This window comes from Chiloscyllium punctatum, chromosome 38 (assembly GCF_047496795.1).
Source record: "Chiloscyllium punctatum isolate Juve2018m chromosome 38, sChiPun1.3, whole genome shotgun sequence".
Lineage (NCBI taxonomy): Eukaryota > Metazoa > Chordata > Chondrichthyes > Orectolobiformes > Hemiscylliidae > Chiloscyllium > Chiloscyllium punctatum.
The window spans coordinates 24,302,509-24,364,186 of NC_092776.1; the positions used below are offsets into that span (position 1 = coordinate 24,302,509).

Consider the following 61,678-nt stretch of genomic DNA (forward strand, 5'->3'; position numbering starts at 1 on the left):
TCTGGGTCATTTAGGTTCATTTGGAATTGTAAAGGAATATCTTTTGAACCTAATTTTCCAGAAAGGCAATGAGAAGCAATTTTTAATTGCTGCTAAAGGCACTCATAAGCAAGTTTTGTTTTTTTTGTAAAAAGAATATACTTTACATTTAAGAGAAATATATTTTGCAGTATGTAATAACTGCAGCATCTGCTGGTGATAGGGAGAACTGCATAAATGTATTGCCACACAGACATTTCTCCTTAATAGGTTGCTAACACAACAGAGAACATTTATCATCACCTCTGGGTTTTATTTTGGTAGCTTTGTTTTACCCTGTTTTGAATGTCACCATACATTAATGTCTGTCAGCATGCATACAAACAACTACCACAAATCGATTGACGCATTTATAAATAACAGCTGCAAAGGAGTGAACTACAGATTTTTACCAGGAGCATAGGCAAAGAATTGCTTTAGACCTTGGCTGGAAGACCTGGTTCATTAATGTGCAGATGAATGGGTGTCCCATTGCCTTTTGATGGCTTTGGGTTGTCTGAATATCTAAGGCTTGGGCATTGACTCATCCAGAAGAAAGATGGAATCAGGAAAAAGTGGAGTTTGTAGCGGTGGAAAGGAATGGTGTAGGCTGGGATGTGGCTTTGTCGTGGGGAGTAGAGATTAAAGTCCAAAAGTTCCAACAGCCCAAAAGATTGATGTGTTGGGGAAACCTCATTCTTAAAGACTAATGTGGCGGTTCTAATCTGATCTAGCAAGTATTAGACCATTAAAGGAAAGCTGTAGGGAAAATGATTATGGAGCAGAAGTCAGGTGATAGGTCAACTAGCTCATTTTTAATTTGGATACCACCAAATTTTTCTGCTAGATAGTTAAACCTTGTAATTGCATTTGTAACAGGCAGAGAAGAAAATATTATAGTCTTATATTTAATCATAGACGTACAGCACAGAAACAGTCCCTTCAGTCCAACTTATCCATGCCGTCCAGATATCCCAACCCAATCTAGTCCCACTTGCCAGTACCCGGCCCATATCCCCCCAAACCCTTCCTATTCATATTCCCATCCAAATGCCTCATAAATGTTGCAATTGTACCAGCCTCCACCACTTCCTCTGTCAGCTCATTCCATACACGTACCACCCACTGTGTGAAAACATTGCCTCTTAGGTCTCTTTTAAATCTTTCCCCCTCACCCTAAACCTATGCCCTCTAGTTCTGGACTCTCCAACCCCAGAGAAATTTACCCTATCCATGTCCCTCATGATTTCATAAACCTCTGCTTCCACCCGTCAGGGAAAACAGCCCCAGCCTGTTCAACCTCTCCCTGTAGCTCAAATCCTCCAACCCTGGCAACATCCTTGTAAATCTTTTCTGCACTGTTTCAAGTTTCACAACATCTTTCCGATAGGAAGGAGACCAGAATTGCATGCAATACCCAACAGTGGCCTAACCAATGTCCTGTACAGCCACAACATGACCTCCCAACTCCTGTACTCAATACTCTGACCAGTAAAGGAAAGCATACCAAACACCTTCTTCACTATCCTATCTACCTGCGACTCCACTTTCAAGGAGCTATGAACCTGCACTCCAAGGTCTCTTTGTTCAGCAACACTCCCTAGGACCTTACCATTAAGTGTATAAGTCCTGCTAAGATTTGCTTTCCCAATACTTGTCTTGTATATACATTGTTTCTTATATATTATTTACTTAAATCACATTCTATGTCATGATTTAACCCATATCACTTCAATAATCTCCCACTAGTCTATTCATTATTTTCAATAATCTGGGGTTTTCAGGTACCTCAAATAAACTTAGAAATCATGTTTTAGTGATCAGCATTATGTTAAACAGCGTATAGTGCTTTCAAATGTTAATTCTTATTGGATGTTGCATGTGCAATGCTTGAGATACAATGGAGTTTAATGACCACACTATTCTCAGGTTTTAGAATTATTTAAATAACACTAGTTTTCTGACATTTGTCAAACTCTTTATTTTCAAAGAAAAATCCTTCATAAAAAACATTTTTTATATTTTCTCAATATAACTGATACTTAATATAATATACAGTAGTAGCATTTCCTCAATGCTCACTCTGAACCCACACCTGATATCCATGATATCATGGATTCATGAATACAATTTACAATACTTGTTCACAAGTTACAGTAGGTTACATCTCAGTCTAACTGAGCCACTGGAATGTCACTTACAAAAAACATAGCTGTAATTTGATCATTAATGCAATAGCCTTGATATTTCATATTTTCAAATAACATTTCTTGCACAAAGTTCTGAAGTGTAGCTAACATTATGCTCTTTTAAATTAGTTCTTTGAGATGTAGTTTTTGAAGTACAATGGCAACAAACAATGTTATAGGAATAATAGAAAGTAAAGAATTTCAATTTATATACCTCCTTTCATTGTTTCAGAACATTACAAAGTGGATCACTATCAACAATTGCCTTCTGAAATGGAATCAATTTTCTAGGGAAGCACTCTGCTCAATTTGTGCACATCAAAGTCTCATAAACATTATAAAGTGACCAATTTGCCCATTTAAGTAATTTTGCTTTAAGAAGAAATATTGGTCAGGATATAGAAAACTACTTTGATTGGATTTAAATATTGTCAGTCATCGGACTTTTCAATGTGCACCCAAGATTATAGATGTGTTAACATCTCACTTCAACAATACTACCTTGAACAATGCCACTCTTCCTCAATACTTCAAAGAGTCAGGATGGATTATGTGTACCAGATTTAAAACAAAGAAGAAAAATGTAAAGTTTTAAAAACTGATGATTTACTGGTTAACTAAAAAAAAAGGCTTTATGACTTATTATATTTCTAAACTTCAAGAAAGAACACATGGAGTGTTGATGCTGATCAAAATGTGGATATCAGTTCTGGAGTTCTGACTGGTTTGGTTTCAGTGTCAGTGCCAAAAAATCCCTTCTAGTTGTTGAGCAGCCATAGAGTCAATAGTGTATGTATTAGCCTGTGTGCCTTGTAACTATTTTAAGTTACAGCAATCTAAATGTGGCATGAAAGTTATAGCATTAAGCCAACTTAAAGAAGCAAAAACAATATTCAAGTACTAAATCTATTCTTCACTAAATTTGAATAAAAATCAAAGAAGCTACACTTATCAACTAATATTTATGTAATTAGCAGAGTGGTGACTATTTATTGCATCTAAACCAGCCTGAATGAATATTATTATTTTGCAACAATAATAACTGTAAAATATGTAAAAAGTACATGCCAGTAGTAATAATAATTGCCTTTCAAATGAAGGACAAAATATTGTAGCAGCAACGATATTAATACATCTTCTATTTTGTCCTTTAAAAATAAATAGCAATACAAAAAAAAACATACATACAAATCCATTGTAGAGTGCTAGGCATGTTTTTAAATGCTCACCAAAAGCATCACAATTTGTCTTTCAATTATTAAATTGCCTTTTCATTAATCAAATAATGCACTGGGATTTCTTCTTGAAATCCCAGCTGGCTAAATAGAACACTTTACAGTAGCTAGCTAGAAATCACCGAGGGTTGATAAATGTTAATGAAGACTGTATTATATTTGATCTTAGCAGTTGTTTGGAGACCAAAAGGGAAATGCCAGCACGCTTGAGATGGCTCAGATGATAAACCTTTGTTGTATCTCTATGTCCTTTGACCACACAGCTTGAAGAACCGTGAAGATTCCCAGATCTCTTCAACGCCACTCTTCACCACTTTCGTAATTTAAAATATTAAAGGTCATGAAGAATGAGTATAAGAACAAATGCAGATGAATTTCTGATGGATGATTTGACTTGATCAATATTGAACATTGACAGTTCCATGACCAATGGTACTTTGATTATACATCATCCAAATTACAACCCTGTGTAATAAACAAAGAAAATATAACTTGCCTTTAACATGTTTTGCATAGGTTCAAAGAATACAAATTTACTTTGCTGACTGATAAGGTAAATGGGACTTACATCTAATTAGTTTTCTTCATTTTTTCATTTCACGATAATGCTCCTCGAGTTGGTGCTTCAGATAGTCGCAATATGGTAACTATCATCTGGGGAAACAATTGTTTTTGTCAAGTTACAGTTCCAGAAATACACTTAACATAATTATTCCCATGTTACCAGAGAACAAGCAGATATTTGAAACATACAATTTTTGTAATTATCAATCTGAATTCATTCAAAAACATAACATTTGTCCTTATTATCACCCCTCACCCTATTATATATATTGGCATTTTCTTATTGCCCTTTTCAGACTAATTCCCATTCTACAGCTAAAACTTTCTGCATCTGTGTGTGACATTTTATTGATATATTTACCTGGACATTGAGCCCACTCATCCTTATTTCCCCCCACCACCAATTTCTTTGGACATTCACTGTTTCTAATATTTCACTCAAGTTGGTACAAAACTGGCCAGGTCTTAAAAGTATCCAATTGATTTGCTACTTCCTTAAAGCCGCCCCCATTTGGTTTCAGGGCCTTAGATTATTGACCAGCATTCTCCTTTAGATTGTGTGCCAAGACAGGAATGTACAGCTGAAAGATCCTCATTTAGATGGTTGGGGTGCCTAGTCAATGCTTATGTTTCACTGAAGCTGTAATTAGCTCTTGTCAAATAGTCTAAATGCAACATTTAAAACCCCAACTGTATAAAGTGACATGAATAAAAAACTCTCTCAAATCACTGACAAACTCAGTTACACCAATATTAATGAAATAAACCTCTTTGGAAATAACCTAGGGGTATTTCCAAATGAGATTTTCTTGGGAAATTAACTCACATAAAAACAAAATTCTGCTACTCAACAAGTAATATGTAATTAAAATGGGAAAAATTAGGCAATATGATGGAGGTAAAAAATCATTTACATAGCATGTTGCATGCTATGAAAAAGGAAAAGGAAACTGCAGATTATTCTTGCAAGATTGAACGAGCCAAAGATTTTTCTCATCTGTGCTTTTCTTCTTTAATGACCTACAGAGGCCCCTCAATCTATCCTAACTTAAATTAGTTATTGCTGTTGAATTTTAATTGATACATATGCTTTTGATTTATTCCCAACATACAATTTAAGAATTAAAATGGCGATTTTTTCTGCTCTTTCTGAAGTTCACCTCAATAGTTTCTTTGCTCCATGGAATAATCAATCAGTCATGAGCCCTTCAATGGGAAGGTTTTTCAATGGCCATCCTTTTCTGTGCAACACCACTTGGTTGCCTCTCAACAATAGTGTGATTGAGATTAGTAACTTTCCACACTGAAAAATCTCAGACGTATTGCTAATTTATACAACAATGCCAATACCTCGTAGAAACTATTTAAATGATGTAAGCAACTACCATGTTAATGGCAGCAGCACAACACAAAGATGTAAGGGGCAGAATCTTTTATTTTAATCCTGCAGTAGCTCCTGCATTGAAGATCTGGAAAACCACCTGCAATATTGATATATCAGGCTCCAGCTTCACTTTGAAGCTTCCACCGAGTTTTATGATGTGAAACCTATACTTGCCATTTCTTAGCTCAGCGACACAGAAGAAGAAGTGGGTGAGAGCAGGATTGGTACATAGAATCCCTTTAGTCACAAGGTATACTGACCACCTCCCTGCTGCACATGTGTACGTACCATCTTGGCAACATTGTCCAGGAAATAGCCTAAGCCCCTGAAAATTAAGGCATTTTAGAACATTTCCTTTTGTATATGGTTACCCCATACAAAATGGGCCAAGGGGCCCTCAATTACTTCTCTTTCGGACTGTGTGGTAGTGTACAATTGTCATGCCCCATATCTCAGACTGAAACTTTGTATTGCGAAATGCAGCACCCCAGAACCAATGCTGCAGTTGTGCTCTGAGTAGTATGAGTAATCACTACATATTTCAACAGGATCAGAGTGGGGGCCCCTGCTAGGAGTGATTCCAGCATTTGCTTCCATCACATTCATTTAGACAATTGAAATTTTCCTGAAGCATGATTTTACACAACTGGTGAAACAGCAGGTATCAGTCAGTACGCATTGAAGGTGTTGTACCTTGTCTTCTATCAATTTGTCGACAAACATGCGGACTTCCGCGACACCATTGATCTGAAGTTTGTTGATCGCCAAGATTTGATCTCCGAATTTCAGAGGACACCTCTTATCTGAAGACATGACACTGTTGCCAAGAAAAAGAATTTTGTTAATAAGCACTGCTCTCAATTCTGACAATTATCTTAATAGAAGAAAGTGTACCAGCAGAATTAAGGGGCTCTTGTATTGCAGTGGTAGTGTCCTTAACTGTGGGTTCAAGTCCCACCTGCTCCAAGGGGGCATGTCATAACACCTCTGAACAGGTTGGTTAAAAATATCTACTAGAAGAATTGAAAGATCAAATACAGACATGAGAATTCGTGACTGATGTAAGTTAAACCACAAGGTGGCATCAGCTTCATTACTCAAGGGTTTCCTCAGCTATCAGAGTCATGACAGAAACTGACCTTTTAATGGCATTAGGAATGAGGAATTAATAGAAAATTAAATTGCTGCTGTCTTGATTCAGAGATAGAGAGAGAGAGAGAGACTGGAATTTCATAACAGGTTTGCACAACCTTACATACAAATATTTGTTGACAGATACAAAGCAACATGTAAGAACGTGTGGGCTGAATCACACCACCGAAAGCATTTGCAGCCTGAATTTCTGTTTAGTAGATAGAAATTTGAAAGCTTTATTATAAAGCTATGATTCTCACTTCTTAAATGTTTCCTCAATCCAGTCCAATCAGGTAAATGTTTACAATCATGGGTGTAAGAGGAAAATCTGTTCCTTTTTGCATTGAAGATCTGGAAAACACAGTCTGCAATGTGGATGTACCAGACTCCAGCCTCATTGAGGTTGCCATTTAGCTTTATGATTAGATTAGATTACTTACAGTGTGGAAACAGGCCCTTCAGCCCAACAAGTCCACACCGCCCCACCGAAGCGCAACCCACCCATACCCCTACATTTACCCCTTACCTAACACTACGGGCAATTTAGCATGGCCAATTCACCTAACCTGCACATCTTTGGACTGTGGGAGGAGCACCCGGAGGAAACCCACACAGACACGGGGAGAACGTGCAAACTCCACACAGTCAATCGCCTGAGGCAGGAATTGAACCCGGGTCGCTGGCGCTGTGAGGCAGCATGCTAACCACTGTGCCACCACGCTGCCCTAATGATGTGAAATCTATACCTGCCATTTCTCAACTCAGAGGAAGGGTGAGAGCAGGATTGGTGCATGGAGTCTCTTTAGTCACAAGGTATACTGACCACCTCCCTGCCATGTGTATATGTACCATCTTGGCAACCTAGTCCAGGAAATAGCCTAAGCGCCTGAAGGATACATTAAAGGATTCAAACAACATTGTGCCCCTTGCAAGATTTGAATAAAAAGTATGAACAACCCACATGTGGTATGAATTGTTTTAAAGATAAATAATCAGAACAATTTTCTAACCGTTAATTCTGCATTTATATATGTAAAGTTGCAATTTGTAAAGTAAGCAATTCATGCATCACCTTTGAAAAATACACCAGACTCTACTCATAGCTCCCCTGTCACTAAGCACTGCTAGAGGTGATACACAGATTGCTATTTTATGCATACACATAAGAAGTCCAGTTACTACATTTTCCTTCACCATTCCAAACTCCAGGAAATATTTGATGCCTGGGCAACACTGCTGTTTTTATTTAAACTCTGAGCAAATGCGGTGCATATTTTTAATCTGAAAATTTTCACATTGATCAACATGGCATTCAATTAAGCAGAATCAATTTTTGAAAGTGTGAGAGTTAATTTGAATATTTACTTGAATGTTTGTTCAATAATAGAACATTGGAATGAAACAATGGGAGTTCCTTACCAGATTTTCTGACTTGCTTGTTGAATTGACAGATTGTTTTTCATATCATTCCGGTGGACTATAACATCCAGTTTCTCCAGCTTTGGTTCTTCTGTAACATTGCTAAATAAAATAAATGTTGATACCCACTAAGTGAAAATATTATCAGAGTTTTTTTGTTTAGAGATTCACACTGAATCCCAACACTCCACAGAAGGCTAAAAATTGTTAAAATGATTTTGAAAGATATTGTACTCTAGTACTTAGTGAAAGATACTGCTTTAGTTTTAACATACTGCTCGAGAATCATGGTTTCGGAAGCCAAATGTTAAACTACGGAAGGGCACAGAAATTAAAAATCTCATCCAGAGGTGTCCCATGTGTTAAGCATGGAGCAGAATTCGGAACCAATTTTTCATCAGTGCATTAAGATACTACTGCATTTAATACAGGGAACTTTTTCAAATTTTCATGTACAATGGGAAGGTGAGTCATGCATCTTTCTCAACATATTCAGTGACCACAGTCTTTGGTGGGTCAATGTGGACTTGATGGGTCAAATGGCCTGCCTTCGTACTGTAGGAATTCTAAGACTCTTGTACAACACCAGGAGGTTTTGAGCACCCCATTTCAATGCTTGTTAAATTTCACTTTCATCAGGCAGCAGAGAAATCCCTCAGAGTTTACAAATGATGTAAGCAGCCTATTGGTCCTCTGGGGAGAAGTTAAACTTTGTTTTGGAGCAACTGAAGTCAATACGAAATGTACACTTTAACTGAGCATTTGTGGACTTTGTTTAGTTAATGGAACAGCTCTGTTTGAACAAATTTTTGGACTGTCTATTTGCAAAGTGAGGAACGTTCTCCGCAGTGGACCTCTGTATTACTTAAAGGCGAGACAGCAACAACTTGCTTAAAAAGTACATAATATTGAAGGTGAATTCAATATTATGTGCACAGAAAATGGAAAGATACTCTTCAGGAATCTAAAACTAGTAGATTGACCTCTGTCAGAATATATTTGCCATATTCAGTAAATAGAGGGACAGATGACATTCATCAATGGAGAAGAGTCCAAAATGTTTGTTTATATAGTCTGCATGAAGTGCATACCATCTGAGTTCCTGGGCTACATACATACAGTTTAAATGCATGTTTCCCAAGTTGCCAATATCAACAATTTCTGACTCCAAACTTAAGACAACTGGTTGAAAATAAACTTTTCTAAAACTCGAGGTTCAGAAAGTTCAAAATGGTGAAATCCATGGACCAAAAAAGAAAAGCACAAATGGAAATGCATTGTTATGGTCTGACTGACCACCATCCCCACATCCAGGGTTCAGGCTGATTTATGGCCTACAACTCAGTGTGAATGGTGCAGATACAGAGAAAAGCACAGAGGCCAGTGATTTCAGCTAATCCTGCATACAGGCTTGAATATTAGGCAGAGCTAACATCCTCATCAACCTTTGTGTTTACTTCTTGGTACTTGCATTGAACGTCTATCGTGGGTTAGGACAAAATAAATTGTAGCTACCATATACTCCCAGTTAATGTATTCCATTTGAATCCTTTGATTGATCTCAGAAGTTTATGACCATTTAAACATATTCATATTAAGACAGAAGATATTCGTAGCTATCAGAATGTCAAAGCAAATAGACACGGACACTTTCAGACTTTGGCTAATATTGGGAGTCTGAGCATTTTGGTTAATGAAGCATAATATTCTGTACCTAATGCCAAGATAAATTGATCTTGAGAAAATAAATAAAAACCGGGTTTGTTCATGCTGTATCTCCATCCTCACAACCCTAAGGCAATATGTAGAGTCTGCCAAATGGGAGACTGCATGCTGCAGAAATATGTTAAATGTAGACTGACTGAGTCTTAAGCCACATACTTTATTCAATTCTAAAACTTGCATTTTTGCTTTGCATGGATCAATTTGAATCCCAGGCTTGATATTACACATTGCGGTCAGCAGAGTGTGTGTTAGGGGCAGGGGGAGTGTGTGTGGGCAGAAGCCCAGAATTAGAGGTTAGTATGCTCTTGAGGCTCAGAGAGGACAGTGAACTCAGGAAACTTCAGGATTGCCCATGTTTGTATATGCACACTCTTAGAGCTCTTAAAGAGCCCAGTCAGATTCACTACAAGGCCAGCGGAGGGGAATGGGAAAGTGATGACTGGAGGGAAGGAATGAGAAATGTTGGAGGCAGTCAGCAGTGGGAGTGGAAACTAGAGCTGTCATATCATGTTCCTCTGAAACATTGAGTCCAGGTAACATCATTATTTACTCTGTGCACATTTACTGCAGGAACTCTCATCCTTTCTCCTTTTTGTCTACTTAAAGAAAGCAAGTTCAGATTCGGACATGGTGGGAAACAGTCCAAATGTGCCTTATTCTCTCCACTCTCTTCTGTGAAAGGAGAGAGTTATAATCGAGGAACAAGTCTTAAGGAGAAAAGAATAGGCGCAGAAAATTTTCAATGATACATTGCATACATGAAACATTAGTTTAATGAAAATTCAGAATGTTTTCTCACACCTGTGCCATGTTTTCTGGTAGGTTAACTCCTTTCTCTTCTCGTTTAACAAATTGGAATCCTCACTGACAGCATGTTGAAGTGATGATCGCAGGGGACATTGCTGATGTGAATTCAGGTGGATATCATCTGGCACAAATACTCCACTCCTGCAGCAACATTAACAATTTGTTAGCCAGAATTCACCACATAGAAACATAACATACTTTATTGCAAACACTAAAATTGATAAGCCACACGCACACACTACAGACAAACAAAGAACCAATGTTTATATTAGAGTATTAATAATTTTGATCCCAGTTCTTGCAACTTTACTAGAAAATTTTGTCCTAGATGAATTGTTGATGAAAAACATTATTTTGTAATTGTCAGGAGTGAGACTGTAATACACTTTCAGAGTCCAGATTATATTACAAGTTTGGATTTGTCATGGGTCCGTGTGACTGGAAGGATGTGCAATAGGTGAAAAGCTAAGGTTTGTAGAAATTTATTGCTTATGTTGGTTTTTGGCTTCACTAACAACACTTAAATTCATTACTCACCTCAGCACTACACTTCAAAAACAAGAAACAGGGTTCAATTCATTTATTTATCTAGAAACAGTGTTCAACTGCGGTTGAAATCTGTAAATGTTTATTTAAGATCAACATTGCAGATCACTCAAGGTCAAAATTCCACTTTGCCGCACCCTGGCAATTTATCACAAAATTGTGCACTTCCAGTGTGTTGTTTCCCAGCATAGCAACACCCTTCCTTCAAAATGATGGTGTTATTCTTAAGTCAAGGCTTTATTAAGAGATATCACAGAGTGAACCCAATCAGTACAGAGAGTGGGCAGTGATGAGAGGGTGGAGTGCAGTTTCTACGAGGGAAGAAGAGGCTTCTGAAACTACAACCTTCACGTTTTTAAAACATTGTATTACTGAATCATAAAAAACAAATGTTGTAAAATGTTTTATTACTATCAAATGGAATTGCATTGCAGGATCAAATCCAAACTCAGGCCAGTCTGCGGAGTTATTCTGAACAATGATCAGACTCCAATCCACAGCATTGCAGAATGATAGACACTGAAAAGTCGCTGACATTGTCTATATTGCTTAAATATTAACCAGAGTCAGCTGTCAGCCAAAAAATATTATAAACAAAATAATTGAGAGAGGATCTTATTACACTTTTTGCAGAATTTATTTGGCAGGTGATATTGTCAACAAGAGTAAATCAAGGTTTATGAATTGAATCTTATTTATTTTGATGCTGTTATTGATATTTGCTCATCTTTACCATAGTAATTTAATCTTTATGGTATTTATTAAACCAACAATAAACTTTGTACTGGTAATAAAATTTCATCTATGTTTTATTACAGTGAGCCTAGGAAACATCTTATGTCAGGGTTAGACTCCTAGGAAACATCTTATACTTTATACATTAAAAATATAGAGTCCCATAGGCTGCTCTCTCATAAAAGAGAGATCATGAGTTTAACTTGAAGGTCACCAAACCTCAGGAAAGGTTGACAAGGCAGGCCCTTCATAGTGACTTTGTCCAATGCAGGAATTGAGCCCTTTTTGCGGAAAGCATGTGCCTGTCACATTGACCTCTTAAGAAGATGACCTCCCACAGATCATAAAACCTTATGACCCTGCTCCAACAGTTACCTGATGAAACAGCAGTGCTCCAAAAGCTAGTACATTCTTCCAAATAAACCTGTTGGACTACAATCTGGTGTTGTGTGATTTTTAACTTTGTCCACCCCAGTTCAACACCAGCACCTCCACATCATATTCTGACAGGGAGAGCATTAGAAGGTATCAGCAGCAATGAAACCAATACACCTTCCAATAGATAACTCCTAGCGTGTTTGGACACATGCTAAGACATAACATAAATACAAACCTCTTTGTAACTTATTCAGCATGTACTATTACACTGATAATAATTAGCATATAAATCTTTCAAACTTCCATTTGGTAGTTTTCACAGGACCAATCTCATCTTATTTTTGATTCCCCACAATATCGTTTGTATTTTACATTTCTAACCTGCACTGGAAAATTAACCCATGTCAATACTGATTTTACATTGTATTGTTCTTACAAATTTTAATGTCATTGTCAAATGTACCTACTTGGTTAAATTGGTAAAATTTTCTTCTTCTTCTTCGTCAATCTGTTCTGAACAGTCGAAAGAGGAGTTGGTGCTTGTGCTGCTGCGACTGTAAGGAAAATCAAACAATGAATTGCAACTGTTTTTGTTTTCTGATAGGCATCTGATGGCTGCACACAGTCACTTCATTTACCATTTCCAATAGATTTCAACAGATGATACTGTACATACTGGCGTCTATGACTGAAGAGGATGAAATATAAAAAACCCCTTCAATATACAGTTAGTTATTTTTTATTTGGTCTACTCCAATCTTAATGTCAACTGTCTTTACTGATGGGTATGAGTAATCCATTACATTGACTCAGTTGTTCATGAATGGTCTCAAAATATATGATGTGGATGTGCCTGTGTTGGACTGGGGTGGACAAAGTTAAAAATCACAAAACACCAGGTTATAGTTCAACTGGTTTATTTGGAAGCACTAACTTTCAGAGTGCTGTTCCTTCAACAGGTAGCTAGCTGATGATCAACTTTCATTTTAGAATCAAAATCGTGAATGAAAATGATTTGAAGAATAGAGATTATTTTATTCATTTTTCATAAAGACTTTATAGTGTTTTTTTGCTTTAAAATGTTAACTTGGTACTAACAGTTAGTACGTTGTAATATTTTCCTATGTTATGGCACTTTGTTTGGTTTTGATTGTTGTAGAGCAATTACAAATCATTTTCAGTGGATGTACGTTCACTTGATAGACACATGAATGGGAGGCAAAGAGAGGGATAGAGACCATCCATGGGCAATAAATAGCATGTCTTAATAAGGATTCGAGTCAGCACAAGGTTGGTGGGCTGAAGGGTCTGTTCTTGAGCTATATTGAATTGTATGCTATTCTATATAGCTGACAGTCCTTCATTTGAAAATGACCAATTTGTTGTGATCTTGGCATATGAGAGAAAGGGCAGACTTCTCCAAAATTAAACCACCTAGCAGTGAGATGTGGTTTCTACAGACACTGTAGAAAGACACTACTAAAGCATCAACTGCAGATTGGCACAGCTTAAATTACTTCAGTATTTAAATATGAATCATAATTTAATTTCAATCCTAATTAATCCCAACAGCCACATAGTCATCAAGATTTTTAATGGTATTTTGAATCAAGTAATTCAAATATCCATAACTAAATTTATGCCTAATAATGATCTTTGAAGTATAATAGTAACAGGAAAATTAATTCAGTTGAAAAGGCACTGATTACATGAATTAGAAAGACAAGTCTTAAATGGTACTAGTGTTGGTCATGTACAAGAAACAGTTGCCAGCTGGTCTTTACTAATATGCCAAGTGATGCACATTTAGCTCGTAATTAACTTGTGCCTCTTTGCCTGCCATATTGGAGGATTACAAGATTGTTCAGTTGTTTTGTGACCAAGGTTCTAGAGGTGGAGTCTTCCCATGACCTGACCAATGTTGGTGAGGACATTGAGAGAATTGAGTGAGATCAGCAGTGGGTTGTTTCTCACAATCAAAAGCAAAAAGTCCCATTTTCCAACTAAATATTAACAGCAAGGGCAGTGAGAATCCCAGTTACATACATCAGTACATATTAAAATCCTTATTATTACTCTGTCTCACTTTTTTGATGTACAGTTTCCTCTTCAGAGACAAGACAGAGTCAATGCCCGATGTAAAAGTCAGAGTGGTAACCTGGTGCTCTAGCTTACCACTTACTCCTCCAGCCCTCCAGTCACGAACATCATAGGTTACTCTCCAGGAATAGTGACCACATTCATCCCTCCCTGCCCCATTTCCAAACAAACCATTCAAGATAGCTGTGGCTAGCCAACGCTTGATAGGATACATAGCAGACCTTTAAGAATGACACTGACCCCAGGAATTCCAGGGTATCCTGCCAGTGGTTAGTACATACACCAGTGGCAAGTGGGAGTATATGATAGGGGTGTGGAGCATAGACACTTAGGAGAATTTAAGACAATTGCAAGGGTTTGCTGAGTGAAACTTGCCAAAAAGATGTCACTTGGCTGATCTCTGGTAAGATTCAGCCCTTGGTTTTGTTCAGGAATTATTAAACAAATACTGACATCAATTGTGTCTATCCTCTAGACTATTCCACTGCACTTAGAAGAAATTACACAGGGAGAGTTTTGCAATGTCTGAGGAAAGAAAAATGTAATTTAAAAGAAAATCAATAAAAATACAATGACATTTCATTTTCAGTTATTGAATTTATACTCAGATTCATCTGTATGATCTTTCTATTACTTACATTGAAGCCATGGGCATGTAGATTCCAGAGTCTTGAGATTCCGGCCTTTCATTTTTCCATTGATGTATCTGTTTAAAAGAAAATTACAACAATCTTTGAGTGTTGATATAAATTAAGCTTAATATTTAAAGGGGAAATTTACAAACCCTGCAGTTATTACAATAAAGGGCATTAAATTAGTATACAATAAATTTAAAACTCATTTTTACAGATATACAGAAATGTCTGTTCTGAACAAGAATCACTGGATTCAAAACCTTAACTCTGTTTCTTTCCACCAATACTGCCAGACCTGCTGAGTTTCTCCAGCACTTTCTATTTTTATTTCAGATTTCCAGTATCCACAGTTTTTGGCTTTCATTGAAACATGTCTCTTTTTCTTTTGTCATGGTTTTCTTTGTAAATAAACAATTATGATTCCGGTTGGAATATCCATTTTGATGACTTGCAAAGATTTACAACTAAGGTTTTCTGAATAAAATTTAACTTTCCTGCAAGTATTAACATCTGACTTAAATATCAAATTTCTAGACATTGGTTCAGCCACTGTTGGAATATTGTGTGCACCTTCCTATTGGAAAGATGTTGTGAAACTTGAAAGGGTTCAGAAAAGATTTACAAGGATGTTGCCAGTATTGGAGGAATTGAGCTATAGGGAGAGGCTGAACAGGCTGCAGCTGTTTTCCCTGGAGTGTCAAAGGCTGAGGGGTGACCTTTTAGAGGTTTAAAAAATTATGAGGGGCATGGATAGGGTAAATAGACAAAGACTTTTCCCTGGGGTTGGGGAGTCCAGAACTAGAGGGCATAGGTTTAAGGTGAGAGGGGAAAGAGACCTAAGGGGCAACTTTTTCACACAGAGGGTGGCACGGGTATGGAATGAGCTGCCAGAGGAGGTGGGGTGGAGGCTGGTACAATTGCAACATTTAAGAGGCATTTGGATGGTTGTATGAATAGGAAGGGTTTGGAGGGATATGGGCTGGGTGCTGGCAGGTGGGACTAAATTGGGTTGGGATATCTGGTCAGCATGGACGGATTGGACAGAAGGGTCTGTTTCCATGCTGTACATCTCTATGACTCTAAATCTTGCATGTCATTATCCTCTTAATATCTTGTCAAATCAATCTGAATTAATTTTAGTATATTTACTCTATAAGTTACTTATAGTTGTAGGTGTCCATCAAATGAATCATGTCAGTGCAGGAGACTGGTACATTTCCTATTTTGATAAACCAAAGTCACCCTCAGACACTCCTGACTTAGATTGCTAAATGCAGAATATTACCCCTCTCCCAAGCTGAGAAGAACAAGGAGATTCTAACATTCAATTTGTCCTTTCACTTCTTACGCAAACTGTTGGCTTACATGACTCCCTTGATTGACAGAAAATGTTTTTAAGTGCACTTCTGCCAACCATTTCCAGGCGATGTATAAAGTTTCTGTTTGTATTCAAAACATTTGGCCTTTCATCAGATCCCTACAGTCTAGAAGTAGGCCATTCAGCCCATCAAGTCCAATCCTGACCCTCTAAAGACCATTCTCACTGAGATGCATCCCACCCCTGTAACCCTGTATTTCCCATGACTAATCCAACCAGCCTGCACATCCCTGAACACTATGGGCAATTTGCATGGCCAATCTACCTAACCTGCACATCTTTAGACTGTTGGACGAAACCAAATCACCCGGAGGAAACCCACACAGACTCAGGGAGAATGTGCAAACTCCACACAGACAGGTGGCTGAGAGTGAAATTGAACCCAATTGCCTGGTGATGCGAGGCAGCAGCTACTGTGCCGTCTCACTACTATATTTTAAAAACACAGAACTGGGGAAGAGATATCCATGTGATATTACTTTGCGTATTTGCATATTTCCAGTGGGTTGGCCTGCCTAAAAGAACAAATCTATCCTAAATACTGAGTCCTTATAAATAAAAAAACAAATCCATTTTGAACTTCAGTCATGCTAGTTAGATTTCCTAATTGGAAGAAATTGATCATTCAATAATCTACAAGAACATATCACTATGCATTAAACATTAAACTCATTAATGTGTAAATAAAGCCACATATCTATATTTACATAAAGTATAGGAATTATTTTAAATCCACAAGACACTTACAGCTGCTAGAATATTCTTTGGTGTATCATAAATATTTGAAGGGTCCTCAAGTTGCGGAGGCAGTGATAAAGAGCGTGGCTTTTCTACATTATATGGAGATGTGGTGGGCTGTAAACAATCAAACAAAAGTGAAAAAATAAAATATTTTTATCATGTTTTCAAAGGAATTGTGTCCACATTTGATTTCAACTGCTATACAAAGTATAATGTAGAATGCTGATTAAAGTCGAACATAAACAATAGGCACACAAAGCAAAAATGTGAATAACGTTCTGTAATGCCATTTGAAAAGTTGATACATTATTAGGTACAATTTGGCACCAATTTTAACAAACTTGATAAAAAAGCAATAACCTATAATAGTAGGTTATAGAATTTATATCAGAGTCGACACTGTAAAGTCAAAAAGCAGTTAAAACTTTGTAGTAAAAGGTAGGAGTTAAAAGGCTATACTAAATGATGGTTAAATAACTAAGTTTGGTACTGATTTTACTAGGTACTATGTGAACTCATGCTATGTCTCTGACATTTGTAGTGCATGATGGTTCACTGAAAACAAATAACCCAGGCAATGACTCCATACCAGTCAGGACTTTCAGAATGACTGAGATCTATGAAAAGAGAATTCACAAAAAGTCCTCCTATGCCAACTAGAAGGGAAGGGCTTCTTCTGGATTAACCTCCAAGTGAAAAACTGGTGAGAATGGAACCCACACTCAAGGAAATAAGCATTGTGGGAAGTTGGAGTCTATGGAATCACCTAACAGAACCTATACAATGAGTCCACTAGATTATGCTTAAATAGTTGAATGATGAGGGCTTGACTTATAATACATTGGACCATTTACCTTGGTAAAGTAGCAAGAATGAATCTTGCATTCACCTGGAGGATTTGGACTTTGAAAGGTAAGACTACAGAGAATGTGGTGTAATGTATAAGTGCAATATGAGGTTTCCTATTGTGTTAAATGGGTCAGGAGCTACACTTTCTGCTCTTTAGTGTATTAGTTGCCTACTAAGCATTATTTAGTAAAGTTGAGCTTTGTTGATTTGTGAGAACAAAATTCAGAAAAAGTGAAATTGTATTGAGCAATGCTTTGCTTAGTTCATTAGGAATTCATATTTCTTTTTAAAACCTTATAGTTTCTATGGGGATCATAGCAATGGTATTATCAATAAACATGGCTTTTTTGAACTACTTTTAAAGTTAAAGTTACCATGGTTTCACAAATGAAATCACCTGGAGTTTTCAGCTCATGTAAAAACAATTCTAAATGATGATATATGTAATTAAACAACAAAATGCAGTGACTATTACAAATGTAGTGACTGTTACCTGGGAAAGTCGTTTAACCATCGTTTTAGGATTATCATAAATAGATGTGTCCATTTCTGATGAAGCAGATGCAACATGTGGTTTTGGATTAATCCAGTTAGTTTTTCTCTGGTTACTCTGCAAACAAAAACAGATGCTTTAAAGTCATTTGATCCATTTAATGAGACCTTAAGTCCATAAGAAATAGGAACATGAGTAAGCTGTTTGGCCACTGGGCCTGCTCTGCTATTCAATAATAAGACCACTCAAATCTACACCATTTATTGTGCTTTCAGAACCACATAAATGCAAGGGAAGATGTACAGCACAGTCAGTGCAAAACACTTTGAACACATTCTGAAACAGTTACATAAAGAACTGAATAGGTAAGGACAGCTGATTTCCTTCTTCAAAGGTATTCGGGCACTGGGTGTTTCTTTCAATAACATACAGTTAGTTTCATTATCATTATCACAGACATTAGCTTGTTTAATTATTCAAATTAAATGCCTTGTCATTTTGGTGTTTAAACCTCTGCCACTGGATTATTAATTGATACATCTGGATGGTACAGTTGGTAGCATTCACACCCGGTGTGCTGGGAAGATTGAGAATTCCAGTCCCACTTCAAGAGTGAAGCATTAGACTTCAGCTTGGCATTCAGTGGATCATTCAGGGAGTGCTACACTGTTGGGTGTCCCATCTTTTTGAAGAAACATTAAATCAGGGTCCCCGCTAAAAATCAATTTTCCCTGATACAATAAAATTAATAAATAAAGATTCAATTTTGATTATGAATATGGCTGCAGAAAGTGCATGAAAGAAGTTACTGATATCCTGAAAAAAATCTCTGAGCTTTCAAAGTAACATGATTGATAACGGTCATAAGTTGTGAGGGTGAGAAGTATCCAATCCCCACCTCCTGCTCCACTGCATCGAATCTGTGGCACACAGAAGCCGACCATGCGACTAAAACAATGTATGCTGATGCTAATGCCCCACCCAACTCTCCATACACAGCATGTGTCTCTAAATATAAATTTCCTTCCTCTTCACTATTAAGCAAATAGTATAATTTATGTACAAAACACTTCAAGTATTGCATATCAACAGTACCTCTAGAATAGAAGTATAAATTGGATCAGTTATGCCTGGTGAAGGCGTTCCTGGCTGTGGGTGTTGCTCAATATTGGCACATTTTCCAGAACCACCCTGTAAATAAGTAAAGGATCGGTAAGGTCAGAACAGTCTGACAATGTACTGCTGAAGCCCATTTATTATCAGCTTTCAGTATTATAGGGTGCAATAGGATTTGCTATAGAATAACATTTTTGTCCGAAACTGCTAATTCAAGCTATCTGATATGAAACATTTAAACAATATATCAGTCTTTTGGTGTTTTAGTAATCCTACGAAATCTACAAGAGTGGCAGCAACCTGTCAAACTCCTGCAACAGCACCTTGCAAAAGTGCGGTCTGCCACACAGAAGGACAAGGACAGTGAATACCTGGGAAGAACACCATGTTCAAGTTCCCTTCTCAGGATTACATCATTCCAATTTGGAGATACAATGTTGTTCTTTCACAGACACTGGGGCAAAAACTGGGAACTCCTTCCCCGAAAGCACTGGGGGTGGAATCACACCAAACTATAACTGTTCAAGAAGGTGGTCACCTGCTTAAGAATAATTTAGAGTTGGGCAACAATTGCTGGCCTTTCCAGTAAAACTGTTATCCTTGGAAATGAACAAAAAAATTCAACACATTTTGATCTAGATGCTTGGCGAGGGAAGTGACAGAGCTGCAAAATGGTTGTGATTATTCATAGTTACATTGATTAGATATTCACTTCTATTTTTGCCAAAACATAAACCATCCAAAATGTCAATAATGTAAAACACATTGATCTTTACTTCTTTCAACAGGAGAAAGATGGAATTGAGAAGTGAGCTGGGATTGCAGATAGAGACATTCTTTCAAAGCCACCAGCCTTTTCATGGAATTAAATATTTTGGCTTTTAATTGTTTGGTTTATCTTATAAGGATAACCATTTGGTTAGTGAATGTTTCCCCAGGATGAATAGAAGGCTGTTCTGCATATGTGGGATCCAATTTAGACATTTTCACAGAGTGGGAGCGTAGAATCACGATTGTATGCACAATTTTAATTCTCTCAAATAAATGGCCAGGAAATTATGGTGCACATCTATGACATTGCAGTATGCAGTCCTAGCAGGCCAATCATTTTATCTACCAGGTGCATTCATTTGTAAAATATTTTCTGCTGGATAAAACAAATCTCAAACAAAATCATATAAAAACAGTAAAATAAAATTTCTGATGGAAGTTTATTGATAATATGTACATAAGATAGAGGAGCAGAATTAAGCCATTAAGTTCATTGAATCTGCTCCACCAATTGATGATATTTTTCAACCCCCATTCTCCTGCCTTCTCCTCATAATCTTTATTCGCCTTACCAATCAACAACCCTATCCATCTCTCTAAGTGCACTCAATGCCATGGCTTTCACAGCCCTCTGTGGCAATGAGCTCCACAGATTCACCACTCTCTGACTGAAGGAATTCTTCCTCACCTCAGTTCTAAAGGGTTGTCCTTTCACTCTGAGGCTGCGCTTCAAGTCCTAGACTCTCCTGTGAGTGTAAACATTTTCTCCACATCCACTTTATCCAAGCTCTCAATATTCTTTAAGTTTCAGTCAGATCCCCTGCATCCTTCTAAACTTAATCAAATCACAGTTCTTTAGTCTGCTCATACAACAAACCTTTCATTTCTGATCTGAAGTGTTAGCTCAGTCTCTCTCTCTCTCTCTCTCTCCACAGATGCCGCCTGATTTGTTGACCATTTGACTTGATTTATTTTCACATATATTTTGTTACAAAATACAGTGAAAAGTGTTTATGCAGAGTGTAGAATAACATATGGTGCAGAGTGAACAGTTTTGCAGGAATTAATAAGGATATTTATGCAAATCCAGGTGCTGAGAATAAAGTGTTAAAAGATTCTCAAAAGTATTTATATCTTGTCTACTAGATGGTATTAATTTAAATGCCCTGGATGATTTCATGCTTTTCTGTATCTCTATAGCTTTTAATGTGAACAGAAAGAAAAAGATTATTTAATATCAACTTCAAATATAATATTTATAATTTACAGTTATGTTTACCTATAATTTGCATGATCAAAAGTATTGTTTGAACTAAAAAACACTTTTATATAGATTATGACAATTAAGATGTCTTAATGTACAGCCATAACATATTAAAGGAATACTGAACTACTGCTTCTGAAGTTAGAATGATGTGGGGCAAGATGCCCAATTTTAAAGCGTCATAAATACCAACTTTTAGTTGGAAGGGGAAAACAAAGCTGAGCTGAACCATGAATTGAATGTTTGTACATATTCCTAAAACAGAAAGGTATAATACAAAAGTTCTGGCTTTTTAAAACACAAGTTCCAAGATAATTATGAGACTTTTGACAATGTCATTTTTTTTTACCTGGGATTGTTCCTCAAGTGATGGAATTGTCTTCATGAGAAGCAGATTTGCAATTATGCCTTGCAATAATTGTGCAGTTTCTCTGTGGAAGGAACGGCTCAATTAAAAATAAGACTAATGCAGTTAAATGTTATCTCATCAGTAATGCTGATACATCCATAAATTCATTATTTATTCATCAAGTACTTGTAAAAGTTAACTGATATTAATTCTGTGAACCTTCTTGTTATTTTCACATTTTGCTATGGACCTATATTATCAGATATGAGAGATGGAAATGTTTGCACATCATTTGCAGGAATTGTTTCCACACAGTAATTATATATTGAAAGTCTTACTAGCTGGTGCAGAAAACCACTCATTCTAGCACAACAGTTTCAACACGAAAACTGACGTCAGCTTGGAATGAGACTTTCCCCGGTTTCCCAGAGTGAAACTAATTTTCTTCTCCTTAATCTCTTCCTGATGTAACTGACTCCCTGCTAGGGTTAGTTGCAACATTCACCCCTACATACCATGAATTCTTTTTGTGCAGCCCTAGACTGAATCCTGATTGTAGGGTGGAAATATAGCCTCTGCCATACCATGTCTTGCCTAAGGTTATATGTACTGTACACAAACACACTATGTTAGCAGGAGTTTGATTTAGATTGATAAAGAATATGAACCTTGGAAGGTCTACCCATCCATAAAGATGGAGAAACCAGAGTTTATTGGGCCATATCACCTGCTCTGGTTGACAGAAACTAATTCAGCACTGATTCTCACTTCAGTTTTGAATTGTCTTGGTTCATTGAAAAGATGAATGATGAGTGTATACTATGGTGCCTACACAAAGAGAAAGAAATAGTATAAGATCATGGTTGAGTGGTCCCTGGCATTTGTCTGACATTTTTGGTGTGGCCTGTAATTAAGCCATTCCCCTGTCTCCTTGGCTGCAAACATGTAAGGAACAATCAACAAAAGGTGAACACTATAAAAGAAAGAGACTTACTGCCAAAATCATATCCACAAAGCAGCTTCAAAAAAAGTTGTTTTGAAAAATATAATGCATTTATTCTCAAAGTTATTCCTAATCAGAGTAAAATTTGGCTAAAAATCAATTCCAGCTAAATATTATGATGTTTCGGGCCACAGTTGTGCTCATTTCCCAGAATACTGTCATAGGAGATATTCCCTGTTTAAAATTTAACGTTTTTCCATTATATTTGGTACTAAGTTAAATAATTTACATAGCTTCATTCTGACTCCAAGTAGTTTGTGGAAAGTACATAGCTACTTTAGTACAAAGTGATGGGAAGAAGTTGAAGGAAATTCTTACTGTGTTTAAATACCTCAACATGAACTGTACTTCCTACAGGAGTAGGGGGTGATCAAAGACATTGACCAATATAATTTATTAATATTTTGTCAAGGTCAAAGATAAGGTGAGCTTTCTTTCCTTCAGGATATTTTAATCTTGAGGTATTTGCTTTCGCGCTGATCTTAGATGTATTGTGAATTCTCCCCAGAATTATGAATATATTTGACATTTATCGATTCTTAAAACCTTATCTCTAAACAATTTTGATTTTTTTTATGCTTACATTTCTCCAATAAGGAAATAATCTCTTTCTTCTGTCTTCAGCAAAACCACAGACTCGGAGGTACATTTAAACAGTTTTTGAATCAGAGCCCACTTTGGATGACCATCCAAACCATGGCATAACTCTGTTGTTCTTTTTAAACAAGGAGAAACAGATATTAGTCTAGCTGGAAGCCTAGTTACACTTGAAATAATCCAGTTTCAGATTTTAAAAATAGTAAGATGACAATAAGCTGAAGTATCATGTATACATCTAGACTGCAGTTGGAGCTGTACTCATCTGGAGGACTGGTGTGTATTCAATCATTTTCCCAATTTGTGTCTTGAAAATTATGGAAGGAATTCGAGAGGGGAGGAGGTGAGCCACGATTTTCAGAGAGGCCTGTTTCTGATCTACTGATGAAGGAGCAGCGCTCTGAAAATTTGTGATTTCTAATAAACCTGTTGGACTATAACCTGGTGTAGTGTGACTTTTGACCTACTGATTAAATCATAGCGGGGATACGATGATTCAGTTTTATGAATTAGACATTTCTGTGGAAACATGTTACCTGTCACTTATCAGCCCCAGCTTGTTTGAACTGCTATGGATGTCTTCATTATCAGAGCAGTTGTGAATGGAGAGCAAAGTGTTTAAACTTACTTCAACAGCATCACTTCTGACCTAGTGACACATGAATGGTCATTAATGAAGTAGATCAGTGGATCTGTTTGGAATGTAGCTGTTACAATTGCGAGGTTCAAAAAAATTGTTGTGTTTTGGTTTGTGATTTTAATATATCATAGAGAATGAAGGTTTCATGTATCCTTTTAGTGATTACTCATCTTTCCAGCTTTGCTATGAGCTTACTTGTCTCAGAAATGTTATAGTCTGCAAGGTGGGACCTTATTCTGAAAGAGTTACCTTTTATTAATTCTTCTATTAACATTATTTCTCCTAAAGTTTCCAAAATCTTGATCAAGCTTCATTACTGCGTACTATTGATCAAAAACAATTTCTCACTCGCAAATTGCGCAAAGATCTGATACAGTGTGTTCCTTGTTTGTAAATGTTTAGACCTAACTGATACACATTAACCACAGCAATCTTAATTGTACCATAGTCTTTGGCCTACTCATGTGAAAGAACCAAAATACTTTTAATAGAATTGTTCAAATTTCCTATGGCTACTCTATCACTTTGGCAATTGCCTCAGACAATGCATGATACATTTTAACTCCTTCATTGAATTTGGACACTAGATAAATTTCCTTTGCAAATTGATATCAGGAATTAAATCAGTCCCCTAGTCAAGAGTACCTGTTACCTGGTGTTTGACTATTCAAAGTCTTTCTCTGTCCTATTCAATCTTTCTGCCTTTCATTTCTCTTTGCAATTCTAACTTTCTCTTCCTTTTACACTTTGAAATTCTAATTCAACTTTTGCATTTCACTTTCTTTACAGCTAGCTGTAGCAAGGCACTCAAAGACATGCTGTTTTTTTTAAAAATGAATACCTCGAAAGACATAGCCATTTAACCTTGCAACAAATATAAATCGAAGTCACTGTGCAATCTCATTCAAAGCTCAGTGCCCCTTCCTTAGCCTGTGGATCCAACATTCTAAAACAGCCTTTACATTTGTTAGAATCTACAAATAGCCAATAAATTTGAAAAATAAATTTGCATTCAGTGACCAACTGAGATCCTAGCAGATTCATCTGTCTTCAAAATTTGGGGTTACCTTTTAGAAAACTTTGTAATCCAATCCTATGTTGGATCCATGCAGTCTTCCCCTTTCAAAGTCTATCTCCATGAAAACATGAATCATATGGACCTTGAATCCATAAATGCTAACAACAAATGCTATCTTTAGATTTCAAACTTCACTGTATTTTGGAATTGCACAATCATTTTAAGGTGTAACAATTTACATTATATTCTTAACACTTGCCTGGGACATTGAAGCCTAAAGAAGTCTATCCACTGTTAACACTGATATTTCTGCCATTGCCGACAAGTGTGAACAGCTGAAACCTATTTATACAAATTGCATATCCCAAACTCATCTGTGAACAATCAAACCAAGCAGCTTTGGGGTTTGGCATTGCTGCCCCTTTCTACTGTAAAATGCTGTTTCTTGGAAACTGCTGCTTATTCTTAATGGTTAACTGTTTGATTGTATTTTGTACCATTTGATAAAATCAAACCAGGCAGGTTTAGGGGCTGTTGTATCGTGTTGTAGTTGTATTAACAACTTTGAACAGGTTGATTAGAAAATATGTCAAACCAGACAGATTTGATGCCAATCACATGCCCATGTCCCCACCCCTTTAATTTATCCTATGTTCAAAAACTGTCCCAAAACATAACAACCTCATAAAACCTCACATTTATAACATTTATTGAAAAAAAATAGAGAAGGGCAAACTGCGAATATTTTATGGGAATGAAATTGAAGGAAACTGTTATTTCATCTAGACCTCTCTAATTTGGCCTTGGCCTGCTTTCAATACTGTATTTGGATTTTTGCAAGATAAATCCAAAAGGGAAAAGAATAAATTACATTGTAAACTGAAAGTGGAAAGATGGTTTGAATGCTACTACTGATGGAATGGTCAAACATAACATTTCTTAAAGTGTATTTTTCTTATATAGGTCGGAAAGGTGTCAAGCATATTGGATTGTTAGAGGGTCCATTCCTACCTAAAATTGAATCAATACCTCTTTGAAGATTTAAGCTTTTTGGCAATCATAGTTTAAACTGCCAATTGGGATTCAATAGTCAAATATGACATAATAGAATAATAAATAAATTGATTCACGAAGAACTTAGCATATTAAAAAATCTCTCTATGAATATTATACAAAGCAATAAAAAGGTTTTATTCTGTGAAATGGATCAAAAAATTAAATATTTACTTGTCGATATGTATTTTTCCATGTGGAGGCAATTTTCTGCACTGTTCTTGGTTTTTGAAATAATACAAGGTATGCTCATTGTCCTTTGCTGTCAACACAAAGTATCTTTTTTTCCATGATGTCTAAAGAACAGAATAAAATTATTCACAGTAATGTCAAACATCTACTAAAATAAACTCACTCTAAGTACACTTTAATTGCACATTCAGTATGTTACTGGGACAGTATCTAATAAATCTATGTTCATAAGTATGTAAAGAATGCTGAATTCCTACTGAACTGTTGGCAATAGTATGAATTTTAAGTAAAAATATTGTAAATTTAACTTATGTCAGCTTTTCTGATCTGAAATCAGATTTTTGCAATGATATAAAATGCAGTAAGGTTGCAGTTTACAAGCAGTATTTCATTTTTCACCAATTCTTGGACATAATTCAAGACAACAGCTCTGAAATTAGTTTTGTCAACTTGTGATAAACTGAAAATAACTGCAGTGCCATTCTTGGATTACAGCATACTGTTCTGATTTGAATGTAACCCATAGTCATAGCCAAGTTAATTACTTTTAGTGATGTGTTTGTAGCTCATCAATGTTATTCTTTCAAAGGAAAGTTCATTCTTTAAGTCTGCAAACATTAAACCAAGCCATTATACATACTTTAGAAATACTGTCTGTCCATTGTCATAATAGAACATGCCCTTCAAATATTTAAAAAAACTACATTTTAAATGTTCAAGTAAAGTTCATTAATGTGAATATAAAATATAACATAAAAGCCAAACATTTTCTTTTTGTTTTGAAATATAGAATTCTTTGATGTTTGCATCACATGTAGACAGAGTTGATTTAAAAAGACATTTGGCATGCTTGCTTTCATTGCTCAGACTTTTTGAGTACAGGAGTTGGGATGTCATGTTGAGGTTATACAGGATGTTGATGAGGCCCTTTCTGGAGTACTCTGTCCAATTCTGGACATTCTATAATATGGATATTATTAAGCTGGAAAGGATTCAGAAGAGAATTATGAGGATGTTGCTGGGAATGCAGGGTTTGAACTAGAAGGAGACACTGGATAGGATGGGACTTTTTTTCCACTGGAGCATAGCAGTTGAGGAGTGACCTTATGGAGGTTTATAAAATCGTGAGGGGTGTGGTAACAACAATAATGGCAGGTTTCTTTTTCCTTGGGTGGGGGTTTGAACAGTAGGGGGCATATTTTTAAGGTGAGAGAGAAAGATTTAAAAAAGACATGAGGTGATAATTTTGTTTTACACAGTGATTTGTGTGTGGAATGAATTTACAGAGGAAGAAGTGGTGACTGCAGGCATAGTTACTGCGATTGAAAGACATTGGGATAAGTACATGTATGTGAAATGTTTGGATAGATATGGGTCAAGCGCAAGGAGGTGGAACAAGTTTAATTTGGGATTATGTTTGGCATGGACTGGTTGGTCTGAAAGGTCTTTTTTCTGTGCTATGACTTTATGTGGCCCAAAAGTCTTGCTAAACTTCAAAATAATTGGCACAGATATGTTCCTCAGTTTGCAATTTAGCTTTGATTGTTGTTTTGGAGAAAGCTGTCTCAATAGCAGCAGCAGTGCTTTCAAGAATGGGGTAAGGGTTTCTCTTTTATCCAATTCAATTTATCCAATCCATTTCAATAAATATCTTGAACATACCTGAATTCCAATCCGCTTGCTTGGTGGTGATTTTGTAAAGTATCCTTCAAAACAAATGTCATTCTTCCTGATGACATTCTCACCATCGTTCTCTTCATTATAAAATATCACCGATAAACGATTGCCTATTTTAAAAATATACACACATTCGAGCATAAGGAGTAGGAACAAGTTCACTCTATTTCAGCAGAAAGCCAAAAGTGACATATCATATACCAAACATTAAGTGAAAGTGAAACTACTATAATCCCAGAGGATCATAGGGATGCCTTTCCATTAGAAAGAGACCACTGCTGGTGGTTTAACCTGAGGGTCACCATGCCTCGGACAAGATGAGAGGTTGAGATCTTCATGGTAACCTCAGCTGCTGCAAGAAATGAACCTGGGTTGTTAGTGTTGCTCTAGCTTTACAAGCCAGCTCTTCAGCCAACTGAGCTAATCAAGCTAAAAACATCAGTGACAAAACTGAGGGCAACTTTAAAACCAGCAAGAAATATTTTCAGTAGATCTTTGTATCGAGCCTAGTTATCAAACTTTTAAAACTTTCATCTTCATTGACTTTCACAATAAAGGAGATGAGAAAGAACCCCGGCATGTGGCATTTCTGAAAATAATGAAGCAAAGTTCTTAAGGCCACAATGTAAATTTGTAATTTGCACTATTAAAGGCCAAGTCCATTTCACAAGTAACATCTCCATGGCCTTAATAGGCTGGAATTAATAGCAAATTAATTATTATCAAGAAGTTTACTATCTAGATCTTTAGCCATGATTAATGAATCTTTTTTGAAAGACAGCATCCGATTTCATTTGTGAGAGAAGTTGGGAAATGACAGTGCACTTGGACACCACGAAGTCCACTCCATGGGCGCAAATTTCCTCTGAATGCAATTCTGTTTTTACAAGTGAGTGCCAAGAGGAAGTATCCTTTTGTGAAACTGACAAACAGCCTCCACTGATGCTGGTCATTTTGGAATTTCAGTTTGAACTCAAAACTATAATTAAACAGCCTGAGAACACGTGGGTGCGGTGTACAAATAACAATTAACAATGTATCATTTAAACAGTATAAATCATATACCTGTGCCATGTTTACTCATTTTCAAATTCTTCATAAGAATTGGAATAATCTGGAAAAGAAGTAGTTTATCAGATAAATTGCATCAGAGATAACAGTGACATGAAAACAGAATTACCGAGGAAGTATTCGAATGCTAACGAAATAGTCCATCAGTGTCAGAAGGCATTGAACTAACAGCGCGTTATAATGAAGAACAGCAGTGAGCTATTCACATTCATGAAAGGTCTCAGTGATCCATATTGGGACGATGAAGCTGGAGCTGAAAGCTGGGTTGTTACTAGGTACAGTTGTACTGCTGAGATCCTGAGGGTCGCCGCACTACTCAGAGGCTTGCTCAGAGGGTCCTTCCAGCTGCACTGGTTATAAAGTGCAGTTAGCCAGCAGACACACGCTTTGGTCATTGTCATTCACCGAGGGTCTCAGGCGTGGGCCGACAGCGAGTTTCTTGCAGGAGGAGACTCCCACGCCACCTCGCTCCGGATTTACACCACATCTGGCGGATTGCACCGGGAGCTTCAGCCCAATAGCACCGTTCAGACCTGGATCACCAGTTGTACTGCAGGCTCAGCCCCAAGGGTTTCAGGTGGAGCAAACTTCAGTAAAACTTGTTCCAACCCAAAACACCATCCACTACAAAAAAAAATTTCCGGAGGTTTTTAAGCACAAAGCTCTGTTTTAAAACACATCGAAATTAGTTTCGAATACAATGGCTGCCCGGAGATTCTGCTTAAGACACATACTATAATTCCGTTGTTTTTTTAAAAATCGACAACACTTTGTATGTTTTTAAACCTACGATTACAGGGGAGATCATTGTTTTCCAATGTTTTTAGTAACTCGAATCCTCCCTCTCCCCATACTAGTACCTGCAGCACTAACAGGTTACTTCTACGTTCACACTGAATAAGACTTTACAATCCAATATAAATTGGTGTCACAGTCTATGTTTTACTAAAAGACGTACCAGCACAGAGTTGTTCTTATGGATTAGCTGTTGGCTGCTGCTAGTTCCAATTGCACCTGCACACGACTCTCCTGCTCCAGCTTATTTAAAGGCGTAGTCTGAACGGGGCTTTCCAGCTAAATATTCCAGTGCGGTGGTTTCCAAGTTTTTTTTTCCCCTTTGCTTTCACCTGTCGACGTGAACACGGACAATTTGCGGGGATATTTTTTAATTCCAAAAAAAAGCACGGCTCCTGCGTGTAATTGATTATATTGTTGCTTATTAGCTGCAGAAACTTACAGTTAAGAATTGTTGATCATTAACAAGCAAAACTTTAATTAAGACAGTTAGCATATGCAAATTAGAAGGACGAGGTAACCAGGAACTGTTCTGCACCTCAATAATGGAATAAAACTTCTAATGATTATTGTCCAGACCTATATTTGATGTAAAGCTATCCAAAAGATACTAGTTTCAAGATAGCAATGCTGAAACACAATTCGAATCAGGTGAGGTTCTGTTTGTCAATGTGCTTTTGAAAAATAAGTTCGAAGCAAGTTAAGCTCAATGAGTTGATTAACATCCAAGGTGCTGCTATCCAACGAAGAATAAATCAAAACACTAAAAATCTGAAAAACAAACAGGACCTCCAGGAAATACTCAGTTAAAATCACCATACAGAAAGGCAGGAGCTCACAGCTCCTATTGACTGATCTGATTGCTTCCCAAATACCCCCCCACAGATAAGTTCAGCAAAGCAGCTGTCACCATGGACACACAGCCCATCTTCCTGACCTCTTAGCAGCCCTGGTTTCCCTTTAGTTATCTGTTTGCTTTTAATGTAATTATATATAATCTTTGGGGTTTCTTTGGCTTTATTTGCAAATATTGTACCTTGATTCCTTGGCTTTTGTAATTTCCTTTCTAATATTACCCCTGCACTTTGTTGGTGCCTCTCTGGGCTTTCAACAGATTTGAGTGCTTGGCATCTGATCTTTTTATGTCTTCACCTGAAGTTGTAAGCTTCTTGACTCACAGAACTTGCCTCTTCCATCCTATTCAAGAACATTAAGAACAGGAGTAAGCTGAATCCAAAGATATGCAGATTAGGTGAATTGGCCATGCTAAATTGCCCATAGTGTTCAGGGATGTGTAGGTTAGATGCACTAGCTACAGGTAAATAAAGGATATTAGGGAAATGGGTCTGCATGGATTACTCTTTGGAGGGTCGGGGTGGACTTGTTGGGCCGAAGGGCCTGTTTCCACACCATAGGGATTCTATGGATTCTATTTATAAGGAATTTAGCTTCATGAACCTGCTCCACCATTCAATATGATCATGACTGATACTATTTTAGTCACAATTTCACTTTCCTGCTCTCTCCATAATCCTTCAACCCATCACTAAAATCTGACTATCTCTGTTAAATCTACTCAATGTCCCTGAATCCATCACACTCTAGATTTAGTGAATTCCACAGATACATTACCCTTTGAGAAAATAAATTTCTCCCATCTCTGTTTTAAGTCTTTTACCCCTTATCCTAAAGCTATGACCTCTCATTTTGGGTTGTCTCACATAAGGAAAAAATCCTCTCTATGTCTACTTTGTTAATTGTCTTTAACATCTTGTATATCTCACTTAGATTTCCCTACATTTATCTAGAGAGTATAGGCCGAAACTGTTCAATGTCTCTTCAGAAGACAAATCCTCACCTCTGGAATCAATACAGTGAAACTCCTCTGAACGGCGTCCTATGTGACCACATCCCTCCTTAAGTAAGGGGACCACAACTACACACAAGTAATGCCTTGTACAGTTGCAGCAATGCTTCCCTACTTTTATACACTGTTTATTTAGCAATAAATGCTAAAATTGAATTTGCTTTCCTTATTATCTGCTGTACCTTTACACTAGTTTTCTGCAATTTATGTACAAGGACACCCAGATCCATCTGCACTGAAGTATTCTGAAGTTTCTCTCCATTTAAATAATTAGTTGCCTTCCTACTCTTCTGATCAAAATGGATAATCTTACACTTATTAACATTAAACTCCAGCTGTCAGATTTTGGTCCATTCATCTAACCTATCCATACCCATTTATGAATTTCTTATTTCTTTATTGAAGCTTATTTTCACATCTAATTTTAGTGTCATCTGCAAATTTGGCTATAGTACATTCTATGCCTGCATCCAAGTTATTAATATTGATTGCAAATATTTTGGGCCTGAAGATCAATTGCTGTGATACCCCACTGGTTACATCTTGCCGACCAGAAAAGACCGATTTTGAATCATACAATCCCTACAGTGTGGAAGCAGACAATTTGTCCCATCAAGTCCACACCGACCCTCCAAAGAGCATTCCACCCCATTCCTTTAACCCTAAATTTCCCATGGCTAATCCACTTAGCCTGCATATCCCTGGACATTATGGGCAATTTAGCATGGCTGATCCACCTATCCTGCACATCTTTGGATTGTGGAAGAAAACCAGAGCACCTGATGGAAACTCAAGCAGACACGGGGTGAATGTGCAAACTCCACATAGCCAGTTGCCTGAGACTGGAATTAAACCCAGGTCCCTAGTACTGTGAGGCAGCAGTGCTAATCACTGAGCCACAATCTTGACACTTGTTTTCTGTTGGTTAGCAAGTTATCTCGATCCAATTGAATAAATTGGCTCTAATACTATATGATTTCATTCTTGTCTATAACTTTTTATGTGGCACATTACCAAATGCCTCGGGAAGTCCAGATATTTTTGGGCGGCACTGTGGCACAGTGGTTAGCACTGCTGCCTCACAGTGCCAGAGACCCAGGTTCAATTCCTGCCTCAGGTGACTCTTTGTGTTGAGTTTGCACATTCTCCCCGTGTCTGCGTGGGTTCCCTCTGGGTGCTCCGGTTTCCTCCCACAATCCAAAAATGTGCAGGTTAGGTGAATTGATCATGCTAAATTGTCTGCAGTGTTAGTTGAAGGGGTAAATGTAGGATTATGGGTCTGGGTGGTATGTGGGTCGGTGTGGACTTGTTGGGCCAAACGGCCTGTTTCCACACTGTAAGTAATCTAATATTTACATCTACAGGATCTCCTTTGTCCACCTTGCTTGTTACCTTTACAAAAATCTCCAGCAACTTAGTCAAATATGAGTTGCCTGTCATAAAGCCATATGGACTCTGATGGACTGCATTTTGACTTTCCAGGTGTCCTATTAGGTTCTAATAATTTCTTGGTGGTGACACATTTGTTCTGCACTCTCAATCTGCTTGCTAGCTGCTTCCTGCTTCTCTGAAGCTGATTTATCACTGTGTAGCTGTTTCTAATCAACTTCTGTCAAATTACATGTCAACCTAGTAAAACTGGCCTTTTTAAAATGTTCAATTCATTTTCTTGGTCTACCTTTATCATTTTCGACAACAACACAAGATCGAATAGAATTATAACTACTACTAAAACATGCTTTCCTATTGATACACCCTCTACTTCCCCAGATAGATTCTGAAAATTAAATTCAGAAGTACCTTCTTCTGTTGGGCTTAATATACATTGACTATGAAGTCCTTTTAAATGCATTTTAATCTGTTTCCATCATTTTTGGACTGATTTTATGCCAATTTATAAATCCTAGGGTGAATTAAATTCCCTACCAATCTTAAACATTTGTTTCTACACTTATTAGCAATTTGCCTAAATAGTTGCTCGTATGTATCAGCCTAAATATTTGGTGTACAATCCAAGCCCTGCTTTGTTCATAGTTCAACCCATTTGGCTTCTTCCAATCCTCTTTCTAACATACCATCATATTCTTTTACCAATAATGCAACAACCTATTCCTTCTCATCCTCTTCTCTTCCCATTTGAAAACCTTTTAATCAAAAATGATGCACTTTCATTCCTACCCTTCTTTAGGACATGTTTCAGTAATAGGGATATTGTTGTCCAGCAGTTGAAGTATGTATGGCAGTACCAATATGGCATATTCTGCTCTTAGTTCTTCTGTTCTTAGGGTCCAAACTTATTTCTTAATTTCTCAATTGTTCCATTCTTCGAGACCATTGTACAACTTGTTAAATTTTAAGCAGGTGCCCAACTCTCTTTTGAATTTTCAAAAATTCATTCACAGGATGAGGGCATCGCTGGCTAGGTCAACATTAATTGTCCGTTCCTAATTGCCCAGAGGGTAGTTAAGAGTCAACCACATTGCTGTGGGTCTGCAATCACATGTACGCCAGATCAGATGAGGATGGCAGTTTCCTTCCCTAAAGGACATTAGTGAACCAGATAGGTTTTGCCAGCTATCAACAATAGATTCATGGTCATCATTAGACTCTCAATTCTAGATTTTTATTGAATTCAAATTCCACCATCTGCCTTGGCGGGATTTGAATCAGAGCCTGTCATTAAGCCATATGGACTCTGATTACCAAACTAGCCCTGTGGCCAGTGGTGTTCCACAGGGATTGGTGCTGGGTCCACTATTGGATTCCATTCATATAAACAAATTGGATGACAATTTAGGAGGCATGTTAGTAAGTTTACAGATGACACCAAAATTGGTGGTTTAGTTGACAGTGGAGAAGGTTATCTAAGATTAAAAATGGATCTTGATCAATTGGGCCAATAGGCTGATGGATGGATACATTTAATTTGGATAAATGCAAAATGTTGCATTTTGATAAAACAAGCAAGAGCAGGACTTATACAGTTAATGGTAGGGCTCTGGGTGATGTTGTTGAACAGAGAGATCTAGGTACATGGTTTTTTGAAAGTTGAGTTGCAGGTAGACAGGGTGGTTAAAGAGGCATTTGAGCATACTTGCCTTCATTGCTCAGACCCCATTGACTATAGGAGTTGGGACATTTTGTTGAGTTTGTACAAGACTTTGGTGAGGCCACCTTTGGAGTACTGTATGCTGCTCTGGTCACAGTGTTAAAGGAAGGATATTAATAAACTGGGGAGGTTTCAGATTTATCGGAATGTTGCTGGGAATGGGGGATTGGAGTTATGGGGAGAGGCTGGATAGACTACGACTTGTTTCGCTGGAGCATGGGAGGTTGAGAGGTGACCTTATAAAAATTTATAAAATTATAAGGGGGATAGATAAGGTGAATAGCAAAGATCTTTTCTCTATGGTGGGGGGTTCAAAACCAGAAAGTATATTTTTAAGGTAAGAGGGAAAAGATTCAAAAAGAACCTGAGGGGCAATATTCTTTAACACAGAGGGTGGTTCTCATGTGGAATGAATTGCCAGAAGAAGTGATGGATGCAGGTACAGTTACAACATTTAAAAGAAATTTGGACAGGTACATGAATAGGAAAGGTTTAAAGAGATATGGGACTAAATGTAGGCAAGTGGAACTAATTTAGTTTGGGACCTTGGTCATCATGGACTGAAGGGTCTGTTTCCATGTTGTATGACTCTATAACAATGATACGACAAGGCATCACCTTCCCAGTTTGTGGCTGTTGGCTTTTCAGATTTGGATCTTCAAAAAATGGTGAAACATAAAAGGAAATAATAGCAGTAACTTATTGAAAGGTTTAATGGTTTGATTTATTTTACAGAAAGGGTTTGAATTTTGAAAGAAGTAACTAAAGTTGCCATTGTTTCAGAGGATGTCTGGTGGTGATTTATACCTGAGGATCACCATTTCTCAGGCTCAATCTCTCTTCAAAAGATATGGCAAGCAGAAATAGTAGCTGGCAGTCAAATGGTTAATTGGAACACCAAATACCTAGTGTGGTTTGCTTACCACATGAGAAATCCACTGAAGAATGTTGAGAAACAAGAATGACTCATATTCCAGTTAGTGTGATTCAGTTAATTGGCTCTTGTACAATTATCTGATATGTAGGCATATAATAGGCTTTTAAAATTCTGCTACTTCAAAAGCATCAATTTATTTTTCTAATTTTATTGAAAGACATTAGGGTGAATTTTACCAAACATCAGCTTTTAGTGTCAGTTTTGAGGAGATTGCGACGGTTTCTCTCACTGAGTTCGAGTGCATTGTCTCACACAATTCTCCATTGCTCAGCTCATTCTGTAAGCATCATGCTACAATGGAACACACGTGTGTTAATGTGCCTTCACCACCAATGGAAGGATTCACTGTTGCCAGGACCTTCATGGATTCATGCCAGTGGCACCATATTTAATGCCCATCTGTGACACCAGGTAAATTGAAGCCAGCCAGGAATAGCCCTTGTGTGGAAAATAAATGAAAAAGAAAAGCTTCCCATGGAACATAGGTGGCACAGCGGGCAGTTAATTGGAAATGGATTCTCACATTAGTAAATATATTGGCATTTTACATAACTACCTGTCTGATTGACTACCTTTGTGATTTGGACAAATTGAATGAGTGGGCAAACGCTTGACATGAACCAGAATGTGGGTTTTTTAGATTAGATTATTTATAAGGTGGAAACAGGCCCTTCGGCCCAATGAGTCCACACTGACCCTCCGAAGAGCAACCCACCCAGACCCATTCCCCTACATTTAACCCTTCACCTAACACTACAGGCAATTTAGCATGGCCAATTCACCTAGCCTGCACAATTTTGGACTGGGGAGGAAACCGGAGCATCTAGAGGAAACCCACGCAGACACGGGGAGAATGTGCAAACTCCATACAGACAGGAGCCCGAGGTGGGAATCGAAGCCGGGTCTCTGGCGCTGTGAGGCAGCAGTGCTAACCACTGTGCCACCATGCCACCCACACGCTAATGTTAGGGTTAGCGTGAGGTTATCCACTTTGATAGCAAAAACAGGAAGGTGAATGGTGATAGATTGGGAAAGGGGGATGTGCAATAAGAACTGGGTATCTATGTTCACCAGTCACTAAAAGTAAGCATGCAGATGAGGTGGGCGGTGAAGAAGACAAATGGTGTGTTGGCCTTCATAGTGAGAGGGTTTGAGTACAGGAGCAGGGATGTCTTTCTGCAGTTGTACAGTGACTTAGTGAGACCACATCTGGAGTATTGTGTGCAAATTTGGTCTCCTTATCTGAAGTAGGATGTTCTGATTATGGAGGGAGTGCAATGAAGGTTTACTAGTCTGATTCCTGGGACTGACGTATGAAGAGAGATTGGATCAGTTAGGACCATATTCACTGGAGTTGAGAAGAACGAGGAGAGATTTCATAGAAACATATAAAATTCTAACAGGATGAGACATTGTAAGTGCAGAAAGGATGTTCCCAATGACCAGGGAGTCCAGAACCAGGGGTCACAGTGTAAGGATGTGGGGAAGACCATTTAGGACTAAGATGAGGGGGTATTTCTTCCCCCGAGAGTTGTGTATCTCTGGAATTCTCTGTCACTGAAAATGGATGAGGCCAAAACATTTAATAAGGACAAAGATATTTCTCTGAGGGCTAAAAGAATTAAAAGGTGTGGGGCAAAAATAGGACAGGGTGCTGAGTAGGATGATCAACCATGATCACAATGAATGATGGAGCAGGCTTGAAGAGCTGACTGGCTCTTGCTCCTATTTCCTGTATTTATGTGAAGCTGCAGCTACAACCATGAAGCTACCTTTCCTGAGCACCACAACATGTTAGAACTTGTCTAAGGGAATGCATCTCTTTCCTTAAAACCCAGCAGAGTTGAATTGTTGAATTATCATTGTTGAATATAGTAACTTCACATGATGGAAAACATTTAGACAGTTGTTACTGTTAATGTTTATTTTACAACAGAAAAAGAAAGACAAAAAAAAAGCTGTACTTGCTTCTGGGATTAACCAGGGATCACTTGCCTTTTGACCAACAACAAATTTACAATCAATGAATCTTGACTTTATAGAGCTCACATGTATTGGAAGCAAGTGTTAATGATGTCTTGTCTGGCTTTTTGACCTGATGCCATTGTGCTTTAGCACGGTGAAGTTATTGTTCCTCCTGCTCAATGTCCTGCCACTCTCCCAGCTTTTCAATAACCATGAGCTCCTGTCTTTGCCTGCCTGCAGAGCACAGCATGCCATGGTCATGTAGCACACTCTATCTGACTTGTACTGCAAGGCTTCGCAAAACTGATCAGAGCATCAGAAACTCATCTTGAGGAGGCCTATCATCTGCTCCATTATGGAAGAATGGATAGCATTGTGTGTACAGTCAGCCTTGGGTTATCTGGTTGTGTAATGGAACCATCAGCCAAGGTTACAGAGAGTAGTCATTGTCTCCAAGTAACCATCCTTGCAAAGCATCCAGCCCTTGAAATGCAGCAGGAACCCGAGAGTCCTTAGGATGTAAGCATCATGGTAACTTTCAATGTACCTGGCTCAGGCTTCTTGGATTGGATCCTGATGATACATTGGTCAATACATTGATGGAATGGAACTGTTTTCTTTTGATGAATTCAATTGTGTTATGATTTGGTACTCTCAACATGACGTGTGTACTGTCCATACCATCTTGTACCTGGGAGGCTGCCAGCTCTGGTGACAGTCTACTGCCCAGGCTGCAGCACTGATCTTATCACAGGGAAACTAGATGAAATGGTATGATTGTATACAAATTGCATCAGTAACAGGCTGAGTTGATGATTGAGATCTCACACAGTTTCCCAGTGGATCCTTGGAATCAGGTAGTCAGGTAGTCACAGCTGTCACCTTGACAACCACTGCGATAAGATGGCCACCAACACCGTCAGGCAGCAAGCCCTGCTTCAGCTCCTGGCTCTGTGACGGTGTCCCAGGACATCCACACAATGCACTCACTCACCTGGTGGAAATGTCAGAGTGGATGATAGCCTCTGGGCCTCCTGTACCTCCTCGCATCCCGAGGGAACCTCCAGCTGTGACATCTTTACGTGGAGGCTTCTGGAGATTTTTGCTGGTCTTGGGTTTGCTGAGGTATTTCTTCCTGCCCAATTCCTCTGTTGGAAGAGGTAGTGAATGTGGTACAATTACAACACTTAAAAGCCATCTGGATGGATACATGAAAAGGGAGGGTTTAAAGGGATATGGACCAAATGCTGGCAATGAAATTAGATGAGTTTAGGATATCTGGTCAGCATGGATGAGTTGGACTGAAGGATCTGTTTCAGTGCTGTACAACTCTGTGACTCTACGACCTTCATTGTACAGTAGTCAGAGTCACAATGACACTTCCAGTTGCTGCATCTGTTAGTAGCAGTTCCACTGAACCAATGCAGGGAATATCAGAAACAGTACAGACCCTCAGTAACGTGAGCAGTCAGCTTTCACATCATATACAAATGTCCATTTCGCACAATCCTCAATACAGTGGGACATGGAAGACTCTGATAACGAGGGCCATAAAATGCCTGTACATGGACCTTTGACATAACGGATCTCATTCCAATCTATGCAGCACAAACCATGTTACCCAATGCTTTAGGATGTTGTAAGTCTGGTAGGATTACTAAAACTTTGTCCTCCCATCCCCATCCCTCACATCACCCAAGAAAGACAGCATTGCATACAAGAGCATATTGTCAAATACTTATATTTGAATGTGAAAGGAATTCAGCTCCAAGCTTTCTAAAGTCTATCAGATTTTGGATTGGCTTTGTGAGTTGTGGCTTGCTTCACAGAGATAGTAAGCATCTTGCCTCTCGTTAGCAAGATTCCCATCACACTTTTAAAACCTTGGCTAGAAATTCGGACTCATGACAAGTATCATATTTTTACAATCTCATCATATTTTCCCAATAGACCAGTCATTGCCCATGCTGTTCCAGGGCTGGGAAGATTCTGTTTATTATGTCTAGAATTTTGTTGTGGCATCTAATTGAGGGTGTCAACAGTTAGGCACAGTCCTCCTCCTCCTCCTCCTGCTCCTCAGATGCTGCCTGACCTGCTGAGCTTTTCCAGCACCACTTTAATCTAGACTCTGATTTCCAGCATCTGCAGTCCTTGTTTTTACCTTTTACACAGTAGCTTGCCTTGTCAGCTTCAATGTTGACACATGACTGAAAGCAGCTCAACAAAGATAACAGGGCATCTGGGATTTGAATGGTGTGAACAGGGCAATCAACTCAATATCAGTAGGACTGAACAATTGAAGAATAAACAGTATTAAGATAGAAAAGGAAGTGAAAGACAGTGGGTGATTTTAGTCGAATCAGATACAGAAAGAGACAGAATGACAAATTAGATTAAAAGACAGAAGAGACATAAAGGAATGACAAATACAAAGGTTAGCCTTTTTGAAATCATCTGAATAAATTTCAAAACTTGTTGGCAGTTATTACCAATTATCATATTAACAAGGTACTTTCACATGCATTATCTCTGAGGGGATTTCATTCATGCAAATACATTTCCTTCAGGAGATTCAAGCTTTTTCAATAGTGATGAAAACAGTTACCTGAGGTTTACACTGCAGCAGTGCAACTCATAGAACAATACTTGCTTTTAGCCATACATCTTTGCCTTGTCTAAAGCTCCTGTAACATTTATCCATAAATAACAGGCACACAACCCTCAGTGTTATTCTAAGAGCAAATTCAGTTCAAATGTGGTTTCTCATTGTTCTGAAAGCAGTGCTATAATCTCTGGGAATAAGGTCATTTATTTGATGTTACGAAGGTAATGAACGCTGGAATAATGTAACCTGTCTAGTTTCAAGGTGCTTTTTGAGGGAGTATTGATGGAAAGTTTTGACAAAATATACTGATTAATGAACCTTTCAGAAGAGATGAGCAAGGCTTTTATTGCAAAACCTGAGGGAGGAAATACAGTTGAGATAAAAGTTAATGCTTCAATAAAACATTTACAAGTAATATAATTAATTTGGAGTATAAGCCAAAGAACATGAATGGGGCAGCAAGTGTCAGACAAAAAAATTGAAGTTAGGAGTAATTTGCTCTGTGGCAATGTAATACAAATGGTTGGGACACAAAATAAATGTCTTAGTGCCAGCACCATGTTTGATGACTGTTGGGTTTCCCATGAAATGAGGACCAAGTCCAATTATGTCAGTTATCATGACGATCAGTACGATGAGGAAAGTAACAGGTGCAAAGGTGACAAGAAATGGAAAATGCTGGCTGACAGAGAACTGTTCTCATTCCAGCTATGAAATGAATTTTGAAATGTTTAGCAAAGGGAGGAAACTAGCAGCAAAATGAAATAGCAAAGGTGTAAAAATGCCAAAAAGTCAATGTTCTGATCAAAAGGTTGCATAGCTTTCAAGAGGATAAGTTATAAAGCATTCCATTAGTCATTTGTATTCTTTGCATTTTCAAATGGCTATTACAGAATACTACATGAACTGAGAGAAAATATCATGGAAAACTGTGAAGGAATGGAACAATTTTTTGAAGCTAATATTGAAGGCATGACCTTCAAAGTAAGAATAAAAATAGGAATAAAGGTCAGTTGATAAGCAAATATTGACTTAATACTTATTGGATCTACAGACTGAGCATACAGTCATAAAAGCAACTTTATCAGAAACTAATGACCTTTGAGGATGTTAAGACTTCCACTATATTATTTAATACACAGTGGAATTATTCAGATCCTGGAGAGGGGATGGAAGAAGTTCTCCACAGTTGTTATATACTTGTTCAAATCGAATAAAAATGTGGATTTATCTAAAAGAGGTTTTGACAATGACACAACAACTAATGAATTTAGTGAATCTTTCAAAGGATCTTCTGGAACAATAGTATACTGAGGCAATAGTGAGATACAAAGAAGTGTTATTTTATGATGAATGATACAGGTCAGTTTCAGCTGCATTTCAATTCTCGATCTCAGAATGTGGAATGCTGTTTGGACTCCTGGTTTGTTTGTTTGGTTGGAATTCTCAGAGTGGAATGTATGAATGGTTACATGTGCACACAGTGCTCATCTCCTGCAATTTAAAGAACAAATTTTCCAGTGTCTACAGTTACTGGGATTATACAGGTGCAACAAATACTGGGGATCCAGATGAACATTGCACTCCCAGCTAGATGAAGCCTAAGTTCAATCTATTTAAAATCAACAATGGCACTTTGGGCTCTGGCGGCAAAGTTCCCTGCATTCACTGTTCTCCGCCCATTCTCCAGCTTCTCCCACAGTGCACCTGTCTCCCACTAGATTGTTGGGGATATTCCTCAGTCTATCCCCCTCCCCTTCTCCTTTTTTGGGGTCTCATTTAAATGAAACCCATGGATCGGACAGCAGTGCTCCTCTGAGGGTGACCATAGAGATGGGACGATGGTTCCTATCCATGTAACGCATCATTATTAGGCTGTCACTTCATTTGGTTAATTGTGCTCACCTTTAACCTATCCATTCAAAACAACTCTCCTCCCATTTCAAGGAATTGCATTTTCTGATTGATTGCATTTTTATTACATTACATTACAAAGATTACATTAAACATGGTGCATATAACCTGTTCCACCATCTTCGCCCTCAATCTGTCACCCACCAACATCCCCCCATCATCCTGGACCCAACTATGTAAATATTCCTTTCCCCTCCTTATCCCTAAACCTCCTGCTCCATTATCCATGGGCCTATAACCATCCCCCCCAAAGCCCTTTTGTCCTCTTTGCCCCATACATCTTACTGGTCCCAAGACCACTCTGATTCTGAATCCTCCATTACCCGTGCCAACTGGATTCCGTGAACCACCTCATAAGATGGAATAGCTGATCAGGACCTTGGAAAACCCACCCAATCACATTGCCTTACCCCTTATCACTGGGATGGCTCCCACCCAGCCCTGTGCACATTTCCTAATCCCCAAGCCCCCACACCATTAACCCTGTCTCTCTCTCTCCATCACTGCCTGGAAAGGCCCATCCACACGAACCATTACACTTATAATTTGTCTGTTCTAATTAAACTTTGCAAGAATGGGAAATATATGCCTTCAGATTCAATGGCATGCAACAAGTGCAGATGTCAACTTGTTGGATTTGAAGTGAGTTGCTGCTGCTTTGTCTTCTTCGGGAGCATTGCATTCCCTCCCTCCTTTGCTTTTGGAAGTCGCCCTCCCTGTCTTGATTTGATTTGAAATACTATTGTCACATCTACTTAGGTACAGTGAAAAGCTTTATTTTGTGTACAGTACAGGCAGATCATTCCTTACAAAGTGCATTAGTATAATAGAACAGAGTGAGGAATACAATGTTATGGCTGCAGAGGAGTGCACAAAGAGCAAGATCAACGTTAGATATAAAATTTTGAGAGGTACATTTAGAAGTTTAATAACAGTGGGCAAGAAGCTGTTCTTGAATCTGTTGGTACATGTGTTTAAGCTTTTGCATTTTCTGCCTAACGGAAGAGGTTGGAAGAGATTATAATCTGGATTTGAGGGGCCTTTGATTATAGTGGTTATGTTCCTGAGGCAGTGAGAGGTATTGATGGAGTCAATGGATGGAAGATTAGCTTGTATAATGGACTGGGTTGTGTTCATAACTCTCTGCAGTGTTTTTTGGACAGAATGGTTGCCATACCAAGCTGTGATGTAACTGGACAGAATGTTTTCTATGGTGGATCGATAAAATTTAGTAAGGGTCCTGAGGGATATCAAATTTCCTTAGCTGCCTGAGAAAGTAGAGGCGTTATTGTAATTTCTTGACCATTGAGTCAACATAGGTGGACCAGGACAGATTGTTGGTGATCATCACTTCTGGGCATTTGTTCCTGCTATATAATTCATTCAATAGCTTGTAACACTTTCCCTATGAAAGATGTGAAATTAACTGGCCTGTAGTTACCTCCTTTCTACCTCCCTTCTTTTTTGAACAGAGGTGTCATTCTATCCAACAGGACTTTCCCCAAATCTAGGGAGTTTTGGAAAACTAAAATCAATGTATTAACTATTTCAATAGCCACATCTTTTCGGATTCTCAGATGAGGTCTATCAAGGCCTGGGCACTTTATCAGCCTGCAGCTCCACCAATTTACCCAATGCAGGCAGTCCTTCTATAATGTGATGGTTACATTCATGTGCAATGCTGCATTATAGAAAAATCATGCTTTTGAAACAGCGCTATAAGTTTTGGTGATGTAAGCGTGTAACAGCCAACACACACTTTAAATGTTTGTGCTTTAGAAACAGTGTCCCTAACCTGTCAATCATATTACAGCAAATTCACGTTAACAAAACGTATGTTAAAGCAGAATGACCTGTACCACTTTCCTAGTGTTTACAATTTTCCAATGATTTTCCCTCTTTTCCTTTTTCTGATATAGAGCTGTGTCTGTGATGTTACTTGTATCCTTTATAGTGAAGAAGATTATCTAACAGTTGTCTTGATATATTAAACAAGAATGAAGATGATGGCTTTGGTATCTATTCAATCATCTTTAAGTGTGTCATTGCCTTTAAAATTTGATGTGCGGGTAAATAATGCAATGTTCCTGGTAATTGATCAGCTTCATGTTGATGGAATGGAACACCTTGAGTTTATTTAAGTCCACCTTTTTCACCCAGTGTCCAGGAGTGATATTAGTGATATCTTGCATTGATGAAAGTGAGCAATCAATTCCTATTACTTTTGTTTATCAAAGAAAAACCAATAGCAATTGGCTGAGACTACTGATGAAATCCATATCACATTGGAAGGGAGAAGAGGCTGATGGTCATTTTGACTGTAGCTGATACAAGTATCTTACTGTCAAATGGCACATCTTTTTCACTGTCTTTGAGCTGTTACAGAATCTGTAAAGGTAGTTATTTTAGGCCATCACCAAGTCAGTGTGTCAGTCGTGGTTGGGCATTTTGGGTCTGACGCCAGCTGCTTTCCTTGACCTTGTGCAACTTTAAGCATTCAATGTGGGAAATAAGGTGGTTTCTGAGCAAGATTTAAAATTGCAAATACACTTACCAAAAATGGTTTTGCCTCTTGAGTATCAAATGGCAGCAAGGTAAGATCCTATTTTCCACATGGTTAATTACAGTTCAGTAATGTATAACAAATATTACTTAAAACTTTAAAAATATTCCCAATTTTTGTTTGCCTCTTGTCGACATTGCTTTATCTTATAGTCCTCAAAGTGACAGCATTACAATGTTTACACAATCATCCAAAAAATGTTTTTAATCATTTCAAGTATTTTCCTGACGCATTCAATTTCTTCAGGACTGCTAATGACAGCAGCCTAGATTTTATACTCAGTAGTGTGATAACACTACAGGGCGGCATGGTGGCTCAGTGGTTAGCATTGCTGCCTCACAGCACTAGGGACTTGGGTTCAATTCCAGACTCAGGTGACTGTCTGTCTGGAGCTTGCACATTCTCCCTGTTTCCTCTGGGTGCTCTAGTTTCCTCTCACACTCTAAAGATGTGCAAGTTAGGTGGACTGACCATGTTAAGTTGCCCATAGTGTCCAAGAATGTGCAAGCTAGGTGGATTAGCCATGGGAAATGCAGAGTTACAGGGATAGGGTAGGGGGTGAGTCTGGTGAAATGCTCTTTGGACAGTTGATGTGGACTCGATGGACCAAATGGTCTGTTTCTACACTATAGGGATTCTACAGAGATGAACTTCAGTCTAGTGATCTCTGTAGAGTGGTTTTCAGCTTTCTTGATCTTAGCTTGAATCTAGCAGCAACTATATAGAACCTCCAAATATCCAAATAATGGTGATATCATCACCCAGGACAAAAGAAAATCTCACAGAAAAGATTTCACATGCAGTAAACCTGGAAGTGCTTTTTGTAAATTTTACACACAGCAAAATAAAGGTTGGGTCATACCATTAAAACTGAATTACTATAAATTTTAAAAGAAATACATTTTATTTTATTGTAATACTATGGAATTATTTTCATAATCACAAAATTGGTATTACACAAATATAAACCAAAGAGGTTCAGTAGCCATCATGACTTATCATGTCATTAAATATCCAGTAAATGACATAGTGGGACTACGGTCTGAAGTGTAGTTATTGTAATGTCAGGAGTATAACAGGCATGGCCAATGAGCTTACAGCCTGGATTAGTGTATGAAACTATGATGTTGAGTCATTAGAGAAACTTGGTTGAAAGAAGGGCAGGATTGGCAGCTCATTTCCAGGTGAGATAAATAAGGATATAAAACAGTTGGGAGAGTTGCATTACTGGTTACGGAGAGTGTCACAGCTGGACTAAGAGAGGACATCTGGGAGGGCTTATGTAGTGAGTACACAGGGGCAGAACTGAGGAATAATAAAACTGCAATTGCATTGGTAGTGTTATAAATATAGGCCTCCCAATAGCCAGTGGGAGATAGAGGAACAGATATATAGGCAGGTCATGAAAAGGTGTAAAAACAACAAGCTTGTGCTAGTGGGTGCTTTTAACTTTCCCAATATTGGCTGGGACTCTCTTTGTGCCAGGAGCATAGTTGCAGAATTTGTTAGGTGCACCCAAGAGGGTTTCTTGAAACAACCTGTGGCTAGTCCAACTAGGGATGGGACATTGTATTGGTGAATGAGGCCAGGCAACTGAGGGACCATTTTGGCAACAGTAATCATAATTCTGTAAGTTTTTAAGATAGTTATAGACAAGGATAAGACTGGTCCTCGTTGAAATTCCTAAATTGAGGGGAATTAATATGCCATTAGTTAGAAACTGGAGAAATTAGATTGGGGTGACTGAGATATGGGAGTCTTCAAAGGTCAATTGATCAGCGTTCAGGACCAGCATGTTCTCGTGAGGACGAAAGGTGAGGAGGGCAAGATTTGGGGACCTAAGTGACACGAGATTGAAAGTTTAGTTGACAAAAAAGCAAACAAAAAAAAAGCTTGGGAAACTGAAATCAGACTGTAGTGATTGTAGTGAGGTCAGCCAGCTGGACATCGAGAATTACAAATTCCCTGATTGGAGCTGTTAATCTGGTCCAATTAGGAAGCCTGGGCTGACAGAATAAAAGGGGAAAGTGAAAGATACTGGCACTCTGAGAGCTGACTCTGAAAGGGCAGTACTAAAGTCAAAGATTGATTTTGTGTACATAAAATGTGACTTGGTGATGGGATATAGGATCTAAGGAGTTATTACAGAGACAAGGCCCTCAAGGAATACAAAGGAAGCAGGAAAGAACTTAAACCAAAAGAGAAAATGCTGGAAAATCTCAGCAGGTCTGTCAGCATCAGTAAGGAGAGAAAAGAGCTGACGTTTCGAGTCTAATTGACCCTTTGTCTGACCAGCTTTGACAAAGGGTCAGTTAGACTCAAAATATCAGCTCTTTTCTCTCCTTACAGATGTTGCCAGTCCTGCTGAGATTTTCCAGCATTTTTTCTTTTGGTTTCAGATTCCAGCATCCGCAGTAATTTGCTTTTATTAGGAAAGAACTTAAACAAGGAATTAGGAAGGCTAAAATGTCCTGGGCAAGTAGGATTAAGGAAAATTGCAAGATGTTTTATGCGTATATTAGGAGCAAGAGGGTACCTACGGAAAGGGTAAGTACACTCAAGGATAAAGGAGGGAATCTAAGCATGTAGCTAGAGAAAGTGGGTGAGGTCCTTAATGCATACTTCACAATGATATTCACTAAGGAGAAGGACGTGGATGATGGCAAGATTACAGAGGGGTATTTTGACATTCTAGGGTATGTCAATATTAGGGAGGAGAGGGTGGTGGGTGTCTTCAAAAACATTAAGGTAGCTAAGTCCCCAAGGTCTGATGGGATCTATCACAGGATACTGACAGAAAATAAGGGAGGAGATTGCTGGGGCCTTGACAGAGACTTTTGTATCATCTTTAGCTACAGGCTTGAGCATAGTCAATGTTGTGCTTTTACTCAAGAAGGGTGACAGTGACAATCCAGGAAGTTTTAGGCCTGTGAGCCTTATATCAGTGATAGGGAACGGACTGGAGAAGATTTTTAGGGGCAGGATTTGCTCACATTTAGAAAAGAATGAATTCACTAGAGAGAGTCTTGTCTCACAAATTTACTTGAGTTTTTTGAGGAAGTGATGATTGATGAAGGTAGAACATTGGATGGTGTCTACATGGATCTTACTAAGGCATGTGACAAGTTCGCTCATGGTGGGCTAGTCCAGAAAATTAACTCACATGAAGCCACAGTGAGTTGATAATTTGGTTTTGTCATAGAACACAGAGGGCAGAAAAGAAGACATGCTTTTCTGATTGGAGGTCTGAGTCCAGTGGTGTTCTGCACAAATCAGTGCTGAGATCTCTGTTTATATATATAAATGATTTGAATGGGAATGTTAGTGGTGTGATTAGTAAATTTGCAGATGACACAAAAATTGATGGAGTTGTGGATAATGAGGAAAATTGTCAAAGGATACAGCAGGATATAGATCATTTGGAAAGTTGGGTGGAGAAATGGCAGATGGAGTTTCATCTGGACATATGAGGTGATGCATTTAAGCTATAGGGACAGACTGAATAGGCTGGGGCTATTTTCCCTGGAGTGTCGGAGGCTGAGGGGTGACCTTATAAAGGTTTATAAAATCATGAAGGTCATGGATAGGGTGAATACACCAGGTCTTTTCCCCAGAGTGGGGGAGTCCAAAACTAGAGGGCATGGGTTTAAGGTGAGAGGGGAAAGATTTCAAAGAGACCTAAGTGGCAACTTTTTCACACAGAGGGTGGTGTGTGTATGGAATAAGCTGCCAGAGGAGGTGGTAGAGGCTGGTACAATTACAACATTTAAAAGGAATCTGGATGGGTATATGATTAGGAAGGGTTTAGAGGGATCTGGGATCAAGTGCTGGCAAATGGGATTAGATTGATTTAGGATATCTGGTCGGCTTGCACATATTTGACTGATGGGTTTGTTTCCATGCTGTACAGCTCCATGACTTTATAAATGCAAGAGGAAAGTATACAGTAAATGGCAGGACCCTTAAGAGCATACATAGGGATCTTGGCGTACAAGTCCATCCTGAAAGTGGCAACACAAGTGAAGAAAGTGTTGAAGATGATACATAGCATGCTTGCCTTCATCAGTCAGAGTACTGAATATAAAAGTTGGCAAGTCATGTTGCAGAGTCAAAAAGTGTGGTGCTGGAAAAGCACAGCTGGACAGGCAGCATCCGAGGACCAGGAGATGCTGCCTGACCTACTGTGCTTTTCCAGCACCACACTTTTTGACTCTGATCTCCAGCATCTGCAGTCCTCACTTTTTCCAAGTCATGTTGCAGCTGTGTAATACTTTAGGCAGGCCACATTTGGAGTAGCAAACTTTGTTTTAACTGGCCCCTTATGAATCGTAAGTTTCAATAGACCAGCAAAAATTATACATCTGAAATACTGGATGTTTAAATTTAAAAGAGGTGTGCGACGCAAGTTTTTTTTAACATAGGGCGTGTTAGGTGCCTGGAACGTACTGCCAGGGTAGGTGGTGGAAGCAGATATGATAGCAATGTTTAAGAGGTATTTAGACAGACGCATGGACAAGTAGGGTATGGATGGTTAAGGACCATTTGCAGCCAGATGGTATTAGTTTAGAATAGTATCCCATTTGGCACAGATGTGGTGGATCAAAGGGCCTGTTCCTGTGCCACATTGTTCTATGTAATGTTCATAACTTGGTGCAGCTTCTTTTTTGGTGTATATGCGGGGATACCACTCAGCTCAGTCATTTCATAAGATTGCCTTCTGCAGGGAGCTCAACAGTGCAATCTTTGGAAGAGCATGGAATCACTGACAGCAACATATGGATTTCCACATCTAACTGTACATATGTGGCCTCCAGACTTTGGTCTCAATTTCACAGCCTATCGATGGTCATGGTTTGACAATTTCAGTGTGCAGATGACACTGAAAGTCTGTAGAGGGATATAGACAGGTTAAATGAGTGGGCAAGGGTCTGGCAGATGGAGTACAATGCTGGGAAGTGTGAGGTTATCCATTTTGGTAGGAATTACAGCAAAATGGACTATTATTTAAAATTGCAGCATGCTGCTGTGCAGAGGGCCCTGGGTATTTTTGTGCATGTATTGCAAAATGTTGGTTTGCACGGAAGCAGGCAATTAAGAAGGCAAATGGAACATTATTCTTCATTATTAGAGGGATGATGTTTAAAAATAGTGAGGTTATGCTGCAGCTGTATATGATGCTGGTGAGGCCCCATCTATGTAACTATGTACAGCTTTGGTCTCCTTATTTGAGAAAGGATGCTGTACAGGGTGCAGAAGTTCACTAGGATGATTCCGAAATTGAGAAGGTTGCTTTATAAAAAGAGATTGAGTAGACTGGGACTGCATTCATTGGAATTGAGAAGAATGAAGAAGGATCTTATAGAAGCATATAAGATTATGAAGGCAATAGAAAAGACAGAAGCAGGGAGGTTGTTTCCAATGGTAGATGAAACTAAAACTAGGGGGCAGAGCCTCAAAACAAGGGGGTATGGATTTAGGGCTGATTTGAGAAGGAACTTCTTCGCCCAAAGGGTTATGAATCAGGGGAATTTCCTGACGAATCAGTGCTGAGATCTCTGTTTATATATATAAATGATTTGAATGGAAATGTTAGTGGTGTGATTAGTAAATTTGCAGATGACACAAAAATTGATGGAGTTGTGGATAATGAGGAAAATTGTCAAAGGATACAGTAGGATATAGATCATTTGGAAAGTTGGGTGGAGAAATGGCAGATGGAGTTTCATCTGGACATATGAGGTGATGCATTTAAGCTATAGGGACAGACTGAATAGGCTGGGGCTATTTTCCCTGGAGTGTCGGAGGCTGAGGGGTGACCTTATAAAGGTTTATAAAATCATGAAGGTCATGGATAGGGTGAAGCAGTTGAGGCTACCTCGTTGAATGTTTTTAGGACAAAAATAGATTTTTGAACAGTAAAAGAATGAAGGGTTATGGTGAGTGGGCTGGTAAGTGGAGCTGAGTCAATGAAAAGATTAGCCATGATCTTATTGAATGACAAAGCAGGCTAGGCGGGCCAGATGGCCGACTCCTGCTCCTATTTTCTTATATTCTTAAACTATCACTGCAACTGCAAAATTTAGCCAATGTTTAATGCACATATAACCTTTGTTCCCTCACAATCCCTTATGGATATAGCTGGCATAGCTTTTGAACATGCAAGATTTTTGGCAGGTAACACAAAGTCTCCTACTTGCCTCTCTTAAATCTGTGAAGTAATTCATACTTTTTTGATTACACTCTTATTTAAACAATCCTGGTGATTGACATTCATGGCAGAGTAGAGCTTTAGTGATTTTCTAAAAGTTTGAACTTATGATGCTATCTTGTCATACCTACAGTTACTTAAAGTAGTTCTACATCAAATACTCATAATTATGTGGCTGTAGAACAGTCAAAAGGTGAGGGATAATAATGTGATACATTCAGTCTACTATGTACTGGATTTGGTTCAATTATGGATTTTTTAACCGGTTACATTCTACAGATAAATATTGGGTCATCTATCAAGCCAATCATAAAATGGTAGAAATTATGAATTTATATCTGTTTAATCTTGACATAATGGGAAACAATCATTCAAATATGATTCTACCTTAGGAACTGCAATCTTAACAGATATGATACCAGAAATGGAAGGAGTAGCCCCACAACGCTGTGCAATTATGCAATAAGATCATGGTTGATATGCTAGCTGAAGAGACTGGCCAATGCCCATGTTCCTTGAACCTTCAATGTCCAAATGTTCTTCAGTTTCATTTTTGTGTACATTCAATGACTAATCATCAACAGCTGCCTTATTTTTCTACTTATCCTATGAAGGTAACACTTAACTTTTATGAGATTATTTTACAATGTACCTAAGTTTTTTGTATCTAGGTACTTTTGTACCTAAGATGTCACCATGTATGGGCACAGTGGCTGAAGCGCAGCACAGCGGCTCAATGGTTAGCACTGCTACCTCGCAGCATCAGGGATCTAGGTTCCATTCCACCCTCAGGTGACTGACTGTGTGGAGTTTGCACATTCTTCCCGTGTCTGCGTGGGTTTCATGCGAGTGCTCTGATGTCCTCCCACAGTCCAAAGATGTGGTTAGGTGGACTGGCCATGCTAAATCACCCACAGCGTCCAGGCATTTGTACCCTGGATAGATTAGCCATGCGGAATGCAGGAGTAGGGTAGGGGTTGAGTCTGGGTGGGATGTTCTTTGGAGGGTAATTGTGGTTATGATGGGCTGAATGGCCTGCTTCCATACTGTAGAGACTCTATTATACATTTTTCATGGTACTCCTGTACTTCCACAGTTCAGTACATGTGACAAAAATATATAAATCTAATCTATATAATCTATATATAAAAAAAGCCACTGTTTTTGAAATTTCTCCCCAAATTCTAAATGGTCAACTATTTATCCTGAGAGTCGGTCAGGGAAGTACTGTCTCAGTATTTACCCAGTCAAATGCTGTAAGAGCTTAGAAGATTTTGAATTGATCATTTGTGTTTTGTAAACTCCAAAGAAAATAAACCCATTTTACAAACACCATCCTTTTATAAAACCCTCTCAACAAATAAATCTTCAATCAGGTAACAGTCTTAACAGTACAGTATTACTATTTTAAGGATTGTTCTTCAACACTGTGAATCTGCTGACGATTAGATGTCTATGTCATACAAGGGATAAATTATAATTTTGTACTTCTGTACACTTAACACACTTTACAAGATGAATTACTTTTCAAGATCCAATAGGAACCAAGATAAGAAGATTGCTCCAACAGAGGGGAAATAAATAATTTCGTCTGCATTGAGGTGGTATTGGTTGAGAGTGGAATATTGTCCAACCAACTCCTTGCTCTTCATGAAATCTGCCCTGTATCACCAAAAACAAAAAACTGTAATATTAGGGACCACGAGAGGAGGCCGGGTTAGATCATCCACTCGGCACTTCTGCCTGAAGATTACTGTGTATGTTTCAGCCCTATCTTTTGCACTGATGGGCTCTTCCATCATTGATGGGGATACTTGTGGAGCCTCTTCCTCCATTGAGTTTTTCAGTTGTTCACCACCATTCACGACTGAATATGGCAGGACTGCGGAGCTTAGATCTGATCCATTTGTTGTGGTATCACTTAGCTCTGTCATTACTGCTTATGCTGTTTGGCATACAAAAAGCCCTGCTTGACAGCTTCAGCCTGTTGGCACCTCATTTTCAGGTATGCATGATGCTGCTCCTGGCATGTTCTCCTGCACTCACCATTGAACCAGGGTTGATCCCCTGGCTTGATGTGATGGTTGAGTGGGGGATATGCTGGACCATGAGGTTACAGATTGTGCTAGAGTACAATTCTGCTGCTGTTGATGGCCCACAGCACCTCATGGATGCCCAATTGAGTTGTTAGATCTGTTCAAAATCTGTCCCATTTAGTATGGTGCTAGTGCCACACAAGACAGTGGAGGTTATTCTCAATGTGAAGGCAGGACTTTGTTTCCACAAAGATTGTCCAGTGGTCACTCTGATCAACACTCACAAGGACAGGTGCATCTGCAGCCGGCAGATTGGTAAGGACGAGGTCAAATGTGTTTTTCCCTCTTGTTGGTTCCCTCACCATCAGCTGCAGACACAGTCTAGTAGCTATACCCTTTAGGACCCAACGAACTAGATCAGTAATAATGCTGCTAATCTATTCTTGGTGGTAGACATTGAAATTGCCCAACTGGAATACATTTTGCACCCTTGCCACCCTCAGTGCTTCCTCCAAATGTTGCTCAACATGGAGAAATATTGATTCATCAGCTGATGGAAAGAGGTTAATGGCAATCAGCAAGAGACTTCCTTGCTCATGTTTAACCTGAAGCCATGAGACTTCATGGGATCTGCTGTCAATGGCTGAGGAGTTCCAGCGCATCTCCTTCCTGACTGTATACCACTGTTGTGCCACCTCTGCTGGATCTCTCTTGCCGGTGAGACAGGACATATCCAGGGATGGTGATGGTGGTGTCTGGCACATACTCACAGAATCATACCTTACAGACAATGTCAGGCTGTTGCTTGACTAGTCTGTGAACAGCTCTCCCAATTTTGGCCCTGATGCCCAGATATTGGTAAGAAGGACTTTGCCGGGTCAATAGGGCTGTTTTCTCACTTGTCAGTGCCTTGGTTTATGCCAAGCAGTTGGTCTAGTTTTATTTCTTTGTTGCGAGTTTAATGATTGATACAACAGAGTGGCTTGCTCGGCCATTTCACAGGGCAGTCAACATTCAACCACATCACTGTGGGTCTGATGACCCAGAGGCTAAAAGAACAAAACACATTCACACACTGCTCACTGATGTAACCATTGTTTCATTGCTGTACATTAAAAAGGTGTAAAAGCTAAAACACAACTATCATTTAAAGATTATTCTCATCTTATAAGTTTTTCATTGCCACCAGTGAAAACAAAATTGGTTCTGAAAATAATGTGACACAGCACAGCTAAACTTTAAACCACAATTCTTTTCTCAATATTTCAGTTGCGATAATAAATATCTGTAATGGAGTTTTACATTTTGCCTCACAAGTTAGATTTATCATAACAGAAAGTTGAATTTCCTTCAGAGCAATTTATATCTAAAATACAGTTAGAACATAGAACATAGAACAGTACAGCACAGAACAGGCCCTTCAGCCCACGATGTTGTGCCGACCACTGATCCTCATGTATGCACCCTCAAATTTCTGTGACCATATGCATGTCCAGTAGTCTCTTAAATGTCCCCAATGACCTTGCTTCCACAACTGCTGCTGGCAACGCATTCCATGCTCTCACAACGGTCTGTGTAAAGAACCCGCCTCTGACATCCCCTCAATACTTTCCTCCAACCAGCTTAAAACTATGACCCCTCATGTTAGCCATTTCTGCCCTGGGAAATAGTCTCTGGCTATCGACTCTATCTATGCCTCTCATCATCCTGTATACCTCAATTAGGTCCCTTCTCCTCCTCCTTTTCTCCAATGAAAAAAGTCCGAGCTCAGTCAACCTCTCTTCATAAGATAAGCCCTCCAGTCCAGGAAGCATCCTGGTAAACCTCCTCTGAACTCTCTCCAAAGCATCCACATCTTTCCTATAATAGGGCGACCAGAACTGGACGCAGTATTCCAAGTGTGGTCTAACCAAAGTTTTATAGAGCTGCAATAAGATCTCATGACTCTTAAACTCAATCCCCCTGTTAATGAAAGCCAAAACACCATATGCTTTCTTAACAACCCTGTCCACTTGGGTGGCCAATTTCAGGGATCTATGTACCTGCACCCCAAGATCCCTCTGTTCCTCCACACTACCAAGAATCCTATCCTTAATCCTGTACTCAGCTTTCAAATTTGACCTTCCAAAATGCATCACCTCACATTTATCCAGGTTGAACTCCATCTGCCACCTCTCAGCCCATCTCTGCATCCTGTCAATGTCCCGCTGCAGCCTATAAAAGCCCCCTATACTGTCAACAACACCTCCAACCTTTGTGTCATCTGCAAACTTGCTGACCCATCCTTCAATCCCCTCATCCAAGTCATTAATAAAAATTACAAACAGTAGAGGCCCAAGGACAGAGCCCTGTGGAACACCACTCACCACAGACTTCCAGGCAGGATATTTTCCTTCTACTACCACTCGCTGTCTTCTGTTGGCCAGCCAATTCTGCATCCAGACAGCTTTGTTCCCCTGTATCCCATTCCTCCTGACCTTCTGAATGAGCCTACCATGGGGAACCTTAACAAATGCCTTGCTGAAGTCTATATACACCACATCCACAGCTCGACCCTCATCAACTTTTCGAGTCACATCCTCAAAGAACTCGATAAGGTTTGTGAGGCATGACCTGCCCTTCACAAAGCCGTGTTGACTGCACTTAATCAAACCGTGCTCTTCCAGATGGTCATAAATCCTATCCCTCAGAATCCTTTCTAACACCTTGCAGACGACAGGCGTGAGACTTACTGGTCTGTAATTGTTGGGGATTTCCCTATTTCCCTTTCTTGAAGAGAGGAATTACATTTGCTCTCTCCAGTCCTCAGGTACGACTCCAGTGGAGAGCGAGTATGCAAAGATTTTCGCAAGTGGCGAAGCAATTGCATTTCTCGTTTCCCAAAGCAGCCGAGGACAAATCTGGTCCGGGCCTGGCGACTTGTCAATCTTAATGTTTGACAAAAGTTTCAGCACATCAGCTTCCTCTATCTCTATCCATTTCAGCATGCACACCTGCTCTTCAAAGGTTTCATTCACTACAAAGTTCATTTCTTTCGTAAAGATAGAAGCAAAAAACTCATTTAGGGCTTCCCCTACCTCCTCAGACTCCATACACAAATTCCCTATGCTATCCCTGATCGGCCCTACTCTTTCTTTGACCATTCTCTTATTCCTCACATAAGTGTCAAATGCCTTTGTGTTCTCCCTAATCCGTTCTGCCAAGCCTTTCTCGTGCCCCCTCCTGGCTCTCCTCAGACCATTTTTGAGCTCCTTCCTCACCTGCCTGTAATCATCTAGAGCTGAGCTTGACCCTAGCTTCCTCCACCTTATGTAAGCTATCTTTTTCCTTTTGACGAGAAGCTCCACCGCTCTCGTCATCCAAGGTTCCTTTATCTTACCACTTCTTGCCTGTCTCAGAGGGACATATTTATTCATCACTTGCAACAACTGTTCCTTAAACAGTCTCCACATGCCTATAGTGCCTTTACCATGGAACAATTGCTCCCAATCCATGCTTCCTAACTCATGTCTAATTGCATCATAGTTTCCTCTTCCCCAATTAAATAACCTCCCATTTTGCCTAATCCTCTCCTTCTCCATAGCTATGTGGAATGTGAGGCAGTTGTGGTCACTATCACCAAAATGGTCTCCCACCACAAGATCTGATACCTGCCCCGGCTCGTTTCTGAGCACCAAGTCTAGAATGGCCTCTCCCCTCGTCGGCCTGTCAACGTACTGAGTTAGGAAACCCTCCTGAACACACCTTACAAAAACAGCTCCATTCAAATCTTCTGCCGAAGGGGGTTCCAACCAATATTGGGAAAGTTAAAGTCACTTATTACAACAACCCTACAACGTCCACACTTTCCCAAAATCTGCCGACCTATGCTTTCTTCAATCTCCCTGCTGCTATTGGGGGGCCTGTAGTAAACCCCTAACGAGGTGACTGCTCCCATGCTGTTCCTAATTTCGACCCATACTGACTCAGTAGGCAGATCTTCCTTGACAATGGAAGCTTCTGTAGCTGTGATATCCTCTCTGATTAGTAGTGCCACACCCCCTCCTCTCTCCCCCCCCCATTCTTTTTAAATGCTCTAAACCCTGGAACATCCAGCAACCATTCCTGCCCCTGAGAAAACCATGTCTCCGCTAGGGCCACAACATCATATCACCAGGTAATAATCCATGCTCTAAGTTCATCACTTTTATTCCTGATACTCCTTGCGTTAAAGCAAGCACACTTTAACTGATACCTTGGTTCCTTGCCAGGAAAATCCTTCCCACTAGCTGGTCTACCTCTTGCTATTGCCTCATCTACATCAACTCTCACCTCCGGTATACAGCTCAGGTTCCCACCCCCCTGCCATACTAGTTTAAACCCTCTCGAACTACTCGAGCAAAACTTCCACCCAGGACATTGGTCCCCTTTCAGTTCAGATGCAACCCGTCCTTCTTGTACAGGTCCCACCTTCCCCAGAAGGCATCCCAATTATCTACATATCTGAAGCCCTCCCTCCTACACCAGCTGCGCAGCCACGTGTTAAGCTGCACCTGCTCCCTGTTCCTCACCTCGATATCTCGTGGCACCGGTAGTAAACTAGAGAACACTACTCTGCTCGTCCTGCTTTGCAGCTTACATCCTAACTCCCTGAAATCACTTTTTATATCTTCGATTCTTTTCCTGGCTATATCATTAGTGCCAATATGTAACACGATTTCTGGCTGTTCGCCCTCCCCTTTTAGAACCTTATACACCCGATCGGAGACGTCCCGGACCCTGACACCAGGGAGGCAACTTACCTTCCGGGAATCCCAATCCTGACCACAAAATCTCCTGTCGATTCCCCTCACTATCGAGTCCCCTACCACGAGTACTTTTCTATTCTGCCCCCTTCCCTTCTTTGCCAGAGTGTCAGGCTCAGTGCCAGAGAACTGACTACTATGGCTTTCCTCTGGTAGGTCATTCCCCCAGCAGTATCCAAAACAGTATACTTATTGCTGAGGGGAATGTCCACAGGGGAAATCTGCACTGTCTGTCTGTCCCCTTTCCTCCCCTGACTGTAACCCATCTATCCTTGTCCTGAGCCTTAGGAGTGACCAACTCCCGGTAACTCCTCTCAATTACCCCCTCAGCCTCCCGAATGATCCCTAGTTCATCCAGCTCCGGCTCCAATTCCCTAACACGGTTTTCAAGGAGCTGGAGTTGGGTACACTTCCCGCAGACGTAGCCAGCGGAGATGTGTGCCATGTCTCCCACCTGCCAAATTCTGCAGTTGTCCTGTCCCTTTCCTAACATCCCAATATCAATTTCAGGGGAATCTAGGTTTTAGCTAGGTCCTATATTTAAGTTCATATATGCTGTATTGCAGATATAAATCAATCAATATTACGTGACAACTAGCCCTTACCTTAAGAGAAGGCCTTTATCAACTCTGTCTAGGCTGCAGTCCAACTTGTTCATTAAAATGACACATTGCAGTCAATTTCATAAAAGGCAAAAGGTTTACTTCCAAATGGATTTGCCAGGACAGTGGACATTTTGAGGATTCTGAGGAAGGGTCACTCGATCCGAAATGTTAATTCTGATTTCTCTCCACAGATGCTAACAGACCTGCTGAGCTTTTCCAATAATTTCTGCTTTGGTTTCTGATTTACAGCATCAGCAGTGCTTTCGGTTTTTATTGAGTATTTATTCCTGATACAATAACAAAAATAATATATTACAACATTTGTGGGAACAATCTGGTTCTAGTCATTAAAAGTTTAATCCTGGAACCTGGGTATGAATTCAGGCTAGTTAATAAGGCTTTTCTTTTTCTTAGTTGGCGATTTGTTTCTCAAGTAAAATGAGTCTGTGCTATATTGCTGAGAAAATAACACACAGTTATGCGCATACCTTTGCAATTGGATTCAGAGATTCTAATATCAGATGTGGGGAAATCTGTACTGTTGACACTGACATAGAAGATTTTTCTGACTAATCACAGATCACCAAATAGCTTCAGTAGTCAAAATACCTTTCAAACTGCAAGACAATGATCTTACAAAGGAGCCATTCACTGAGGAATACAAAGTTCATTCTGAGTAAAATCAAAAACATGACTCTTGCTATCTAAATAAAAACAAGATCAAAATATTTCCACTCCAAAGCTGTTGAATATTGAGCACCTTTTTGCATTTTTTTAGCTGGATTGTGCAATCTTAGCTTTTGGCATGGAGGCACCATTCAATTATAATGAATCACTAATTATGGCTAATTGCATTGTAGTTAGAGCTCTGCACGTAAAGTACAATAGCTATCGTAACTGAGATTCTTTAAACTGTTTCCAGTTGGTTGAAAAATGTAGGACCACAATGAGATTGCAATTTCAGCCATGAACACAGCAGATTAGATTCTGAGAAATAATATTAGCAACTACCTTTTAACTCAGAATCATAGGTGTCTTAAATTACAGAAAGAGCCCATTTGGCCCATCACACCAATACCCGTTCTTCAAGGGAACATTATTACCCAGTTCCCATCCCCTGCTTTTCCCCATACCCTTACATACAATTTCTATTTAAATGATCATCAATGCCCTCTTGAATGTCTCAACTGAACCCGTCTCCAACACTCTTCCAGACAGTGCACTCCATATCCAAACTACTCATTGAGTGACTTCTTTACCCCACATGACATATTTGCTTCTTTTGCAAATCACTTTACGTCTATGCCCCTGATTGTTCTTGTTCTATTTACAAGAGGGAACTGTTTCTCCCGATCTACTCTATTCAGACCACTCAAGAGTTTGAAAACCCCAAGGAGAACAGTCCCAATTACTTAACTGATTATCTGAACTGAAGTATCTCAAGTGAGGAACCATTCTTGTAAATTGCTTCTGCACTCTCTCCAGTGTGTTCACATCCCTCCAATAATGTGATGCCCACAACTGTACACAATATTCCAGCCAAGATCTGACAAGAATCTTTCATAAGTTCAAAATTATAGATTGTCAACTAATATAAATAAATCTGAAGGGTTTAATGGCCAGAATTCTACTGTCACATTAATATTCACCATGATGTCCTCAGTCTGGTGAGGGGAAGTGCTTAGAAATTTTGTTGATTGAACTAGTTGTCTCTGCAGCCAATTTTCCAATGAAACTACCTAACAGCCGCCACCATTACCAAGATACAGGAACACGTTCAACCAATGGGTTGAATCTAATGCACTTCTGCTCGATGTGACTTAGGCCTGGGGGTGAGAGGCATATATAGTACAGCACAGAACAGGCCCTTCAGCCCACAATGTTGTGCCCAAGGATTATTCCTACTCTATAATAAAATAACCTAATCTACGCACCCCTCAATTCATTGCTGTCCACGTGCATGTCCAGCAGTTACTTAGATGTCCGTTAATGACTCTGCTTCCACTACCACCTTTGGCAATGCATTCACAACTCTCCGGGTAAAGAACCTATCTCTGACGTCTCCTCCATACCTTCCTGTTAATATCTTAAAACTATGACCCCTCATGCCAGTCAATCCTGCCCTGGAAGTCTCTGGCTATTGACTCTACCCATGCCTCTCATTAACTTGTACACCTCAATCAGGTCACCTCTCTTCCTCCTTCTCTCCAGTGAGAAAAATATAAAACATTTCAGGCTGCCACCTATAAGCTTCCCCTCCAAACCAAATATACAAGATAGGTGGACACTGAAATTTGCCCAAAATATTTAAATTAATAATTACGTCAACTGGGCTTGTTGATAAGCATTGTAACATTTCCCCTTCATGAAGCCATGCTGACCCTGTTTGATTTTATTATGTATTTCGGAATGCTCTGCTATTACATACTGTCTAACAGACTCAAAACATTGCCCAATAATGAATGTTAAACTAACTGACCTATTGTCACCTGTCTCCTTTCCCTTTTGAATAAAGGTTTTACACTGGCTGTTTCTAACAATTCACGTAACATCATTATCAGTGCATCTGACAGCAATATTCTATAATCATAAAATGTAACCATATCATATAGCTTCTGTATGTCATGGGCTCAGAAACAGGAGAGAGCAGAGGTTGGGCAGATGATCTCTTGAGGGGAAGGAACATGACAGGAACCTGGATTTTCTTTTCATTTGTCCTTCAATAATCCTAATGTGTTTTGGAGATAAAGAACAGGCCAGAGAATCTAGGGATGGTTTCCTTAAACAGAGGTTAAAGGAAGATTTGTTTAAGTTCTTGGAGGGCTTTGATGGAATACAGGAAACTGTTTGCAGTAATTGGAGAATGCAGATCTAAAGTAATGGGAAAAAGTAGAGGTGACACATGGAAAAGTCAATACACTGAGTGGTTGTGATCAACAAGAAATTCAATAATAATGTTTCTAAAAGAAATTCAATATGAAAAATTACTGGCCTATGAAGAAAGTGCATTGAAAATTTCAAAGTGCCAGCACTGGCTCAAGGGGCTCAATGGCCTCCTTCTGTGCTATATCATTTTGTGAAGTCTTTCCCTTCTCTGGTGTGTCTCAGAAATCATTCTGAACATGTTTGAGGACATTCCCAGATTACTCCACAGTGCCCTCTGGTTCATGCCTGTAGAGAATCTGAAGACAATAGGGAACAATGTTGCA

The 61,678-nt window shown here is 39.0% G+C and overlaps 1 protein-coding gene across 1 annotated transcript; it reads right to left on the minus strand.

Annotated features, from left to right (window-relative positions):
* Positions 1-1,974: 1,974 nt before the first annotated feature.
* On the minus strand, positions 1,975-30,115 carry LOC140463713 (pleckstrin homology domain-containing family S member 1-like). Its single transcript, XM_072558063.1, has 16 exons — positions 30,040-30,115; positions 29,076-29,124; positions 27,996-28,120; positions 26,316-26,437; positions 23,417-23,548; positions 21,831-21,912; positions 19,426-19,521; positions 18,331-18,447; positions 16,995-17,102; positions 14,873-14,940; positions 12,602-12,688; positions 10,470-10,616; positions 7,944-8,045; positions 6,084-6,207; positions 4,011-4,096; positions 1,975-3,907 (listed from the first exon to the last, which is right to left on the minus strand). The coding sequence occupies exons 2-15, from the start codon at positions 29,107-29,109 to the stop codon at positions 4,040-4,042; spliced, it is 1,401 nt and encodes a 466-aa protein (XP_072414164.1). The 5' UTR covers positions 29,110-29,124; positions 30,040-30,115; the 3' UTR covers positions 1,975-3,907; positions 4,011-4,039.
* Positions 30,116-61,678: the final 31,563 nt, after the last annotated feature.

Coding starts and splice junctions, on each gene's coding strand:
- LOC140463713 (XM_072558063.1), bottom strand. CDS start 29,109: ATGAAGAATTTGAAAATGAGTAAACATGGCACAG. Junction 26,438..27,995: donor GCAAGCGGATTGGAATTCAG/GTATGTTCAAGA, acceptor TCTGTTCTTTAG/ACATCATGGAAAAAAAGATA. Junction 14,941..16,994: donor CAAAGAATATTCTAGCAGCT/GTAAGTGTCTTG, acceptor TCTTTTAAACAG/ATACATCAATGGAAAAATGA.